Here is a 72,089-nt window from a genome sequence, read left to right on the forward strand (position 1 = left end):
TCGGGCTTTCTGAAGAGCATCGTCACCCCAAAACCAAGAATAAGAAGAACAACAAGAAAAGTAGCGGTATTGGTCCAACATGTAAAAATAGTTTTTGACGCATATCCTACTCCCCGATAGAGATATCTACAGCATTTAAGAAACCAAGTTACAATATTTGGTCCTCGTTCAACACCTTGTCTCTTGTACTTTTTCGCTATCTCCCGTAATCGCAAATCCTTTATATCTTGAAACTCCTCGTCTTCCACCAGATTCGTTTGTCCTTTCCGCGCCTTCACAGCCTGGCTGTACATTTGTTGGGTGTAATGTTGATCGTTGTTAACCCGCATGGTTTGTTTCACTAGAGTCATTATGGTGTTAACATCTATTTCAAGTTCAGGGCCACGACCCCGAGTGTTGATTGCTGTAAAACGTCCGCCTGCTTCCGCTATAAGGTCTTTCAGTTCAGTTGGACTGTTCTGAACATGCTCGCTAATTGCTAAACCAGCATAATCCAGCGAATCTTTACCGGTGAAAACGAAAATTGCGTATTTCATGATATCCTGCCCAAACCAATATTTGAGGTGTTTGATTGTGTCCATCTCTTCCTGTGTAAATCTATCAATCTTCAGGACTAACAGGAAAGCGTGGGGACCTGGATGCGAAAGCTCTATACATCGTGTAAGTTCGTCAAATGTGTCCATAGTAGACACTTTAGTATCTGCAATTCCAGGTGTATCAACAATAACTAGTTTGGTTCCATCCACAAGTTGAGTCGAACCACGTCGACATTCTGGTTTGAAGGTATTTGTGATCTGTAGCGGGGTGGAGTTAAACTCTTTTCTCCAAAGTAAACTGTTTCCCAGTGAACTTTTGCCTGCACCTGTCTTTCCCAATAACACCAGTCTTATATCTGAAGGATAAACATAACATAATAGATCCACAAAGGGCCCACAAAACAGTTACCCAAGACCCTTCCTTATTCCAAAGTAAAAAGGCTTTTAAGGGACACTAAGATTTAATGATCTTTTCTTAAACCTTTTGGCTAGTTTTAGTCCACCTTACGATAGAAGTAGGAACTAAGTTTTGAAATTTATCTTTTTCCTTTAACACCAAATAAATATATGGTACTGAAGGGACTTCTGTGGATTTCAGGTGGTGCTAAAACATAGATTCGATACTTTGATCAAGTTGCAATGGTACCTGAAACTAAAATTACGACAATCCCGTATTTCAGAGGATAAATCATCCGCATTATTTTCTTTGGAAAACTATAGATCAATACTTTGATTGCTTGATGATTTATAAAAAAAACATGGATATCGGCCTCGCTAATGTTTTATGCTATAATTGTTGAGCTTTAAGTGACCAAGCGGTTGTATTCTGAGACTTGCCTCGACAGAGGGAGCATCGACGTACGAGCTGGGGTGCGGCCGTCCCCCCCCCCCCCATTTTGGGCACCAAATCCTGGTAAAATTTGGGCACACAATTGAACTTTGTAAAAGTTGTATAAAAAAAATATTGTGTTCTTGAATGTGTCCAATTTAACAGCGAATTTAAATTCAGAGTGTCTATAGTTAGGCAATTAAATAGAAATCTTAAGACTCGAACCCTCTATTGTTTGGAGTACAGTAAGCCACTAATTACAGTTACATAAACAACTGTTTTTAGTTGTGTATATTACAAGTAAATAAAATTTAGTTCTCTTTTTTTGATGATTTAGAAATTAAGAACTTATTCATCGCAAAAGAGATATTATGATTATTATGTAACATACTAAGAACCTAACTACATTTTTGGGGCACCAACCACCACCGCCCCCCCCCCCCCCCAGTAAAAAATTTCCCCGTACGCCTATAAGTACATATTAACATTTATAGCAATGGAATTAAGATAATCAAACGGTCGATCAATCACATCGATATTTACACAGAATGTTGAACACGGGTTAAACTATTCAAGAAGTCGTAAAGGTGAACATTGTGTAATAAGACTAGTAATGTATGTAGTTTTAGCTGTATCTAAGTACATATTAGCACTGAAATTAAGGTAATCAATCCGTCGATCAATTAGTTCGATATTTACACAGAATGTCGAACACAGGTTACACTATTCAAGAAGTCGTAAAGGTGAACATTGTGTAATAAGACTAGTAATGTACATGGTTTTAGCTGTATCTAAGTACATATTAGCAATGGAATTAAGATAATCAAACGGTCGATCAATTAGTTCGATATTTACACAGAATGTTGAACACGGGTTACATTATTCAAGTCGTAAAGGTAACCATTTTGTAATAAGACAAGTATTAGCTCTTCATCCAATCAATCACAAGTCCCGTTAATCGATAACGTTGATTTTGTCGAATCGGTACCTGAACCGCTCTCCTTGTTATTTGTAGTGCCTCAAGGGCCAGTTCTTTGCCCTATCCTGTTCTGCCTATTTACCATTCCCAATAAGCACACAGTCTGTAAACCACCCCTCAATTACAAATGACACACATTGTTTTGAGACCTTTCCTTCGGCATTCCAAAATCCCTACGCGCAAGTGAATTATTCAAATAACATAGCACCATAAGTTAGTCCCAAAATAACCCCCTATCTTTGTACTTGACTTGAAGTAGAGACTTACGCCCGCTTCTACCTAGGATGATATCGCAGACAAAATCTCTTGAACCAATTATTGTGTATTAGTATATAAAGGGACACAACTCTGTTTTATTTATTGGTTATATGGATTCGAGCCACTAAACATCTAGGTAGACAAACTAACTCTCATTCTTCGATAACAGCAGTCATTTTAATTTCCTTATTTCGTTTAAACGTTTGGTTATTTTATTTTGATTAAACGAAATAATTAAATAAGTGTGTATGATTCTGTGGAATCGTGTCAATAAGGGATGATTCCGCAGCTGTTCACGAAACTGGCGCTATCAAAGAAAATGTGGACTCTTAAAAGCGACATTTTTTATTCTCTATTTTACAATTTGACTTAGATTCGTGATTATTATAAACTTGAATACTGCATGTATTTATTTTATTACGTGATAATATTAAAATACTAAGTCTGTCATTTGTTTATGTCTATATTAATATTGTTTATAAATTAACATTAAAATCTGATGTTTTAATACAGTGTATACACGGTCTTTCCATATCGCCGACTCAACAGAATTTAGAAAGTCGACCGCGGCACAATTTGATGGGTTAAAAACGGATTAAAAGCATTAATGAGGCAGGGACCAGTCATTATTAATATAGTTCACTTAAATTGATTTTTATTAGAATTCAACTCACTTATTAATAAAATGAATATAGTTCACTTAAATTATATGAACTTGAATTTTGTCAGAATTCAACTCACTCATTAATTAATATAGTAATAGACTACAGTTCAACATGAAGCTGACAGGTGATCGAAATTCAGTTCACTGTGATTATTTCTCATAATAAGTTGAATACGTAAATCATATTTATATTCATATCTTTCTACGATGGCTAATGCACAGTTACAATCTAAGTTTATTCCTACAGCAAAAGGTGGCAGATACCTATGTGTTGCTGATTTTAAGTATAGACTAAATAAGAGAAACAATAACGACTTAGTGATATGGCAGTGCTGTGAAAAAGGAAAGGGATGAAGGACTACGGCATCTACCATTAACGATATAGTTAGCAGAATAGACTTCTACCACACCCACCCACCAGCACATTCCGATATACAAATAGGTTACTGTGTTATAAAAAGTATCTTTAAAATTGCACTTCAATTCTCAATTGGAGGGTCTAGAGCACAAGTGATCTAACAACCAACTAAAACGGTTGGTAGTTAGATCACTTGTGCTCTAGACCGTCCAATTTCTGGTAAGTTTTGTTGTAAGCTTCTATTCTACTATTTATACATTATTATTAAAAAATAAATCTTAATTTATAGATTACAGAAATGATGCAGTTCTTAAAGGAATGGGTCCAGTCTACGACAACTCCGATTACCCAACTTTATCAAGAAGAAATAATTGGTAAACGAAATGGTGAATGGGCAGAAGATATATAGCCACCATCGCCCAACATGCCATTTTTTTACTTTTAATTGGAAAAGCTCGTCCTAATATTTTTGAAGTAATGGCATTTTTGCAAGAAGAGCAAAAGGCGATTGAAATTCAGTTATTGCAGTATTCAAGTGGCCAGCGACAACCACATAAAAAGAAAAAAATACTCCAATATCAACAGGAAGATTGAAGATTCGAAACATAGATATGAATAAGGAAGAAAGAATTTGTTAGAATTTTTGGACTATGTTGGACACTTTATGCGTGCAAGAAGTTAAAATTATGTATTATGTTATGTGTTAAAAAAATAAATGCTCCCAAAATTATCTGCTTAATTAGCTTTATCCTTCAGCTTGGGTCTATTGATCTTGGCCACTCAACCCCTTAACGTAGACCAAAATTTTCCCCCTAAAACTCGGCGAGTCGGCGATATGGGAATTAACCGTATATACACTTGTCGTATTAGAACGTAATGCACTACATACCAATAGTGGGAGGGGGTCTAGTGTTTTATTACGGTGTATACACAGTGTATTAATGTGTATACACTTGTCTCATTACAATGTAATGCACTACATATACTGGAGGGGGTCTAGTGTTTTAATACACTGTATACACTTGTCGCATTACAGCTTACTGTACTAAATATATATACGAGGAATAGGAAGAATACAAGTGAGGAATTCGGCGATTTCAAATGTGCATTTATTTCAATATTCTGTACAGAACATGTCTTCATAATAATAATAATAATAATAGAATATGACTCGATATCAGTATTGGTAATTTCTATTTCATAGATATTTAATACAGAATTTAAGAACAATCCATTTACGTCAGAATTCTGTATTTAGGACAACTGACTGTATAGAACATAATAATAATAACAATAGTGCACGACTAGATATCGGTGTTCGTAATCAGTATTCGTATTGTCATACAGAATATCAGAATCGAATACACCAACTGATAACAGGTATAAAACAATTATAGAATTAAACAACATTTTTTAAAAAATCAGTTTTGGTTAGCTGCACTGGATCCAAGTAGTAAAGTAAAAGCAGTGGCAGCAACTACAGCTCCTATTTTAGATAAAAAACCATAATCCTGTAAAAAACAAGTTATAATAAATATAGAGACCAAGACTAACTATCAACACCTGCTATCCATAGATATGGGAAAGGTTTGTCTAAAGTTTTGTTTAGCTGCGCTGGATCCAAGTAGTAAAGTAAAAGCAGTGGCAGTAGCCACAGCTCCGATTTTAGATAACAAACCATAACCCTGAAAAACACGAGTTATAATAAATATAGAGAAAGGTCAGTCTGACTGTTAAAGGGACTATCCCGATTAAAACAGAGTCTCAAAAATATAAAGTCCGAGTTCGTATGAAATTTAAGCGCCAAAATAATGAGGAATGATGTATTCACCTTGTCTCAAAATTTCAGCTCAAAATATTGTGTTGTTTGGACGTGAACGTCAAAAATGCTTATCCAGACACGTAACCCTTTTAAGATTTCTGATAATCTATCGCCGTTCCTTTAGAGGTCTATACAGTGAATGACCCATGTGCCGTACTGGATAACGAAAGGTAAATTTCACCTACACATTGTTTTTATAAAAGAAAAGTCCGGTTTTATCCAGACACCGCCTAATACAGCTTGGGACACCGGTCTCCATTTCCATATGAAGAATGACGGGTGTGAGTTGTTTGAAAACACAAATATTGAATTAGTTACGGGATTTTAAGGTGTTTTAACACAAAATTAAGCAGTTTTAATCTCCAAAATATTATCGGGATTGGCCCTTTAACAAACTCCTGAGGCAATGGCTGATAGCTTTACCTGTTCTCCATAGATATATGAAAGTTTACACTATACACAAGCAAACACATTTCCTTCAGATTTAAATATTATTCATTTTGTAAGAACTAAATCTGCCGATTGCAGGTCTTTATTTTGGCCCCAAATGTTATATAAATTATTAATTAGATATGTATTCACATGACAAGCGCAGAATCAACTCTTTAGATCATCGCGTGTTCGCGATTTTCAGTGCATGTTTATTTTCTGTGAGTGGCATTAAGCAATTGACATGTAATAAACACAAAAACATAATTTGGAACAGAATTACTATTTATCGTCAATATAACCCTCAACGAAACGTTGCTTTAATTAAAATAGTAATTGTGTTCCATATTATTTTTTGTGTTTATTATCTTGTTTAGTATTATCATAATTTCTATAGTAACAAAGATACTTGACGATTGAGATTATATTTTGAACCCTTCGAAGCCGGATCATGGCGAATAATTTGACTGCGATTTTTTATATATTCATTTTTCATAATCTATTTTTGATTTGATCCAGTATAGCATGGACGGTCAACTCTTTATCTAACTAAACCTTCCATAATTCATCTTAAAAAAAGATATAATTACCTCGGATGGTACATCTTCTAACCAATTCAATGTGGATTCAGCACATCTTTCTATACTGCGAACTTTAGGTGAAGATGTGTCGGAAAAGGGATTAACGGGATCAAGTACATACGTTGTTTTAGGGAAGAAACTTGACCTAAACGGATGCAAAGAAACACATATAATTCAATTTTAGCATACAAATCCTACGGGAAGACATGCCATACCACACTATATAGCTCTAGATTGGTATGGGCACTGGGTGTAAAAGCTGAACAAATAACTTTGTTAAAATAATTCAGCTTACCAATTATCCGTGTTATAGATCCCAGGTATTGTGATCTGTAGTTGTCTATAGGAACTAAACAACTCCATAGCTTTATAAAAACCAGTTTTCATATCGAAGTTAGTTTTACTGTTCAGATATTTGTGGAAAATATATAGCCCCATTACCTCACAACAATACGATGTCATATCTAGCCCATTCGTCTGAAATATTAAAAAAATCATGAAACATTTCATGTATCAATTGGTTTGATATGTGAACGTCTAAACAGGTAACTAAAATGGGATGATATTTAGTGATACTTCAGCACCAGCCGAGTTATATTTCGCCAAACATAATACGAGGCTAACTAAAAAGCACCACAGTCTGGGTTATAAGAAAAAAAAACATTCTGTTCCCTACAGGTATTTGGTATATTTGTGTCGTTAAAACCATGCCACTCATATAAACTCTAGCGAGTTGTAGCAGCCATTGTTACTTATCTTTATATGCCCAATCGGGGCAGAGCAGTAGAAAGTTAAACCACACCCCATCCCATTCCATCTTGTTTCACCCCATTCCATTTCATGCTATTTCTTTCCCATTCCATTTCATTTCATTCAAACCCATTCAATTTCATTCAAACCCAATCCATTTCATTCAAACCCATTCCATCTCATTTCATTTCATTCCATCTCATTTCATTTCATTCCATCTCATTTCATTTCATTTCACTCCATCTCATTTCATTCCATTTCATCCCATTCCATTTCATTTCATTTTATCCCATTCTATTTCATTTCATTTCATCCTATTTCATCCCATCCCCTCCCATTCCATTTCATTCAAACCCATTCGATTCCATTCCATTTCACTTCATCCCATTTAATTCCATTGTATCCCTTCTCATTTAATTTCATTTAATTTCATCCCATCTCATTTAATTTCATTTAATTTCATCCAATTCCATTTCATTTCATCCTATTTCATCCCATCCCATATCATTTCATTTCATTCAAACCCATTCGATTTCATTTCATTTGATTTCATCCCATTCATTTCACCTCATCTCATTTCATTTCACCCCATCTCATTTCATTTCATTTCATCCCACCCCATCCCATTTCATTTCATTCAAACCCGTTCGATTTCATCCCATTCCATTCCATTTCACCCCATTCATTTCACCCCATCTCATTTCATTTCACCCCATCTCATTTCATTTCATTTCATCCCATTTCATTTCATTTCATCCCATTTTATTTCATCCTAGTATATATTACTAGTATATATTATATTAAGTATTTATTATATAAAATATTTGTTATATAAAGTATTTATTATATAAAGTATATATTATATAAGGTATTTATTATATAAAGTATATAATAAAAGTATTTATTATATAAAGTATTTATTATATGACATTTATATAATGTATTTATTAAGCACAATATTATGTAATATCTAAAATATCATATCAAATATTTATTAAAGATACATTATGGGAGATTAGATAACAGCTGACAGTTATCTCTATAATAGTTAAAAATTAGATTATGTAAAGATAATTTGCTGAAATTGGTCCACTATGAACCAAGAATTAAGTTGAGCAGCAAATCGGATCATAATCCAATAAATATCGCAGGCAAGCGCCGACATCGAGAGTTGATTATGGTCTGGATAAGTTAATTAATGTCTAATTAATAATTTAGATAACATTTCAGGCCTAAAGAAAGACCTGCAATAGGCAGATTTAGCTCGTCCATAATGTATTTATTATGCACAGTATTATGCATGTAATATCCAAAATATTATGCATGTAATATCCAAAATATTATATAAAGTATTTATAAAGCACGGTATTATTTAATATTTAAAATATTATAAAGTATTTGCATTACCTTATACCAGTATTTAAGCAAACGAATCAAGTCTTTAACTTTAGGTGGTTTGGGTTGAATCATTGCCAGTTGTTGTTTACAGAAACAAACGGAGTAGTGTTCCCGGACATGAATTGATTTATTTTTCATTTCTCGATAAACTGACTGCATATTCCCACCTGTTGTAATATAAGTAATCTAAATAAACAAAAGATGTCCTCTACCCCCCATTTGTTGTAATGTAAATGAAATGAAATGAAATGGGGTTTAACGTCCAACTGGGCTAATGAAGACGGGCATACGCCATACAGTGTGCTATGGGGGAAATTTTGGCCGGGCAGCAGCGCTACGGCCTACTCTTATATCGAATTCCAACTGCCAAGGGATCTTTTACGTGCACGCCAACGTGTACACGGGACCTCGGTTTTTCGTCCCATCCGATCGACTAGACAGCTGTCATTGTCAGGCCCTCCGTCCTGCATCACTGACAAGGGGAAATCGGGATGAGGTTTCTCGGCCAATGCAGGGATCGAACACCGGACCTCCGGGCTTGCAAGGAATGTCTTATGGACTGTACGGACGACGTAGCTGCTGTGGATGTATGTTTTGTTGTCTGGCAAACTATCTGTAATGTTATCGAAGATATAGAGTTGTGGTATTACATAAATAAATCTAGCGACTGAAAAATTGTAACTCCTAACCACATTTGTGGAATTAGGAATTACGAGTAATTAAGAATTCTGTGTCTTACCATGTCTGGCGACTACATCCATTGCAGGTATAACATCCACTTCGACAGGCTCACTGCTACCCTTGTACTGAACGTATACCATAAACTTGATGAAATATTCGTTATATTTTAGTACACGTATTGAGTCCATCCAGCTTAACAATCCTGGTTTGGGATTACACATATATTTCCTAACATCCCGAATAATTTGTGGTTTATCTGCAATCAAACTCTCAATATTCTTATAACCATTGAAGAAAACTACCATATCAGCATCAGCATCACTCAAAATAGATGTCCCCTTTCCCAACGAACCACTCTACAATCAAATAAAAAAGCTGATTTCTCAAAAGGGTCATGGATCAAATTTTTTAAAATACATAACGTGTATTTTTGGGGCGACTCCGTATAACCACATGTTCCTGAAGCAACGACTGTGAGTTTTACAACATCTGGACGTTGCCTGTTTACTTCACAATTCCCGAACTTATAGCTATGTTATCTACAGACACGTGACCAGTAGCGTCCAATCAGAGGTTGTGACATCGCGACCTCCACGGAAACCTTGCCATTGAATGAACCTTGAACTATGCAACTCGATTATCACAGGTAGACATTTTAGCTTGAAAGCGCGAGACTTGATATTCGCGACGATCGAGGAATCTGATAGGCTCACAAGCTTGGCTTGTACCCAATCGAAATTAGTGCCGACATATGCAGGGTATTATGTGAAGGCCTTGATAAGATGTACGTAGTTAAAGCGAGATCAAGCCTTTTATTGAAGATGGTATAACCACGACTTTAACATGGAATATACAGTATCTAGAAAAGCACAGGATCCGTATTAAAGATATGTTAAAAGACAATGTTGGTGCCAGGCATTATCACATATTTGATAGAACTGGTTAAACATGTTCCAAATATTAATTTATCACAGAGATCATTGCTACGATAGGTGCGTAAACAATGTTTCAAAAATCGGAAGTGACGAACGCAAAAGGACAGCACGGGTTATCCCTCTGTATAACTGACTGAAGTGACGAGTGATAACAGATAAATGAGCGAATTTCTGCTCACTAATAATTCTTAGGAAGACCAAAAGTTGTTATATGAGACTGTGCGAGTATATCTGACAATTCAAAAAAGTAATTGAATGTCACTAGATAAGAGAGCACGAGAAAAATAGAAACAGTCCGTACATTCACGTGTGTTTATTCATTCTATACTTATAAAAACATGGTAATACACGGACTTTTTCTGTTTTTCTTTCATGTTCTCTTATATAGTGACAGTCAAATAAAACAGAGCTGTGTCCCTTTATAAAAATGAACAAAACCCCAATTTGTTAGAGAAAGATTTGCCAGCGATATCACCCTAGGTTGGCGCGAACGTTACGCTCGACTTTAAGTCAAGTGAAGAGACAAAGATTCAGCGACCAGTCGCTACAAACTAGGTAATATCGGGACTAACATATGGTCCAATAATAATTCAATAATTCAGTGGCGCGTAGGGATTTTAAAATAGCGAAAGGGTGCTGTGTGTTATCTCTCTACCGTAGCCTACAAATCGTGTTATGCCAAGTTCCCAGCCAATCTGTTTCACAGAGGATTACGAAAGTCTTTCTAATATCTCTGTAAAAGATGACTATCTTTAACACGTGACGTCTCATCACGCGGCGTCAATCATTGGCTCGATGGCGCGCGCATTGTTTACATAAGACGTTCTAGTTCGGGCAGAATGGAGACTTTTACTCATTTTCATACCCATTTGCACTAAAAAGGAAATAATTTTTACCTACAAATACGTCAAACGCCGTTATTTATTTTTCCAATACATAAAAAAATGTTTTAGAATTAATTTGTCGCAGGAAAAAGTTAATATGTCATCGATGTCATCCCTATCAGTGAGTGTAGCGGCCTAGCGAAAATTCACTGCTGATCAGTGTGGTTCCTAGCATCGCGATTGGCGTTATGAGTGAACTCGTGGTTTAAATGATGGAGTAGCTGTGGGGATCCTAACGGGTCTTATCATATACTGAGGTCAGCCGTATAAATCGTGTTTATCGTACCGAAACGTATATGAACGTATCTTTACGTACGTACCAGATCGTGGACTCAATAGAGACAGACAACCCTATCGTAACGCATCGCGTGATCGGCGCGTCGAATTACCCAATAACACCCAATAACTGCCCAATAACACCCAATAACTCCAAAAGAACACCCAATAACTCCAAAATAACAACCAATAACTACAAAATGTTGACTTTGGAAACACAAAATAACAATTTAGTTGAATTTAAGAAGCATCGCTGCTTTGTGTCCAAATCGGAGTTTCACGCTCACTCGACTGAAGGGAGATAACTCGTATATGTGATTTTTGTTGACAAGAAATTAATAACACCCAATAACTGCCCAATAACACCAAATTGCTGACTTTGGCAATCAACGGCATTAATTAGCTAGACTCGTGATCGGGTGGATGAACAGTTTTAGATATTTGTCTTATTATAAAAATGTTTACCTTGACGACTTCCTGAATACTGTAACCAGGCATCCTGTGTAAATATCGAACTAATTGATCGACCGTTTGATTAACACGATCTTTAAAATCATTTGGTGGCCTGATCTCTCTATCTATAAACTTCTCCAAACTCTCTCCTCGTTCATAACCTCCCAGGTAGCTACTCATCTAAATATAGAAATTCATATCAAATTAATAAGTTTTTCGACAATCTGAATAAAATACAGAGCTCTCCTTCGTTTCATTTTTATACTATCTATGGCCTCCCCAACATTCATATCTGACTGGTTGCAGTGGGAGGGGTGTGTCAGGGGTAATAAGATCTGACTGGTTGTAGTGGAGGGAGGGGGGGGGAAGAGGGAGGGAGGGAGGCTAAGTGTTACGACAATCTGATTAAAATACAGATCTCTCCTTCGTTTCGTTTTTTAAACCTTCGATGGCTTTCATTATTATAAGATCTGACTGGCTGCAGTGAAGGGAAATGAAATGAAATGGGGTTTAACGTCCTACTCATCCTCGGTTACCCAGTGTACTCATTCCGTTCTACTCCACTATACCCTGGGTTAATCTATGGGGAGACACGTTTTCAAGTTATCCGCCCTTGAGGATTGTGCTATTTTTATCGACCAATCCCATAAATTGTTATTTGAAAAGGAAGTTGGCAAAGGTAAGTAACTCTTATCGGACACTGTTAGGATTTGGCCCATTCTAAATGCGTAATTATTAACAACCAATTATATATTATGTTAATGAAGACCAGACGTTCATATAATAATGTAGGGTCATTAGTTTTATTTAGAATCGTTAGTTCGTTCCCGGAATTTTATGTCCACGTGATATCGTAGACAAGTTATTGTGAATCAAATTGCCAAGTATAAGTTCAATAATAATAAACATAACAGAATGACATATTTCAGACAAAGAACGAATAGTAATAATAATAACCAAATTCAAACATATAGATGTTATACATATTTGAAACCAGCGAAACATACTACAGATTTTGATAATACAATTAAATATAAATAAATTATAAATATATACATTATTTACATAAATCATTCAGTAAATGGACATGAATATGGTTATCTACCCTTATAAAAACGAAGGCGAAACGATTGGTTTGTAAACTGTTTTCTGATTGGTTCGTAGACTGTAGCTACATTCTAGGCCAGGGCAGATAATTTGAAATCGTGGAAAGCCTATGGATTAACCCAGGGTATAGTGGAGTAGAACGGAATGAATACACTGGGTAACTGAGGATGCGTCCTACTGTTCTGCTACTAAACTGGGCTAACGAAGACGGGGGTGGGCGTCATACAATCGACTTTTGACAATATTCGGAAATAAACTTGTTCTTTTTATTTATAGTTTTAATCTCACTGGTTGTAGTGGGGTGGTGGGTCGCGTCAGGGGTCATATACTTGTTTTTTGTTGGAATGATGTAGCTCTCAAAATTACATGTTATATTCTACTTTTAAAGCCCAAAACTGTTCAACTAGTCTCTTATGGTCAGCGCGAGTTTAGTTATCAAGCACCTGTTTTATGGAATAATCTACCATTTAGTTTAAGATGTTGTACATCTCTATATTCTTTTAAAAACCAACTTAAAACACATTTATTTAATCAGGCTTTTAACTGACTCTGTATACAATCGTTAACATGTCCATGATCTTGTTGTTTATGTATGATTTACATTGTCACTTTGTAAAGTGCCCCTGAACATTTTATATAAAAGGGTGCACTATAAATATGCTGTAATATTAATAATAATAATAATTCGGATCCAAATATGCACCACAAATCACGATTGACACCCATATCAATAATAAGGTGTACCCCGGATTCAAAGTTTGCTCTATTAAAAGTTAAAGTCAACACAGCGAATCATCACGCTCAAATGACTCGATCCCGAGTGATTACACGGTAGACACGCAGCACGTGCACAATCCGGCGTGTTATAGTAAAATTGTGCTTTTTGATTGTTACAGCAATCGTTTAGAAAATTACGTTCGTTTTGGGGTTTTTTAATTTGCTTTATTATTAAACATACATTATACAAGAGCTCAATCTGGCTATTGTGGGTATTTCTTTAGGCCTGAAATGTTATCTAAATTATTAATTAGACATTAATTAACGTATCCAGACCATAATCAACTCTCGATATCATTAGCCTGCGATATTTACTGGATTGGATAATCGAGACTATGTTTTTTTATCGTACCGACTTAAGTAATGATGATCGAGGCTAGGCGTAAAATTCAATCGCTAAATTCTGGATTCAGAGAGGATCAATGTCACTGAAATTTTCAGCAAATTCCCTTTCCATTTTCTAGTTTTTAACTATTATAGTGAAAACTGCCAGCTATTTATGTAATCTCCCATAATGCATCTTTCACTATACCGTTAGGAGCAGCATTTTTGGTATAGTACAAGATTGCTGGTTAGGCGAGACTAGTATATTTGTAGTTTTTTTTTCCTTATGGTTCTCAAAACAATCGTTGAGTTACGAAATTGGTCTAGCTTTCTTCACTGTTTCGTAGAAAATAGTCTTGATTATCCAGGCATGTCAAACAGCTGGAGAACTGTCACAAACAGATCCACAGAGAATATTTGCTAGGTCGCGACAATCACTGATAAGGATGACATCGATGCGACTTAATGAGCCAAAAATATTAACTTTTTTCCTCCGACAAATTAAATTCTAAAACATTTTTTTATGTATTAGAAAAAATAAATAAAGACGTTTGAAGTATTTGTAGGTAAAAATTATTTCCTATTTTAGTGTAAGTCGAATCAATAACGTCTTATGTAAACAATGCACGCGCCATTGAGCCAATGATAGACGCCGCGTGATATGACGTCATGTGTTGCAGGCAGTCATCTTTTACAGAGATATTAGAAAACTTTCGTAATACTCTGTGAAACAGATTGGAACGGTCAGTGCAATGGTTCAGCGCGACTAATTTCAAGCCAAGGGCACGTAACCTATAGCCCGTTCGGACAATTATTTTTAAACCAGTTCATAATCGCTGGGGTTTTTAAGACAGCATTCGTGTTGCGTTCACACGTACTATACGCCAAACCAGTTTAACTATTCTCACTTCTTCGGTCGGAGGTTAGAGTTAACTACGCATGGGTAGCTTCATATATTCTTTATTTGGTTCTCGCACGCTTTCGATAACATTGGTACTGTCTGACCCTGTTATTTTCACAGGAATGTAACTTACTGCGTACTGCGCATGCTTAAAGCAAGCTGGAGCAGGGGTTTTTAAGCCAACCCGTTCAGACGACTAAGATGAACCAGTTTAAAATAAAAAGCCTTCTCGAAGACAGGTCGCCAGCTGGGGGTTTTAAACTGGTTTATTTGCCCCGCATTTGCGTTCAGACGCCCAAGTTAAACTGGTTTAACGATCCCTGGTGTTTTTAAACCAGTTCAACTTAAGCGTCTGAACGGGCTACTAGTTTGCACTCAAAAACGCCGGCTTGTCGTTTACCTTTTCAGTTTACATGTATTTACTTGTTAAATACAACCGTTTATTAAATGACTATAAAAATGAGAAATTACGATAATGCGTGTTATATATATATGGTGGTATAATTGTCGAAATATTTCAGTTAAGTATAAAAATACACCATATTGAAAAGTTTCCATGGCACCCGATATTTAAGCTAAATAAATATGTAAATAACAGTAACACCATGAAAATGTGATAGATACTCCCGAATTTCCGCTAAATATAAAACATAACAAAATTACAAACTTCCTAGCAACCCCATAAATGCGTAATATATAAAAAATATAGACATCCCATATTTCGGTTAAATAAATATTAAATATGAAACGTGTCATAGCAACTTCCAAATTTCAGTTAAATATCAACAATAACAGAGTGAACAGTTTCCTAGCAACCCCATATTTCAGTTAAATATCAACAATAACAGAGTGAACAGTTTCCTAGCAACCCCATATTTTAGTTAAATATAAAAAAAAACAGAATGAACAGTTTCCTAGCAACCCCATATTTTAGTTAAATATAAAAAATAATGAAAATATTTGAGTTTAAAAAATAACATAATGAAAATAATTGAGTTTAAAAAATAACATATTTCAGCACAAAAAACTAATGAAAATATTTGGGTGACTATTGATGACCGCACACCAAATTTCAGTCGATTCTGTTATGCAAGATCTTTTTCGACGTTCCAAAGTAAATGTACGGTGCTAAAACCACCTTACGATAAATTTTAAATGTTCCTATTATTAACAGTCGATTCTGTTATGCAAGATCTTTTTCGACGTTCCAAAGTGAATGTACGGTGCTAAGTTTTAAATGTTCCTATTAGTAATTAAAACAGGTTTCGCTTTAATTTTTATATTTTGCGCTGACAATTATTGCTTTAGATCTTCCTAGTGCAAAAACGGAAATTTTGACCTTTTGACCTCCCTGGTCACAAAGAACAAATGAAATGAAATGAAATGGAGTTTAACGTCCTACTGTTCTGCTCCTAACCTGGGCTAATGAAGACGGGCATACGCCATACAGTGTGCTATGAGGGAAATTTTGCCCGGACAGCGGCACTACGGCCTACTCTTATATCGAATTCCAACTGCCAAGGGATCTTTTACGTGCACGCCAATGTGTACACGGGACCTCGGTTTTTCGTCCCATCCGAACGACTAGACAGCTTTCCTTGTCAGCCCCTCCGTCCTGCATCACTGACAAGGGAGAACCACGCCGGAAAATCTGGATGAACTTTCTCGGCCAATGCAGGGATCGAACACCCGACCTCCAGGCTAGTGAGCTAGCGTCTTACCCACTTAGCCACGTGATCCCCCCTCCCCCAAAGAACAAAGGTGAATTTAGCAAGTTTACATTTTTATTGAAAGGGTGATTACTCTCGATCATCTTCAGCATGTTATCATGATATAAGAATGGCTGCGCATTCACTTTCTGTGCAAATGACCTCACTTCACCTTTGACCCCGAATATCTCTAAAACGCCCCAGCGGCGGACTGATTACCACTCGACATCGTATTCTATGCAAAATTTGACCCTAGAAAAGTTGGATTTGGTTTTGTGTCCATTTGATGTACACCCCCCCCCCCCACACACACACACACACACACCCCGCACTGAGCCTCCGGTCTATACATATATCAAAAGTAAAAGATATGTAAAGTGAGAAGTTACTGATCTGAAATATACAACGATGGGGCATGACACAGAAAAGGAACATACCACCAAAACTGATCTGTCTACGCCTTTCTTGTTGGGGGCGGGGGGGGGGGTGTGAATGGCTGAATGGTTAGCACGTGCTCGCTGTATTATAAAGTCAGTCATTGAGTCAACTTGCGTGGTTTCGATTCCCCGGTTGTACGTGACAAGGCGTAGGGTCGCTTGTCCAACCTTGCGGCTTTTCTTCAGATCCTCCGGTTTCCTCCCATTACTAAAGACCCCTACGCGCAAGCGAATTACGGAAATAAAATTGAACCATATGTTAGTCCCGAAATGACCTAGTCTGTGTCGAGTGGACGTTACCACCCACCCCCACCCTTTCTTGTTGTCGACGACATGTATGACAGTAGATTGAGTCGTATTTTATACGTAACTTCATGACATCACCCAAAGCCGGTTTCAAAATGTAACGTTTAAAGTTTATAGTCTACCTACCTTGTCAATTACGTTAAATGTCGCTTACTATGTCTGGTGTCTACGTATATTTCTCAGAAATTAAAACGAAACTTAAAATAGATTTCTGGGAAAACCTGACTGTTATCCTCCTATATTGATATTAAAGTAGCTAAGTCTCTAACTCAATATCACCCAAAGTCTTCGACATTGAAAACACGAATTATTTGTCAATGTAAATCAACATTCGTGTTGTGATCTTTCCGGGAAAATATGTGTTTCTGATATCCAATATTTCAGACAAAATAAAAATTTTACCATTGGTACACGAATCGTGTACCATAATGCGTTTCAGCGCAATTTGTAATAAGGGACTCGAAGAACGGGGCTAGACATATTCTACAAGTCATATCAAACGGTGACATCATATTCTTATCTGGAGAGCATTCATAATAAATACTATCGGTGTAGACAGGAATAACCAGACTCTAGAGATTGACATTCGATTGAGACTTCTGGCGTATTTCGCCGAACATAACTGATTAGAAATTACTGTAAAATCTGAAACGATTGAATGCAAATCAGTTTATATACATTCATAATACATAATTGTATACGTTGCGACCCATTTGAATAAATTTCTGGGTCCCAAATATTAGCGATTTAGCTCCTTTAAAATCGGGTCACTTATCAATCGTTCACACTAGTTCATTGTTGTTAATATACACCAATTTGATATTATCTTATTTATCTAACCTCGTATTAAAGTCCAATCAGTTTAGTATTCAGTAAAGTAATCTTCGTAAACTGTTGTTGATTATATATCTATACACCAATTTGATTTTATCTAATTTATCTGACCTCGCTCGTATTGACGTCCAATCAATTTAGTTAATCATCTTCAGTAAATTAATCTTCGTAAACTGTGTGTGAGGGGGGGGGGGTGGCCGAATGTCTAGCTCGTGCGCTGTATCATAAGGTCTGTCATTGAGTAAACTGGCGTGGTTTCGAATCCCCTGTTGTACGTAACAAGGAGTAGGGTCGCTTTTCCAACCTCGTGGGTTTTCTCCGGGTCCTCCGCGATCTCCAGGCTAGCAAACCAGCGTCCTACCCACTTAGTCACCGTGCCTCCCCCCCTTAGAGGGCGGCGTAAAGCGTAAACCGCCTGATAACTGAACTAATCGATTAAAATGCACAGCAGGACGGTAGGATTGGGAAGCCCCAACCGCCCTGCCCAACTAATTCAACACATTAAAGGAGGTATTCTTTACGTGCATCAATCATCTGTGTCTCTATCACATCATATGAAATATCCCCCATCACTAAAATTAACGTAAAATCGGCGTTTTTCGAAATTTGGTCAGAGAAATTCAATGCAAAGTAATGGCGGCCTACGAGTGACTTTGCTCACCGATCTCCCACAATGCAACAGCGACACGCCCTTTTTTTTGGAATGGGTGATTCATGTATCGGAATGGGCTGGTGGGTGGTTGTGATCGACGTCTATTCTGCTAACTATATCATTAGTGGTAGATGCTTTAGCCCTACATCCCCTGCTTTTTACACAGCACTGCCATATCACTAAGTCGTTATTCTTCCTCTTATTCACGCTATACTTAAAACCGCCAACACAAAGGTACCTGCCACCTTTTGCTGTAGGAATAAACTTAGATTGTAACTGTGCATTAGCCATCGTAAAGAAATAAATATGAAATGTCTTGGAATGATTTACGTATTTATACTTATTATGAGAAATAATCACAATGAACTGAATTTCGATCACCTGTCAGCTTCATGATGAACTGTAGCCTATTATTTTATTTATTAATGAGTGAGTTGAATTGACAAAATTCAAATTCATGTAATTTAAGTGAACTATATTCATTTTATTAATTAGTGAGTGAGTCAACTTCTGAGTCAATTTCAGTGAACTATATTAATAATGACTGGTCCCTGCCTCATTAACGCTTTTAATCCGTTTTAATCCCATCAAAGGGTGCCGCGGTCGACTTTCCAAAACTTACAAAGATTAATTAATTAATATTAACCTGACTAAAGCAGAATAAAATTTAGATTGTGTACTTTGTTTGGAGTTGTTGTTTGTGGGGGGATTGAATTAGCAACCATTGTAAATACAATATACGTATCACTGGTATGCATCCAAGGGAGATAAATCTTGTGGGCATGATATAGGAAGCAGACCACCATTAATTTCCCCATTGACTTCAATGTTAATTCTGGCCTCTTTGCCCACCTCCAACTTTTCCCCAAATTTTCGTTGGGCTGAATGCTTTTCACTACAGACAGAGGAAAAAATGGTCATGTCTTTGCACTAAAATTTGTATGAGGTTGACCACCAAAATTTTGAGATACACAAACTTGAAGAAGCATACTAAAAACATGTAACTAGTTGCCGTACATATCGCCGTAGCTAACCTGATAACCCTCATGTCTTTGCACTAAAATTTGTATGAGGTTGACCACCAAAATCTTGAGATACACAAACTTGAAGAAGCATACTAAAAACATGTAACTAGTTGCCGTACATATCGCCGTAGCTAACCTAATAACCCTCTTATCCTTCCGCCTCAAAATCATGAATATTTACCAAAACCTGGCAGAAAATGTTAATTCAAACCCTCTTCGTCCATTCTAGACCAAACAATCCACAAAAATGGGCATGCAAAAGGGGAGAAAAGAGAGAGAGAGAGAGAGAATTGCTATAAATAGACGAACTACCGAGATGATGAAAATTTAATGGTGGTCTGCCTCCAAATTAGTAGCCATTGTATATATATGGCCACAGATCACTAAAGATTTCCCATTGACTTTAATGTTAATTCTCGTCTCTTTCCCAAGTTTTCGTTGGGTAGAACGCTTTCTGCCACAGACGGAGTAACATGTGGCAAACTCTTGCCCAAAAGCATCTATGGGGTTCACCATGAAAAACTGGAGATACACAAGCTGGAAGTAGAGATAAATAAACATGCAATTTTCCTCCCTACATTTCAACCTAACCAAAATCTCAACTCTTGTATCCTTCCGCCTCAAAATCATGAATATTCACCAAAACCTGGCAGAAAATGTATTTTCAAACCCTTTTCTTCCATTCTACACCAAAAAGTCAACCAAGGGGGAAAAGGGAAAGGGAGAGAAAGACTATAACTTTGGCCCTTGTTTCGAGGGTGACGGCGTAGAAATATTTGGTGATCTGTGTCCTATATAGGGGTGCAACTTCAGGTATCACCAAAAGGCCTTTTTTATATGCTTCCAATATGTTCTGGCAACATACTGGTGAAAGAAAATCAAAATCAAAGAATAACTGCGAAAATGATGACCCTTTAAGTATACATGTTGCTTTACGACAGCGTTGCATCTCTGGTCCATGGGCCTTCTGTGCTCAAATTTAAAAATCTTTCTTATTAAAGGCAGTATTTGAGTTCTGTGAAAAAATTTAGACAAGTTACAAACAAATTACACAGAAAACACGCATAATCTGGATTTTTTATCAAAAATATAATTTTGTACTGCCATGTCATGAAAAATGTACAAAATTTACATGTAGCATCTTTCAAAAAAACAATAATTTTCCACTTTTTTATATATCCAGACTGGCCAGCAATACATTTTTAAAAATCCTGGACAATATGCACACAGACAAATCACAAATCAGTTGCATTGATGGTAATATTAGAGATATCCCCACCCCCTAAACATGTCACTGACTGAATCAATCTAATCTTTGGTTGCAGAACTAACATTACCAACGGAATCTGTCTAACAGCTATGTTTTACCATCCCTGGAATCTGTCTAACAGCTATGTTTTACCATCCCTGGTTAACATATGTACATATAAACTAAAATATGTGCAATAAATATGAATTATGGTTACAAATAGGCCTTGATGAAAGAAAAAAAATGCGATATTAGGTCTATGACCACCCCTCTCTAACAAAAGGGTCACAGAATACACAATTTTCACAAATTTGGAAATATTTCAATGTTTTCAACATTTCAAAGCTAAGAGGCACCATACAAATCTTTATTGCAATCCTTGTGCTGAAGCTAGATGTCTGGACCTTTACATCAATTTCCTGAATAAATAAATTCAAAAAAGTAGTTATGACGGAGTTGACAACATAAAGGAGGCCTGAAAAGAAGCAAAATTAACATTTTACTGTTCTATAAGGAACATACATGCACAAACACCACAAATCCTAGATTTTGATAAGAAAATATTGAACATTAAGCTGCCATTACACATCCGTGTGGTCTCATTGGCCTGACATGTCCAAGGGTTCTAAGTTTGACTTTAAACAAAAAAGGTTAGAAATCCTTGAAATGTACAAAATAACTATTTATTAGTGATAAATAACATTCATAGGTGTAATGCAACCACAAATTCCAATTACTAACATTTAATTGTCAACACAGGTGCAATTAAATCTCTCAAAACACATTAATAAAAAAGGGTGGGGTGGGGCATTTATAGCCTCTATTAACCGAATGACCGAGTGAAAAATGTCTAGAAAGACTGGAATATTGCTTTCTACATAAAGGAAATTAAAGAATTTAATGTTTCAAAAAAGAGAAAAATGCTTGTTCTGGGTAAAATAGTGGCAAAAATGAGCCAACCCCTGTTTAGAACATTTGTACAAACCCATCTGCTGTACATTATTAACTCAGTGTTACCAATTTTCAATTTTCTGTAGGAAAGCTGGAGCTATTTCTAAACCTGACATACTTATATTAGCAATGAAAATAAGGGCATTTTTAGACAGGATTAATTTCTACATCGAAATGGGAGAATCTGGAGATTTTCTGTGAATATACCTGATTTTCTTAGTCTCTCTCTCCCTCTCCGTCTCCCTTTCCCCCTCTTGCACGGCGATCTTTGTTGAATTATTGGTGTAGAATGGAAGAAAATGGTTTGAATATACATTTTCTACCAGGTTTTGGTGAATATTCGTGATTTTGAAGCTGAAGGATACGAGAGTTATGTGATTGGTTAGGTGGAAATATAGGGCAGAAAATTGCATGTTTACATGTGTTTTGAACAAGAGATTGCCACACGTTGCCCCATATGTGGTAGAAAGCATTCTACTCAACGAAGCCGGTCTAAGAGACGAGAATAAACATTAAAACCATTGGTGATCTGTATCCAAATACAACACACGTCTCTCTGGTATGCATCCAAGGGAGAAAAATCTTGTGAACATGGAATTAGTAGTATGCAGACCACCGTTAATTTCCCCATTGACTTCAATGTTCATTCTGGTCCCTTTGTCTGGTTCCAACTTTTCCCCAAATTTTCGTTGGGCTGAATACTCCCTGCCCGTCTACCCCCCCCCCCTCCCGCGACTTCTTTACATTGTTTGAGGTTATACAAAGGATGACATCACTAGTAGTACAGTCTCATTACATTTGATGTGTGGAAAGTGCATGGGATGAGACATGGGATGAGACAAATGCAGTGTGAATATCTGTGTTGTTCTAAGTACATATTAACATTTATAGCAGTGGAATTAAGATAATCAATCCGTCGATCAATTAGATCGATATTTACACAAAATGTCGAACACAGATTAAACTATTCAAGAAGTCGTAAAGGTGAACATTGTGTAATAAGACAAGTATTGTATGTAGTTTTAGCTGTATCTAAGTACATATTAGCACTGAAATTAAGATAATCAATCCGTCGATCAATTAGTTCGATATTTACACAGAATGTCGAACACAGGTTACACTATTCAAGAAGTCGTAAAGGTGAACATTGTGTAATAAGACTAGTAATGTACATGGTTTTAGCTGTATCTAAGTACATATTAGCAATGGAATTAAGATAATCAAACGGTCGATCAATTAGTTCGATATTTACACAGAATGTTGAACACTGGTTACACTATTCAAGAAGTCGTAAAGGTAACCATTTTGTAATAAGACAAGTATTGTGTGCAGTTTTAGCTCTTCATCCAATCGATCACAAGTCTCGTTAATTGATAACGTTGATTTTGTCGAATCAGTAGCTGAACCGCTCTCCTTGTTATTTGTAGTGCCCCAAGGGCCAGTTCTTTGCCCTATCCTGTTCTGCCTATTTACCATTCCCAATACGCACACAGTCTGTAAACCACCACTCAATTACAAATGACACAGTGTTTTGAGACCTTTCCTTCGGCATTCCGTAATCCCTACGCGCAAGTGAATTATTCAAATAACATGGCACCATAGGGTAGTCCCAAAATACCCCCCCCCCCTCCTTGTACTTGACTTGAAGTCAAAACTTACACCCCCTTCTACCTAGCATGATATCTCAGACAAAATCTATCTCTCTCGAGCCAATATAGTGGATAAGTATATAAAGGGACACAACTCTGTTTTTTTTATGGTTATATGGATTCGAGCCACTAAACATCTAGGTAGACAAACTAACTCCCATTCTTCGATAACCGCAGTCATTTTAATTTCCTTATTTCGTTTAAACGTTTGAGTTATTTTGATTAAACGAAATAATTAAATAAATGTGGAATCGTGTCAATAAGGGCTGTTCGCCCAACTGTCGCTATCAAAGACAATGTGGACTCTTAAAAGCGACATTTTTTATTCTCTATTTTACATTTTAACTTAGATTCGTGATTATTATAAATACCCATGAATTTGATTACTTACATCTTGCATGTATTGGTTTTATCACCCGATAAATTAATTAAGTAACATTAAAATAATAAGTCTGTCATTTGTTGCTGTATAGATTAATATTGTTTGTAAATTAACATTAAAATCTGATGTTTTAATACAGTGTATTAATGTATCGTTTCATTACAACTTATTGTACTGAATAGGAAGGGGAGTGTCGTGCCTAGACTTTTAATACAGTGAATACACTTGTCGTATTACAATGTAATGCATTAAATACCAATGGGGGGGGGGGGGTCTAGTGTTTCAATACAGTATATATAGAGTTTTAATACAGTGTATACACTTGCCGTATTACAATGTAATGCACTACCTATAGTGTGGGAGGGGGTCTAGTGTATTAATACAGTATATACAGTGTATTAATGTGCATACACTTGTCCATTACAACGTAGTGCACTAAATGCCAATAATGGGAGGGGTCTAGTGTTTTATTAAGGTGTATACACAGTGTATTAATGTGTATACACTTGTCCATTACAACGTAATGCACTAAATACCAATAATGAGAGGGGGTCTAGTGTTTTAATACGGTATATACACTGTACTAAATACATATACGAGGAATAGGAAAAATACAAGTGAGGAATTCGGCGAATTCAATCTTTTGTACAGAACATGCCGTCACAATAATAATAATAATAGAACACGACTAGATATCGGTATTGGTAATTTCTATTTCATATATATTTAATACAGAATTTAAGAACAATGCAATTACTTAACTCATTTGTATTTAGGACAGTTGAGTGTGATCTGTATAGAACATAATAATAAATACGTACATCAAATAATAATATTACTAATATTAATAATAGTGCACGATTAGATATCGATATTGGTAATTTCTATATCACGTGGATATTTAGTACATAATGTGGGAACTGAATACACCGATTAATGATGATTTGCTGTAGAATTTTAAATAAAACTGTTTCTTTAGCTGCGCTGAATCCAAGTAGTAAAGTAAAAACAGTGGCAGCAGCTACAACTTCGATTTTAAATAACAAACCATAACCCTGAAAAACACAAGTTATAATGAATGTACAGAAAGGCCAGTTTGACTGTTAACATACTGCCGAGGCACACAAACACACGGCATACTGGGGACACCTCACTTTCCCCACATCTATTGTTTAGAGTCTGGGTCCACCAGGGGGGTCTTCCCATATCGCCGACTCACCGAGTTTTGGAAAGTCGACCGCGGCACCCTTTGATTGGATTAAAGCGGATTAAAAGCGTTAATGAGGCAGGGACCAGTCATTATTGATATAGTTCACTGAAATTGATTTTTACCACAGACCTTTATTGACTTTTTTGCCGAAACAATTATTAAAATTCGTGAAAAGTTTGTTGACTCCCCCCCCCTTACACTGACATTAATGTCCAACCCCAGTGTAATTTCTCTGCTTTTGAGCCATTGAATGTTGATGATGTAATATCAGTGGTGTGTCGAATGAAGTGTAAGTCATGTGCTCTGGACCCAATTCCTACAAAACTACTAAAAGAGTGTCTGGATGAAATAGCACCAGCTTTGACGATTATTATAAATGATGTGCTCTCCTCTAGTATTTTTCCGGATGATTGTAAGGAGGCCACTGTAAGACCTCTGATTAAAAAAACAAGTCTTGACCGTAATGCACTCAAAAGTTATAGACCAGTGTCAAATATTTCATTTTTAACAAAATTGCTTAAAAAGATGATTTTATCTCAAATTATAGATTATCTAACTCGAAACTCACTGCTCGGTAAATTCCAGTCTGCTTATCGAGAGGGGCATAGCACTGAAACCGCACTCCTTAGAGTTCATAACGATGTTATAGATATGAACAAGGAAGACTGAATTTATTAGAATTTTTGGACTATGTTGGACTGCGTGCAAAAATTTAAAATTGTGTTATGTTATGTATTATAAATTTTAAAAAAAATAAATGCCCCCAAAATTATCTGCTTAATGAGGTTTATCCTTCAGCTTGGGTCTATTGTTCTTGGCCACTCATTCCCATAACGTCGACCAAAATTTTTCCCCTAAAACTCGGTGAGTCGGCGATATGGGAATGAACCCCACCAGACCATGACTAATTAATCAACACAGGGGGTTTAAAGTATAGTCTGTAACAAGTTTGTGACACTTCAACAAAATGATTTAAATAATATTAGTGAAAAAGATTACATGTAAAAAAAATACATATAATATGGATTCTTATATTTTACCATTTCCAGAATTTTAATAATATACAAATTAATACATATATAATATAATTCAAGTATTAGAGAAAAAACACTAAAAATTAAATTTTTGGCTAGTACTTTCGTCGTTATCAAACGAATCGTCAGGCCATTTTAATGCGTTACTATGCTGTTACAATAACGTTACGTCATAACAGAGGACAATGACTATGTAAAATATAAAAACTAAAACGGAATAACATTAATTAAACATCAAACATAATTAAAATAATCACCCCTTAGCATTCAAAATTGGGTTATATATATTTAGCGATAAAGTTGCTTTCTTTTGTTTCCAAGAGATCATTATCACTAATATTGAGTTTGTACAAAGGAAAAATCTTGAATTGATCTTTACCACAAATATCCAAATGTTCGCTCACCGGCAAATCTCTACTTCTTGCGAGTTTTATATTAGAACGATGTTGGTTAATTCGTAAATGCAACTGATCAGTAGTTTTTCCAATGTACTTGCCATTACAACAATTACATATTAATAAGTAAATTACATACTTCGATTTTCAATTCATATTTTGTTAACATAGAATTTAACATCTTTAGTAATTTGGACAAATGTTCCTTCTAATATATCGGAACATGTCATACATCGTAGGTCCCCACACTTGGATACACGAGCTCCCGAAATATCAGAATCAAACTTTGATGATGTTAATATTCTTCTAAGATTTTGAGGTTGTTTTAGACTATTAATAGTTTTTTAATTATTTAGGATGTATTTTAATTTACGACTATTGTTCTTTAAAATATCCAACCGCCCCTTTACACTGGACAACCCTCTTTCTTGAGAAGGATTAAATGTTGTCACACGTGTTATATTATTAGAATCGTTGTCTTTTATTTTGGGTTTTCTGAGATCACCAATGTTAAGTCTAGAGGCGTTTTCTATACCAATATTTATCAAGTTTAAAGGATTATGTTGTTTTGTAAGGAATTCCCTTAGCTCTTTCAGACGTTTTGCTTTATTTTCTTCCGACGATACTATTGTACATATCAGTCTTGCAAGATTATAAGGAATATTCCTTTTGGTATATATACAAGTTATTTATGCGTATTTTAATCGAAGACAAGTGAAATGAAATGGGGTATAGCGTCCTAATAGTCTGGTCCGACTGGGCTAATGAAGACGGGCATACACAATGCAGTGAGCTATGGGGAAAATTTTACCTGGACAGCAGCTCTTATATCGAATCCCAACTTCCAGGGAATCGTTTATCTGCACGCCAATGTGAATACGGGACCGCGAATTTACGTCCAATTGAAACTACGATATGTTGTCCCTTGTCAGGCCCTCCGCCCTACACTCCGAGGATCAACTTGCCCCAGTTCCCCCCACCCACCCCTTCCTTATGCTTACATGGTTTGAGGTTACACAAAGGGTGACATCAGTAGTAATACACTCTTATTACATTTGATGTGTGGAAAGAGAGAGAGAAATGGGGTTTAACGTCCACTCAACACAAACTAGGTCATTTCGGGACTAACATATGGTTTAATTAAATTTTTTCAATAATTCGCTTGCGCGTAGGGGTCTTTAGCAGTGGGAGGAAACCGGATGATGTGTGGAAAGTGCATGGGATGAGACAAATGCAGTGTGAACATCTGTGTTGTTCTAAGTACATATTAACATTTATAGCAATGAGATTAAGATAATCAATCCGTCGATCAATTAGATCGATATTTACACAGAATGTCGAACACGGGTTACATTATTCAAGAAGTCGTCAAGGTAATAATTTTGTAATAAGAGAAGTATCGTACATAGTTTTAGCTGTTCATCCAATCGATCACAAGTCTCGTTAATCGATAACGTTGATTTTGTCGAATCGGTACCTGAACCGCTCTCCTTGTTATTTGTAGTGCCCCAAGTGCCAGTTCTTTGCCCTATCCTGTTCTGCCTATACACCATTCCCAATAAGCACACAGTCTGTAAACCACCACTCAATTACAAATGACACAGCGTTTTGAGACCTTTCCTTCGGCATTCCAATATCCCTACGCGCAAGTGAATTATTCAAATAACATGGCACCATAGGTTAGTCCCAAAATACCCCCCCCCCCACCTCCTTGTATTTGACTTGAAGTCGAGACTTACACCCGCTTCTACCTAGGATGATATCGCAGACAAAATCTCTCTCTCGGGCCAATTATAGTGGATAAGTATATAAAGGGACACAACTCTGTTTTATTTATGGTTATATGGATTCAAGCCACTAAACATCTAGGTAGACAAATGCACCTTCAGTCATTTTAAATTCCTTATATCGTTTAAACGAAGTAATTAAAATGAGATGTGATTTGTTTAGTTATTTCCATTTAACGAAATAATGAAATATTTAAACGCGTAAGTAAGCGTTCCGTAGCTGTTCACCCAACCGAAGCCATAAAATAAAATGTGGACTCTTAAAAGCGACATTTTTTTATTCTCTATTTTACATTTTAACTTAGATTCGTGATTATTATAAATACCCATGAACTTGTTTACTTACATCTTGCATGTATTGGTTTTATCACCCGATAAATTAATCAAAGTAACATTAAAATAATAAGTCTGTCATTTGTTTCTGTCTATATTTATATTAAAGTAGATAAACAAAAAAGACACTAACACTGTTTTCATAGTCAGATATTATTCGACCAACGTTTCGGAGGGTACCTCTTCGAAACGGTGGTCTAATAATATCTGACGATGAAAACAGTGTTAGTGTCTCTTTGTTTATCTACTTTAATATTAATCTAGTGAAGAACACGTCCGTATCGGATTCCTCGATCCATTGTTTTCATATTCCTGTTGGACGTGGATTCTACACAAGTTTTATATTAATATTGTTTGTAAATTACCATTAAAATCTGATGTTTGTTTTAACTGGGGATCTAGTGTTTTAATACAGTGCATACACAGTGTATTAATGTGTATACATACACTTGTCGTATTACAATGTAATGCACTACATACCAATACTGGGGGGGGGGGGGTCTAGTGTTTTAATACAGTATATATAGAGTTTTAATACAGTGGATACACTTGTCGTATTACAATGTAATGCACTACCAATAGTGTGGGAGGGGGTCTTGTGTATTAATACAGTATATACACAGTGTATTAATGTGCATACACTTGTCCATTCCAACGTAATGCACTACATACCAATAGGTGAAGGGGGTCTAGTGTTTTAATACACTGTATACCGCGTAGTAATGTGCATACACTTTTCGTATTACACCGTAATGCCCTACATACCAATAATGAGAGGGGGTCTAGTGTTTTAATACGGTATATACACGTGTCCAGTACAGCTTACTGTACTAAATACATATACGAGGAATAGGAAAAATACAAGTGAGGAATTCGGCGAATTCAATCTTTTGTACAGAACATGCCGTCACAATAATAATAATAATAGAACACGACTAGATATCGGTATTGGTAATTTCTATTTCATAGATATTTAATACAGAATTTAAGAACAATGCAATTACTTGACTCTTCTGTATTTAGGACTTTCCCCACATCTATTGTTTAGAGTCTGGGTTCACCAGGCCATGACTAATTAATCAACAAAGGGGGTTTAAAGTATAGTTTGTAACAACTAACAAGTTTGTGACACTTCAACAAAATGATTTAAATAATATTAGTGAAAAAGATTACATGTAAAAAAAATACATATAATATGGATTCTTATATTTTACCATTTCCAGAATTTTAATAATATACAAATTAATACATATATAATATAATTCAAGTATTAGAGAAAAAACACTAAAAATTAAATTTTTGGCTAGTACTTTCATCGTTATCAAACAAAAATGCACCACATATCTTATCGGTATTCGTAATTTCTATTTCGTAAATATTTAATATAGAATTACAGTGCATTTACTTCATTATTCTTGTGTTTCTTATAGAATACGCCGTCATATTTTTAAAAATCAGTTTTGGATCTATGTATCAAAGTAACTCCAAATTTAAGATAACACACAGTAACTCTGAAAAACAGGAGTTATAAGAAATATTGAGATGAAATGAAATGAAATGGGGTTTAACGTCCTAGTTCTGCTCCGAACTGGGCTAATGAAGACGGGTATACGCCATACAGTGTGCTATGAGGGAAATTTTGTCCGGACAGTGGCACTACGGCCTACTCTCATATCGAATTCCAACTGCCAAGGGATCTTTTACGTGCACGCCAATGTGTACACGGGACCTCGGTTTTTCGTCCCATCCGCACGACTAGACGACTGTCCTTGTCGGGCCCTCCGTCCTGCAGCACTGTCAAGGGAGAGCCACGTCGGAAAATCTGGATGAACTTTCTCGGCCAATGCAGGGATCGAACACTCGACCTCAAATAAATATAAAGAAAGACCAGACTGCCTGTTGACATACTTCTGAGGTAATGGATGCCAGCATTACCCGTTATCCATGGAAATGGGAAAGGTCAGGCTAACATGAACACAGATTTCCTTAAAGCGAGAATTTCAAATTTTCTAAGAAAGTTAAACCATAATTATTTCTATGTCTTTTGCTCAATAGGTTATCAAATCACTATTATACGATCATGGGCATTATTTCCCACCCTTAAAAATCTATGACACAGGAAATAACAACACAATTACCTCCCCTGTTTTGCTATTGACAACATGGGGCAGCCATTTTCCAACGTTGGAATTTGAAGTTAAAAATGATATTTTTGCCAATTTCTCAGCTGGCAAACGCGAATTATAGGATTAATAGGATTATTCTTTAACAAGGTAGGACTGTTTAAGGATACCATCTATTTTATGGCTTTATTTTAATACATTTTAAAAATATAACTTGAAAATTTGCAATTGCAACTTTAAGACTCAAAGATACATTATGTAAGAACTAAATCTGCCTATTGCAGATCTTTATTTTAGCTTCACATATTGTGTAAATTATTAATTAGATATTTATTCACATGACAAACATACATTTCTAATTAGATATTATATAAATTATTAATTTTATATTTCCACTACATACGCTATTCATTAGACATTAGAGATTTTTGGCAAGCGTAATTTCCTGGTCCGTATCGCGTATCCGTATGGATTTTGCGTGTGACGTCATCAATGTGTGTATATTTCTCATACGTGATACGGCACACGCATACGGCAGCACATATCGAAAAGCTTTCATACGGATAAGGTCCGTATAACATCGTCGTCTTTTTACCGTCTTTTTTGCTACTTTTATACTCTGAAATGTTGTATCATAGCGTTTTATGAACCTATGTGTATCCTGGAACACAAAGGTGTATATTTGATGTGATTTTAACCGTGATAACGACTGGAATTTAATCATTATTTTTGATGGGTCTGTCTGCATGCTGGTTGATCTACGTGCAAATCTATAAATGATTTTATTCTATGGTAACGGGGTATGAACTTTCTGCAATGATACATTAGTGAAACCAAAAATTGAGATCGAGTCGAAGTCGAAGATTCGACATTAAAAATGTTTTAATAGCCCTGCAGTTGTCGAGCGACTTCACTCCCTCCGGGAAATTGTAGGCTAGGCATTTGACTAGTACAGGTGGTGATGCTGTAATAGAACTAACCCCAGCTCAGCGACGCGAAAACCTGCCAAAACTCTAAAACTACATTAACGCAACGTATCACGTATACCATACGGATACATGATACGGATGGAAAAATTCAGATTGCCAAAAGTCTCTATTATCCACATGACAAACCTATAACCAATTCTCTAGATCATCTGGTGATCGCGATTTTCAATGGATTGAAACACGGCCGCAATTTAATAATTTAATTTTAAAAATGGATAACCGAGACCTTATCTATTATCGTAACCATGGTTACTTGACGATTGAGATAATATTGGTGAACACTTCGTAGGCTGATCCGTTCGCCCATTATCGTAACAATGGTACCTGACAATTGAGATAATATTGATGAACACGTCAAAGACACCCGTTAGCCCAGAAACTACTAATAATTTGACTGAAATTGCCAGTATATTCATTTGGTATGATCTATTTTTTGATCTATTATAGCAAGAACGACCAGTCCTTTATTTAAACCTTACATAGTGCATCATAAATAAAGAGAGAGGGAGAGAGGGAGAGAGATGTGGTTTAACGTCCACTCGACACAAACTAGGTCATTTCGGGACTAAGACATGGTTCAATTTTATTTCAATAATTCGCTTGCGCGTAGGGGTCTTTAGCAGGGGGAGGAACCCGGAGGACCAGCAGAAAACCCACGAGGTTGGACAGGCGACCCTACTCCTTGTCACGTACAACCGGGGATTAGGAACCACGCCAGTCAACTCAATGACAGACTTGATGATACAGCGCGCGCACGCTAACCATTCAGCCATCCAACCCCCCTTAAATAAAGATATATTTACCTGGGATGGTACATCATCTAACCAATTCAAAGTGGCTTTAGCACACCTTTCTATACAGTAGACGTCATGTGAAGATGTGTCAGAGAAGGGATTAACCGGATCAAGAATATATGTTGTTTTAAAGAAGAAACTAAACCTGAACAAATACAAAGAAACACATATAAGTCTTTCTAGCGATAAAAACCCTGAATTAAACGATACCCATTCTGTAGTGAAAGGTGGATCCAGTCTTTTTAGTGATATAAACCGTGGGGGTCACGGTGGCTAAGAGGGTAAGACGCTGGCTTGCTAGCCTGGAGGTCGGGTGTTCGATCCCTGCAAGTTCACCCAGATTTTTCGGCGTGGTTTCCCCCTTTTCAGTGATGCAGTATGGAGGGCCTGACAAGGACAGCTGTCTAGTCATTCGGATGAGACGAAAAACCGAGGTCCCGTGTACACATTGGCATGCAAGTAAAAGATACCTTGACAGATGGAATTCGATATAAGAGCAGGCTGTAGAGCCGCTGTAGAGCCGCTGTCCGGGCAAAATTTCCCTCATAGCACACTGTATGGCGTATGCCCGTCTTCATTAGACGAGTTCGGAGCAAAACAGTAGGACGTTAAACCCCATTTCTTTTTCTTTCATTTACTTAAAGAAGATTATAATTCAGCTTACCAAGTATTATCCGTGTTATAGATTCCGGGTATTGTGATCTGTAGTTGTCTATAGGAACTAAATAATTCCATAGCTGTATAGAAACCAGTTTTCATATCGAAGTTAGTCTTACTGTTCAGATATGTGTCGAAAATATATAGCCCCATTACCTCACAACAATACGATGTCATATCTAGCCCATTGGTCTGAAATATTAAAAGATTCATGAAATATCTCAATTATCAATTGGTTTGGTTTATGAACTGATAAACGGGTAATGGGTGTGTTACAGGAATAACTGAAATGACATGATATTTAGTGATACGTCAGTACCAGCCGGGTTATATTTCGCCAGACAAATAGTAATCACGACGAAACTTAACTGCGAATAATCATAAGGCTAAAAAAACAAACATCTCAGTCTGGGTTATAAGAAAGATTAAGTTATGTCCCGTACAGCTATATCGGGTATATTTGTGTCGTCATAGCGAGTTGTGGTAGTCATTGTTACATATATAAACAAAAGCGAACGGAAGCAGCCATTGTTACTTTATTAACTCTAGCGAGTTGTGACAGCCATTGTTACTTATATAAACTCTAGCGAGTTGTAGAAGTCAAGACTCTGAGGGGGCCGTTTTTGTTTTTTTCGGTGGTCGGGGCCAACGGCTAAACAACGCCTAGCCCGGAAGGCATCGCTTGCACTCCCTTGACCTAAGACAAACAGTTGGATGGCCCTTGGGCCCGACCGTCAGTCAAACCCAAAACCCTAATACTCTCAAGCACCCTAGCATGTATGGCAAAACCGGACCAGATTATGTCCGCATGCCATTCTTCCTTTTTCTAACACCCGGGGCTTCTCCTTTGGATGAATCTGGCCTTGGGCACTACCCCGCAAAGACACCGTGTCTTACCCTTTAGCCAAACCTAGCCCTCCTTTTGCGGCTACCACTGGCAAGCTTCTTAGGAAACACATGTCTACGATATCACCTCGGTTGGAAGTTGACGTAAAACCCCAGAAACGAACGAACGAATTGTTACTTATATAAATTCTAGCGAGTTGTGGAGTTGTGGAAGTCATTATTACCTATATAAACTCTAGCGAATTGTGGAGTTGTGGCAACCATTGCTACTTATATAAACTCTAGTGAGTTGTGGCAACCATTGCTACTTATATAAACTCTAGTGAGTTGTGGAAATCATTGTAGCATTCATTCTTCCTTATATATGCCCAATGCAGACATAAAAGTAGGAAAATAAATCCCATTTAATTTCATTTCTTGCCATTTCATTTGTTACTTATATAAATTCTAAGCCAGTTGTAGACGTCGTTGTAACTTTCACAGTAAATTATACACTATGCACAAAATTGTGTATTACATAAAGCATGTATTATGCACAGTATTAAGTATAATATAAAGTAATATATCAAGTATTATATATAAAGTATAATATAAAGTAATATATCAAGTATTATATATAAAGTATAATATAAAGTATAATATAAAGTATAATATAAAGTATTTGCATTACCCTTTTCCAGTATTTAAGTAAACGAATCAAGTCTTTAACTTTAGCTGGTTTAGGTCGAATCATTGCCAGTTGTTTTTTACAGAAACAAACAGAGTAGTGTTCCCTGACATGACTTGATTTATTTTGCATTTCTCGATAAACTGACTGCATATTCCCACCTGTTGTAATATAAATCGAGTATATAATAACTATGTCCTCTATTCCAATAAACTGATCGTATATTCCCACCTGTTGTAATATAAATAATGTATGTAGCATCTATGTCCTCTATTCCCATAAACTGACTGTATATTCCCACCTGTTGTTATATAAACAATGTATATAGCATCTATCTCCTCTATTCCCATAAACTGACAGCATATTCCCACCTGTTGTAATATAAATGATGTACATGTATACAATAACTAGATGTATACAATAGCTTTGTAGAATCTTGTGAACGCTCTAATAACAAATTTGAAAAGTGATACTATATGTCCAATTAAATAACTTATGAACTGCACGCTGTCTAGCTATCTAACTGTGATGCTGTCGAAGAAATAGTTCTTGGCCTTACCATGTTTGGCGACTACATCTAATGCAGGTAAAACGTCCACTTCAACTGACTCACTTCTACCCTTGTACTGAACATATACCATAAACTTGATGAAATATTCGTTATATTTTAGTACGTGTATTGAGTCCATCCATTCGGGTTTTGACTGAAATATCCAGCTTAACCATCCTTGTTTGGGGTTACACATATATTGCCTAACATCCCGTATAATTTGTGGTTTATCTTTAATCAAACTCTCAATATTCTTATAACCATTGAAGAAAACTACCATATCAGCATCAGCATCACTCAAAATAGATGTCCCCTTTCCCAACGAACCACTCTACAATCAAATAAAAAAGCTCATTTCTCAAAAGGGTCATGGATCAAATTTTTTAAAATACATAACGTGTATTTGTGGGGCGACTCCGTATAACCACATATTCCTGAAGCAACGACTGTGAGTTTTACAACATCTGGACGTTGCCTGTTTACTTCACAATTCCCGAACTTATAGCTATGTTATCTATAGACACGTGACCAGTAGCGTCCAATCAGAGGTTGGGACATCGCGACCTCCACGGAAACCTTGCCATTGAATGAACCTTGAACTATGCAACTCGATTATCACAGGTAGACATTTTAGCTTGAAAGCGCGAGACTTGATATTCGCGACGATCGAGGAATCTGATAGGCTCACAAGCTGGGCTTGTACCCAATCGAAATTAGTGCCGACATATGCAGGGTATTACGTGAAGGCCTTGATAAGATGTACGTAGTTAAAGCGAGATCAAGCCTTTTATTGAAGATGGTATAACCACGACTTTAATATGGAATATACAGTATCTAGAAAAGCACAGGGTCCGTATTAAAGATATGTTAAAAGACAATGTTGGTGCCAGGCATTATCACATATTTGATAGAACTGGTTAAACATGTTCCAAATATTAATTTATCACAGAGATCATTGCTACGATAGGTGCGTAAACAATGTTTCAAAAATCGGAAGTGACGAACGCAAAAGGACAGCACGGGTTATCCCTCTGTATAACTGACTGAAGTGACGAGTGATAACAGATAAATGAGCGAATTTCTGCTCACTAATAATTCTTAGGAAGACCAAAAGTTGTTATATGAGACTGTGCGAGTATATCTGACAATTCAAAAAAGTAATTGAATGTCACTAGATAAGAGAGCACGAGAAAAATAGAAACAGTCCGTACATTCACGTGTGTTTATTCATTCTATACTTATAAAAACATGGTAATACATGGACTTTTTCTGTTTTTCTTTCATGTTCTCTTATAAAGTGACAGTCAAATAAAACAGAGCTGTGTCCCTTTATAAACATGAACAAAACCCCAATTTGTTAGAGAAAGATTTGCCAGCGATATCACCCTAGGTTGGCGCGAACGTTAAGCTCGACTTTAAGTCAAGTGAAGAGACAAAGATTCAGCGACCAGTCGCTACAAACTAGGTAATATCGGGACTTACATATGGTCCAATGTTAATTCAATAATTCACTTGCGCGTTGGGATTTTAAAATAGCGAAAGGGTGCTGTGTGTTATCTCTCTACCGTAGCCTACAAATCGTGTTATGCCAAGTTCCCAGCCAATCTGTTTCACAGAGGATTACGAAAGTCTTTCTAATATCTCTGTAAAAGATGACTACCTTTAACACGTGACGTCTCATCACGCGGCGTCAATCATTGGCTCGATGGCGCGCGCATTGTTTACATAAGACGTTCTAGTTCGGGCAGAATGGAGACTTTTACTCATTTTCATACCCATTTGCACTAAATAGGAAATAATTTTTACCTACAAATACGTCAAACGCCGTTATTTATTTTTCCAATACATAAAAAAATGTTTTAGAATTAATTTGTCGCAGGAAAAAGTTAATATGTCATCGATGTCATCCTTATCAGTGATTGTAGAGGCCTAGCGAAAATTCACTGCTGATCAGTGTGGTTCCTAGCATCGCGATTGGCGTTTTGAGTGAACTCGTGTTTTAAATGATGGAGTAATCGTGGTGATCGTAACAGGTCTTATCATATACTGAGGTTTGTCGTATAAATCGTGTTTATCGCACCGAAACGTATATGAACGTATCTTTACGTACGTACCAGATCGTGGACTCAATAGAGACAGACAAACCTATCGTAACGCATCGCGTGATCAGCGCGTCGAATTACCCAATAACACCCAATAACTGCCCAATAACACCTAATAACTCCAAAAGAACACCCAATAACTCCAAAATAACAACCAATAACTACAAAATGTTGACTTTGGAAACACAAAATAACATTTTAGTTGAATTTAAGAAGCATCGCTGCTTTGTGTCCAAATCGGAGTTTCACGCTCACTCGACTGAAGGGAGATAACTCGTATATGTGATTTTTGTTGACAAGAAATTAATAACACCCAATAACAGCTCAATAACACCCAATAACTGCCCAATAACACCAAATTGTTGACTTTGGCAATCAACGGCATTAATTAGCTAGACTCGTGATCGGGTGGATGAACAGTTTTAGATATTTGTCTTATTATAAAAATGTTTACCTTGACGACTTCCTGAATACTGTAACCAGGCATCCTGTGTAAATATCGAACTAATTGATCGACCGTTTGATTAACACGATCTTTAAAATCATTTGGTGGCCTGATCTCTCTATCTATAAACTTCTCCAAACTCTCTCCTCGTTCATAACCTCCCAGGTAGATACTCATCTAAATATAGAAATTCATATCAAATTAATAAGTTTTTCGACAATCTGAATAAAATACAGAGCTCTCCTTCGTTTCATTTTTATACTATCGATGGCCTCCCCAACATTCATATCTGACTGGTTGCAGTGGGAGGGGTGTGTCAGGGGTAATAAGATCTGACTGGTTGTAGTGAGGGGGGAGGGAGAGGGAGGGAGAGGGAGGGAGGGAGGGAGGCTAAGTGTTACGACAATCTGAATAAAATACAGATCTCTCTTTCGATTCGTTTTTTATACTACCGATGGCCTCCACAACATTAATATCTGACTGGTTGTAGTGAAGAGGGGTGGGGGTCATAAATGTAGAAATTTATACCAAATTAATAAGTGTTACGACAACCTGAATATGGCTTTCAGTATTATAAGATCTGACTGGTTGTAGTGAAGGGGGTGGGCGTCATACAATCGACTTTTGACAATATTCAGAAATAAACTTGTTTGTTTTATTTATTGTTTTGGTTTCACTTCCGGTTTCCTCCCACTGCTATACGCGTAAGCGAATTATTGAAATAAAATTAAACCATATGTTAGTCCCGAAATGACCTAGTTTGTGTCGAGTGGACGTTAAACTCTCTCTCTCTCTCTCTCTCTGACCTCACTGGTTGTAGTGGGATGGCGGGTCGTGTCAGGGGTCATATACGTGTTTTGTTGGATTATTGTAGCTCATAAAATTACATGTTATATTCGGATCCAAATATGCGCCACAAATCATGATTGACACCCAGAGTTTTCAAACTTTTATCAATATCAATGATAAGGTTTCCCACGCAGTCAAAGTTTGCTCTATTAAAAGTTAAAGATACATTCCCGCGTGCAAACTAGGTGATTTAATGGTATATATGGACTAAAAACATATTCAAACTAATTAATTTGTCGAAATTTTGCTTCAAATCATTCTCAAACATTGTAATTGCAAAGGAATGCCCTGCTATAAAAATTCGATCAAATCAGGTCATGTTTACGTCACGTGACTTACCTCTCTTGGAAGTCAGAGGAGAATCCATTGCATACATAAGACGATGTTGTCTTTAATCGCTTACTATTTATTACAAATATCGAATCCTAATTAAATTCTCGGATTATCCACTATCTCAGAAAGTGCTGTACGTCTAACTCTTCATAAAGTTTATCAACTTGTACATTAAGCGCTCAATGTTCGCGTGTGACCTTTTACACGCGTGCAGAAATTCCTAATCGTCAGGCTGTCGATTAGGGGAACCCTTACATTTTTGTCCTGTATACGCTCCATGAGTGTTTTTCGGGGAATCCAGTATTTTTCTAGTAAGATTGGATATTTCTACTTTCCATATATACCAAAATTGCCATACTTTTATTGGAAATAACCACCCGATAGATACTTCTTTGGGAAGTCAACACAGCGAATCATCACGCTCAGATGACTCGATCCCGAGTGATTACACGGTAGACACGCAGCACGTGCATAATCCGGTGTAGGCATTTTCTACGCATGTATCAACTGTTTAAGCCGTACAAAATTTATTATATACTCTTCAAAAAAAGAAACGCACAGCCCATTTTTCATCATTTTTTTATTTGAACGGAGTCGTTGTTTCATAAATCTTACTTGATTTTTAATCTCATTGTGTAAGGATAAAGGAAAATCCTATTATTGGTTTTAAATGTAGAGTCACTCATTGTGGCTGGTCATCCTTTTTGCCGAAATTTGTTTTCGCTTGATTGCTCCAAGACACGCGAATTTAACAACTTTGCGAGCTTTTCGAATGGAACCTAAATCTAAGGCCTTTAAAATTCTGGGGTTCTCGGTTTCAAAATCAGTTGCACGTGTAAACCTTCAACGAACCAAGTGATGCCACATCTGAACGAAGACCAACGTAACAACGCTATTGGTCGATTACGAGCAGGTGAATCCCAGACAGATGTAGCCAGGCTGCTGAATATTTCCCTGATTTCCATTTCTCGTCTTTGGGATAGGTACCGACAGCAAAGTTCAACACGTGACCGCCCAAGCTCAGGACAAACAAGAGTGGCCCCTTCTGTCCTTGATCGTCACTTCCGGTTACGTCATTGGCGGAGATGGCTCTCAACAGCGACCTCTACTGCAGCAGCAATTCCCGGACGGCGTAGAATCTCAGACAAGACAGTCCGTAAACGCTGTTTTGAAATATACTCAGCCAAATTAAAAACTTGGCACTGATGAATTTCAACAAAACACGTGCAAACACAAACTCGTGAGGTCAATCGATGCAAGTTTGCTTAAACTGAACACGCACACGTAACTTGAACTGGAAAAACAAATTAAAATTGTTATTTTCATCTTTGTTAGAAAATGCCGCGCCTTTCAAATGTAGAACGTCTACGTGCTATAGGCTCTATGCTGGTCAGTCTGTGGTCACTGTTGCAAGAGCTTTTAATTATTGTTCACGCCAGACAATAATTAATCTTAGAATGAGAGTGCTTCAAACTGGAACTATTGCCGACCTGCCAAGGGCGAGAGCGCCACGTGTGACATCACTACAGGAAGATCAAGCAATATGAAATAGATTTGTCACTGCAACCTCCACAAGTAGAGAGATGTTTGGTGGAAGGGTAACTGCACAAACTGTTCGAAATCGCTTGCAGGCTGCTGGTCTTCGAGCTCGGAGGCCCTATAATGGACCAATATTGACACCTCTTCATCGCCGTAACCGACTTGTGTGGGCCACAAGACACATAAGATTTACTCAAAGACAGAGGAATTCGGTTGTCTTTAGTGACGAATCTCGATTCACTTTGAGATTTGAGAATGGCAGGATCGGAGTGTATTGCAGACGAGGTGAACGATACGCTCTAGTATGCGTCAGAGAAGTTGACCGATTTGGTGGCGGCAGCGTCATGGTTTGGGGTTCTTTTTGTGCACATGGACGTTCTCCTCTTCTTGTTGTCCAAGGGAACTTAAATGCTGTCCAGTACAGGGATCAGATTTTGCAACCTGTTGTTCTTCCGTTTATGCAGAGACATGGGCCTGGACTAACGTTTCAACAAGGCAATGCTCGACCCCATACAGCAATTGCTACCCAGAATTTTTTAAGAAATGCCGGTGTCCAAGTCCTGGATTGGCCGTCGCTTAGCCCCGACCTTAATCCTATTGAACACATCTGGGACGAACTGGGTCGACGTGTTCGTCAGCAGGTGAATCCACCACTGACGTTGCAGGACCTTCAACATGCTCTTGCTGAGCAGTGGCGACGTCTTCCTCGGGTAGTGTTTACTAATGTTCTGAGATCCATGAGAAGACGTTGTGTGGCAGTACGAGACGCTAGAGGAGGTCACAACCGTTACTAAACACTTTATTCCGATTGTTCTCCAAGTCTGTGAATTTCATTTTGGGGGGTACTGTGACATCACGAACGTTATTAATGTCAAGGACTTTCGGCGAGACGTATTCTTGCTTTCTGTTGATGTCAAGGTCGTCTGTGCACAAGATAACACTAAAATAGTTGCCTTAAACCAAAATATATTAAAAATCTAGTCCCAAATATCCCGAGTGTCAGGTTTTTAATTTGGCTGAGTATACGCCGACACTGTGAAATCCAACTTCATTGGGTTCAGACACTGAGGGTATGGGGGATCACGTGGCTAAGTGGGTAAGACGCTGGCTCGCTAGCCTGGAGGTCGGGTGTTCGGTCCCTGCATTGGCCGAGAAAGTTCATTCAGATTTTCCGGCGTGGTTTCCCCTTGTCATTGATGCTGGATGGAGGCCGTGCGGATGGGACGTAAAACCGAGGTTCCGTGTACACATTAGCGTCCACGTAAAAGATCACTTGGCAGTTGGAATTAAATATAAGAGTAGGCAGTAGCGTCGCTGCCCGGGAAAAATTGCCCTCATAGCACACTGTATGGCGTATGCCCGTCTTCACTAGCCCAGGTTAGGAGCAGAACAGTAGGACGTTAAACCCCATTTCATTTCATTTTCTGAGGGTATGGTCACAGCATAACAGGAGAGCAGTTTGGTTCAGCGACGTGTCGCGGTTCCTGTCTCAACGAGGCGATGGTGAAACGAGGATATACCGACGACGAAATGTCACATTGCGTTTCTTTTTTTGAAGAGTATAGTAAAATTTGACTTTCCGATTGTCACAGCAGTGGATTAGATAATTACGTTCATTTCGTTTTTGTTTTTGTTTTTTGATGTTTTTTTTAATTCTCCTTATTATTAACTATACCGTTAAGGGCAGTATATTTTGGTTTAGTACAAGCTTTCTGGTTAGGCGAGACTAGAATACTTGTAGTTTATTTTTCCTTTTACTTGGTTCTCAACTCAATTGTTCCGTTGCCTCGTTGGTTGATCTAGCTTTCTTCATTGTTACGTAGAAAATGGTCTTGATTATCCAGTCTATCAGCCGGAGAACGTTCAGTGGAATGGTTTGGTGCTTCTAATTTCAAATCAAGGGCACGTAACCTAGTTTGCACTCAAAAACGCTGGCTTGTCGTTTACCTTTTCAGTTTATTTTGTATTGAATTTTATATGGTTATGACTTGTTAAATACAACAAAACCATTTATTAAGTGACTATAAAAATGAGAAATTAAGATAAGGCTTGTTATATATATATATATATATATATATATATATATATATATATATATATATATATGGTAGTAGAATTGTCGAAATATTTTAGTAAAATACAAAAATATACCATATTGGTAAGTTAAGTTTCCATGGCACCCGATATTTAAGCTAAATAAATATGTAAATAACTGTAACACCAGGAAAATGTGATAGATACTCCCAAATTTCCGCTAAATATAAAACATAACAAAATGACAAATTTCCTAGCAAGCCCATAAATGCGTAAAATATAAAAAATATAGGCATCCCATATTTCGGTTAAATAAATATTAAATATGAAACACAACACGTCATAGCAACGTCCAAATTTTAGTTAAATATCAACAATAACAGAATAAACAGTTTCCTGGCAACCCCATATTCAGTTAAATATCAACAATAACAGAATAAACAGTTTCCTAGCAACCCCATATTCAGTTAAATATCAACAATAACAGAGTGAACAGTTTCCTGGCAACCCCATGTTTCAGTTAAATATCAACAATAACAGAGTGAACAGTTTCCTAGCAACCCCATATTTAAGTTAAATATCAACAATAACAGAGTGAACAGTTTCCTAGCAACCCCATATTTAAGTTAAATATCAACAATAACAGAGTGAACAGTTTCCTAGCAACCCCATATTCTAGTTAAATATAAAAAAATAACAGAATGAACAATTTCCTAGCAACCTCATATTTTAGTTAAATATAAAAAATAATGAAAATATTTGAGTTTAAAAACTAACATTATGAAAATATTTCAGTTTAAAAAATAACATAATGAAAATATTTGAGTTTAAAAAATAACATAATGAAATATAATAACATAATGAAAATATTTGAGTTTAAAAAATAACATAATGAAAATATTTAAGTTTAAAAAATAACATATTTCAGTACAAAAAACTAATGAAAATATTTGGGTGACTATTGATGACCGCACACCAAATTTCAGTCGATTCTGTTATGCAGACGTTTTCGACGTTCCAAAGTAAATGTACGGTGCTAAGACCGCACACCAAATTTCAGTCGATTCTGTTATGCAGACGTTTTCGACGTTCCAAAGTAAATGTACGGTGCTAAGACCACCTTACGATAAATTTTAAATGTTCCTATTATTAACAGTCGATTCTGTTATGCAAGATCTTTTTCGACGTTCCAAAGTGAATGTACGGTGCTAAGACCACCTTACGATAAATTTTAAATGTTCCTATTATTAACAGTCAATTCTGTTGTGCAAGATCTTTTTCGACGTTCAAAAGTAAATGTACGGTGCTAAGACCACCTTAAGATAAGTTTTAAATGTCCCTGTTAGTAATTAGAACATGTTTCGCTTTAGTTTTTATATTTTACGCTGACAATTTTTGCTTTAGATCTTCCTAGTGCAAAAACGGAAATTTTGACCTTTTGACCTCCCTGGTCACAAAGAACAAATGAAATGAAATGAAATGGAGTTTAACGTCCTACTGTTCTGCTCCTAACCTGGGCTAATGAAGACGGGCATACGCCATACAGTGTGCTATGAGGGTAATTTTGCCCGGACAGCGGCACTACGGCCTACTCTTATATCGAATTCCAACTGCCAAGGAATCTTTTACGTGCACGCCAATGTGTACACGGGACCTCGGTTTTTCGTCCCATCCGAACGACTAGACAGCTTTCCTTGTCAGCCCCTCCGTCCTGCATCACAGACAAGGGAGAACCACGCCGGAAAATCTGGATGCACTTACTCGGCTAATGCAGGGATCGAACACCCGACCTCCAGGCTAGCGAGCTAGCGTCTTACCCACTTAGCCACGTGATCCCCCCACAAAGAACAAAGGTGAATTTAGCAAGTTTACATTTTTATTGAAAGGGTGATTACTCTCGATCATCTTCTGCATGTGTTCATGATATAAGAATGGCTGCGCATTCACTTTCTGTGCAAATGACCTCACTTCACCTTTGACCCCGAATATCTCTAAAACGCCCCAGCGGCGGACTGATTACCACTCGACATCGTATTCTATGCAAAATTTTACCCTAGAAAAGTTGGATTTGGTTTTGTGTCCATTTGATGTACACCCCCCCCCCCCTCACACACACACACACCCCGCACTGAGCCTCCGGTCTATACATATATCAAAAGTAAAAGGCTCAATACCACTCTTGTTGTAACTGAATAATATGTCCCAATCTTTATTCTGGTCAACAAATTGTACTATTTTAGAATATTTCAATTAATTGATGATACAAATTTCATCTTAACACACCTTATTTTAAAATTTTGAAAAATTCAAAATAATGGTTTGAAACGTCTAACGTAAACCTTTTCAAATGAAACTTCGATTTACAAAATATTTTCGAACCCTCTGGACAAGTAAAATGGGATGTAATGGATAATTTACACAACAGGTAGGACACTTAAACATCTAGTACTTAGATAGAGATATTATTTATTTTCTGGAGCTTTCAAGCCAGCAAGAGTGTTATTGTCCCTTTAGTCGACTGAAATCTGAAATATACAACGATGGGGCATGAGACAGAAAAGGAACATACCACCAAAAAAGGATCTATCTACGCCATTCTTATTGTCGACTACATGTATGTCAGTTGGCTGAGTCGTATTTTACACGTAATTTCAGGACATCAACTGTTACAAACTGTATTTTCGTTTCGTTTTATTTTTGTATTTCGTTTCGTTTTATTTTGTTCATTCCTAATTTTGTACGCAACCCTGTGTGTGTAATGTTTTTTGTGTGTTTTCTGCTGTTAAGTTTTATACATGTACATCGACATCGCCCGCCAATAAATACATCGAAATAAATAAGACATTAATGTGCTTTTCAACATGTTTAGTTCTTATCAACATGTTTATCAACCAAAGCCGGTTTCAAAATGTAACGTTTAACGTATATAGTCTACCTACCTTGTCAATTACGTAAAATATAACTAACAATTACTGGCGTCTACGTGTATTTCCAAGAATTTAAACTGAAACTTAAAATAGATTTCTGGGAAAACCTGACTGCCATCCGATGATGTTGAAATCTATGGAAGGGTATCGCTGCCAATATTAAATGCTCTGCGACAATGTCGTTTCCATTGATTATATGTAAAAAGTACAATGTACAAAATCCTAATACCGATAATGATAGAGTCAAAATGCCTTTAAGGAACATCCCTATCGCTTTTGGTGCATGCCCAACCCCCAGGGGCAGAGCCACGCCCGTTTCCTTTCTGTGTGTCGCCTACAGGCCATAATTCTTAAGTGATCATCTTGAATCTTTATATACTTATACCTTATACCCTAAGGATGATCCCTATGGTTTTTGGTACATGCCCGATCCCCAGGGGCAGAGCCACGCCCATTTCTTGTATTTGTTTGTTTGTCGTCTACAGGCCGCGTTCTTAACGTGTCATCTCGAAACTTTGCATACGTATTCTTTGTACCCTTAGGACATCCCTATCGTTTGGGGTGTATGTCCAACCCCCAGGGGCAGAGCCACGCCCATTTTCTTTTTGTGTATCTGTGTGTCGCCTACAGGCCACAATTTTTAATCGATCGTCTTGAAAAAATTTCATATGATCCCTATTGTTTTTGGTGCATGCCCGACCCCCAGTGGCAGAGCCACGCCCATTTCTTGTATTTGTTTGTCATCTACAGACCACATTTCTTAACGTATCACCTTGATACTTTGCAGACTTATTCCTTCTATCCTAAGGAACATCTCTATTGTTTGTGGTGTATGCCCACCCCCCAGTGATAGAACCACGCCCATTTTCTTTTTGTGTGTCTGGATGTCACTTACAGCCTGCAATGCTTAATCGATCGTCTTGAAAACTTTGTTAATACTTATTCCCTATACCGTAAGGCTGACCTCTATTATTTTTGGTACATGCCCCACCCCCTGGGACAGAGCCACGCCCAATGTTTGTGTGCCTTTTGTGTCGCCTACTGGCCGCAATATTTTTAACAGATCCTTTTGAAACCTTGCATACCTATTCCTTATACCCTAAGGATGCCCCCTGTTGTTTTTTGGTGATTGCCCAACCCCCAGGGGCAGAGCCACACCCATTTTTTCTTTGTGTCTCTGTGAGTTGCCTACAGACCACGATTCTAAATGGATTGTCTTTGAACTTGGGATATGTATTCCTTATAGCCTAAGGACGACAACTACATGTCCCGACCCCCAGGGGCAGAGCCACGCCCAATTTTTGTGTTTATCGTTTACAGGCCGGAATTCTGAATGGATCAACTTGGTACTTGGCATATGTATGCCTTATAGCCTAAGGGCATCAACTATTGATTTTGGTGAATGCCCCGATCCCCAGGGGCAGAGCCACGCCCAATTTTTGCCACAATTCTGAATAGATTATCTTGGGACTTGGTATACTTATTCCTTATACTCTAAGGACGGCAACTATTAATGTTTTCATTTCAATAATAGGGTGGTACCTATTTATATTGTTCCATATCCAACCCTGCAATTCTGAATGGATCATCTTGGAACTTTGCATATTTATTTCTCATACCGTAAAGACAGCAACTATTTATTTTGAAGCTTGCCCCGACCTCCTGGGGCAGTGACACATCCACTTTTTTGTTAGTATTTTGTCTGTAAATTTGGCAAAACAAACCCAACGCCTAGCCTCCTTTGCCTCTGATCATATTACAGCCATTTCATATTTCATTCTCTTCATTTTAAAAAGTACCATATCAATCAAAGCTGGAATGTGGACGTATATTGCAGCGTTAGCGATGCTCTCGTTCCTTCACGCTTTCTACATAGCAGCTTCCGCGCAGCATCAAATTTCCTATGTAAATGTAGAATATCACGTTACTTATTAACATATACGGAAACCCGGCACACTATAAACCAGCACACTATAAGGATATTCAGCGCACAATAACAGTAAATCAAGCTGGAAAACCATAGGAAACTATCTAGACGAACGTGCGTAATCATGAATGTGCCAGGAAATAACTATCTAGACGAACGTGCGTAATCATGAATGTGCCAGGAAATAACCGATGGATTCAAACAGCCACAGAAACATACTTTTCAGTAATTTATAACACAATAACTGGAATTTCGTATTAATACCCATATGTTGATATTTTAAACAACCCCACTCTTCCCGGTCTCTCTATAAACAGAGTTGAGCACAGCCCAATTAACTTTGATCCATTAAAAAACAACAATATATAAGCATTGTGTCCAACAAATAAAAAATATATTTAAAGAGAGGAAGGACTATACATTTTTTAGTATGGACATAGATAATTTTTGATTAAGCCCCGTATCTTTATTTTAGTTTATTTTAGTTTAGTTTAGCCCCCCACGCCCCACCCACCTTTCCTTCACCCACCTTTGCTTCACTTCAACTTTAATCTTTTTTTTTGTAAAGCTATGCAAATATGAATTTGCCAGAAAATTATTTGCATATTTGAAAAGAGCAATCAGTGATACGTAACATGGTATCTGAAATTTCGTATATAGACCAGTATTTTTACTTGAATACCCCTTTAATAGTGTGATATTTATTGGATTTGAATTAAGTAAATGCGATTGTACCAGAAAACTATTTACATATTTACAAACAGAAATGAACGTGCTTTTCACTTATATGTTACATGACATCTGGAATTTCGTATTTGGACATTGCACAGCCCCCCCCCCCCCTAATCATGGTAAAATACCATCCAAAGTGTCAAGGTAAGTATTATGTCATTGTGTTTTATAGTGTGCTAGGTTTCCGTATATGTTAATAAGTCACGTGATATCCTACATTTGCATATGAAAGTTGATACTGGGCGAAACATGCTATGTAGAATGCGTGAAGGACAAATGGTATGTGGCAGAGAGCAAATGTAAAATGTAATGAGAGAAATGTAAAATGTAGACACGTCAAACAAAGCATTTTTTGATATCAAAAAATATCAACACAAGTTGATAAAGTAACAAAAAACGAGGCTCTGCCGAGTTTTTTGGGTTTTTTACTTTATCAACGAGTGTTGATATTTTTTGATATCAAAAAAGACGAGTAGGGGATTTTATTTATCACCCAATCCCCTTTTACATGCACAAATTGATAAATATAATTCTTTGCTGTAGATTTCACTTTTACTGAACATTACGGCGTAGTGATACATCATTTTTTGACAGCAATTCAACCATTGCAATGTCCTTTATATTGACCAAGTGTTTCCATCAAGGTCAATGGAATAACAATAGTTAATTTTTAATTAAAAAAAATACTTTTAATAAGAAATGAACTGTTCTTTGAAAATAAAAAAAGTAGTTCCTTTTCAACTGACCAATCAAATTCATGTAAAGCGATATCTACTGTAGAATGTATTGTTGGGTGATAAATTTCGTTATATATTTGATTTTATCTAATTTATCTGACTCGTATCAAAGTCTAATTTAGTTAAACATATTCAGTAAACTAATCTTCGTAAACGGCTGACTGTGTATAATTAACTAAATTTGAGAAAGAGAGAAAAGGGGGTTAACGTCCACTCGACATAAAATAGGCCATTTTGGGACTAACACGTGTTTCAATTTTATTTCAATACGATGCTTGCGCCTATGGGTCTTTAGCAGTGTGTGTGGGGGCGGGGGTGGAGGACCCAGAGAAAACCCACGAGGTTTGACATACCACTCTACACCTTGTCACATGCATAAGGGGAATCGAAATCATTCCACTTGAGTCAATCACAGACTATGGTTTAATTTTATTTCAATAATTCCCTTGCGCATAGAGGTCTTTAGCAGTGGGAGGAAACCGGAGGACCCGGAGAAAACCCACGAGGTTGGACAGGCGACCCTACTCCTTGTCACGTACAACCGGGGATTCGAAACCATGCCAGTCGACTCAATGACAGACTTTATGATACAGCGAGCGCACGCTAACCATTCAGCCATCCATTCCCCCCCCCCCCCGATTTAAAAGAATAAACAAGATGGTAAAAATTGATTTTAGGTCCATACAATTCATTACAAACAGATAGGAAACCTACCCTTCCGAGTCCAAATATGGCATTGTGTTCCCTCGTGGACGCTTATGAGGTGCCAAAGCATGTTGGGAACCTCAAAGTTTAAGGCGATAAGTATTTAATTGTGGTATGGTGTCCATACGGAGCCCCTTAAGTGCACGATTCCACTCTTATATATTTTTTTCGGGCATGATTCCACTCTTATATAATTATTTCGTTTAAACGAAATACTAATTCGTTATAACGAAATACTAATTCGTTATAACGCACTTAAGGGGCTCCGTATTGTCCACCTGTTTGCAATGGCATTATTTATGAATAGCTCCAAGACGGGTGAAAGGTACTTTAAGATGTTATCGAAATGAAATGAAATTTTATTTAACGTCCTACTGTTCTGCTCCTAGTGGGCTAATGAAGACGGGCATATGCTAGTGTGTTATGTTATGGCCTAGTCTTATATCGAATTCCAACCGTCAAGGATATTTTACGTGCACTCCAATGTATAGACGGGACCTCGGTTTTTCGGACCATCCGAGCGACTAGATCGCTGTCCTGTCCACGCGCTCCGTCCTGCGTCACTGACAAGGGGAAACCACGTCGGAAAATCCCGAGAAACTTTCACGGCCAATGCAGGGATCGAACACGCAACCTCCAGGCTAGCGAGCCAGCGTCTTACCCACTTAGCCACCGTGGCTCCTCCTGGTAACTGAACTAATCGGTTAAAATACACGGCAGAACGGCGGATAAGAATTCCCCTATTGGGAAGCGCCAACCACCCTGCCCATTAATTCAACACATTAAACTAAGCCGGTTGGCGCGTACAAATGGCACACACGGGGAAGCGCGAACCGTCCTCCCCTCATTGATGCTATATTTTTATTGCTATTTGAATAAATGCCACGATACTGATATTTATTAACCAAGGTTTTTTGTTCATCGAATTGATTGTTTTTATAAGCATTATTGTAATGTAACTAACACCGGTTAATGATACATTATGTAAGATTTAGATAAAGAGCTAGCCATTCTTAAACTGTTTCAATGGCAGTAATGGTATTCCATAGAATTGTGACCTGTATACTAGCCATTCTTGCTATAACAGTTTGAAAATAGATAATGTAAAATGAATAATTTGAAAATTTCATTCAAATTACTATATTGCGAGCAGCGAAGATATTAGCCTTTGAAGGTATAACAAGACGTGTGCAATAATTTCAACCACCGTACTGGTTGTTCGAAGCCAAGTCTCGCTCCTGCATTTTTAGCTTAAATCAAAATATGGCCGAATTGTTCTAATCTATTTAATATCGGAGAAATCCGATGCCATCGAGAGTTGATTATCGCCTGGATAAGTTAATTAATGACTAATTAATAATTTAGAAAAAAATTTCAGGCCTAAAGAAAGACCTGCAATAGGAAGATTTAGCTCTTGCATAATGTACATAATGTATGTTTAAAGATTATACTATTATCTATTAACTACAGAATAAAAACAAAACTCTTACTTTTCTCTTTCTCTGGGTATAGAGAACCAATATTCAGGCTTTTTCTTGTTTCCACGGTAACTTTCTATCGGACATGTTTGTGAGACCTGTTTATATTTGGGTTGTCCAACACGTAAACAGAGAGAGAGAGAGAGAGAGAGAGAGAGAGAGAGAAATGGGGTTTAACGTCCACTCGACACAAACTAGGTCATTTCGGGACTAACACATGGTTTAATTTTATTTCAATAATTCGCTTGCGCGTAGGGGTCTTTAGCAGTGGGAGGAAACCGGAGGACCCGGAGAAAACCCACGAGGTTGGACAGGCGACCCTACTCCTTGCCACGTACAACCGGGGATTCGAAACCACGCCAGTTGACTCAATGACAGACTTTATGGTACAGCGCGCACGTGCTAACCATTCAGCCCCCCCCCCACCAAGAGACAGAGAGGAGGATCATCACATACACTTGACTGTTTAGGTATTAATTCGGTAATGAAAATAAAACATAAACGCAATTGTTAAGGTATTAAGTTTGTATGGATGATATCATACATGGATGATATCAAATCAAATTACAATATCACCAGAAAAACTCTTGTCATATCAAAAAAGATTAGAGACAACTTATCAACGGACGATGACTGACCAAATCATGGAAGATAGACAAGTGCCGCGGTTTCTCGCCTGTCTCAACAAGTATTATTTAAATCATTCTTCGATTAGATGTCTTTTACACATTTGCTTTCAATTAACTCAATTTCGACCAACCGAGGTCAAAACGATTCAAGCAATATAAGTTTTATTCAGAAGTCATCTTCTCTGAATTTTCCCGCCATTTTCAGCGATTTTTCGGACCCTTTCAGTTTTTAAACGGGTGTATTCCCCTCCGACTGTTTTAAGGACCGATACTGTGTCTTCTATAAGAGAGAGGACATCACTGCCATTTAGAAACCGAGGACACCCGTCTATTGGGGTCCTAGAAGCGCATTAAATCTGAATCATCTTCCTTATCGAGCTTAGGTCATTTCTGGACTAACATGTGGTTCAATTTATTTCAATATTTCGCTTGTGCGTAGGAGTCTTTAGCAGTGGGAGGAAACTCGAGAACACGGAGAAAACCCACGAGACTGGACAGCCGGTCCTACTTCTTGTCACGTGACTCAATGACAGACCTGCTGATCCAACGCACACGCGTTAACCATTCGTCCACCCAAATGTTAAAATGTATAGACTTCTGTGTTTCACAAATCAGCAAATGCCATATTAATTTCAAGCAAAGGGAGAGAGGGAGAGAGAGAGAGAGAGAGAGGGAGAGTTTAACGTCCACTCGACACAAATTAGGTCACTATCTCTCGAACCAGTGTATAAAAGTATATAAAGGGGCGCAACTCTGTTTTATTTGGATAGAGAGAGAGAGAGAGAGAAGAGAGAGAGGGAGAGAGAGAGAGAGAGAGAGAGGCCCGTAGCCAAGGGGGGGGGGGGGGGGTCTGGGGGGGCGAAGTTGTCGACCATATTTATAAATTACCTATGTATGATTTGAATATATTTCTTGAAAAACACTCAGAATAGTTCGTTCTTAGAACATATAATTGTCGATTTCTATGCTTAGAAACTCGTTTACAGCTACTCAATTTTCAAATTTTCCGGGGGGAGACCCCCGTACCCCCGGCAAGAGAGACCCCACCCCGGGCCCCCCTACCGCCGGGGCTGCCCCCCCCCCTGCGCTAGCAAGCTGGAGAGAGAGAGAGAGAGAGAGAGAGAGAGAGAGAGAGAGAGAGAGAGAAGTTATTGTGTATAAAAGTATATGAAGGGACACAACTCTGTTTTATTTGGATACAGACCAGTCCTTTCTAGATAGTACATGACAAAGTCATGGTTTTATGCAGTCGTGACAATAAAGTGTTCCTGGCTGTTCACCCAACCCGAGCTATAAAAGAGTTTGTCTGCGATATCACCGATAGCGGATGTTAAATAAAGCTATTTCACACACACTTAAAAGAGTCAATTTTTATTCTGTATTTTTATTGTAAATACCCATGAACTTATTTACTTACAGCCTGCAATATTTGTTTTATTTGTGTGATAATATCACACTGATCAGCAGTGAATATTTGCTAGGCCACTACAATCACTGATAAGGATGACATCAATGCGACTTAATGAGTCTCAAATATTAACTTTTTTCCACCGACAAATTAAATTCTTAAACATTTTTTTGATGTATTAGAAAAATAAATAAAGACGTTTGAGGTATTTGTAGGTAAACGTTATTTCCTATTTAGTGTAAATGGGTTTTAAAATGACTAAAAGGCAGCTTTCTGCCCGAAGCAGTAACGTCTTATGTAAACAATGCATGCGACATTCAGCAAATGATTGACGCCGCGTGCTGTGACGGCACGTGTTAAAGGCAATCATCTTTTACAGAGATATTAGAAGACTCGTAATTCTCTGTGAAACAGATTGTGATGATATGTTTAGTTCTTTGTCTTTGTCACGCTGACAAGGGTAACCACGCGTGACAATCCTGTCGAAAATGTCTCGGTCCACACCAGGATAACGAATCACTGTGGCCTCGTTTATATACTGATGAATGCTTCAAAAACATTTACGGCATTAAATGACTGTGTTAACTGCAATGGCATAATGCTTCGTATTTTACAGGCTTGGATTGTTACTAATAGCTGATAATTTGCAGACTAATTACTTCGATTACTTCGATTACTTCGATTGTGAGCTGTTCGGGTTGGATATATTCACGTCTTTGTTGTATATACAACCGGATAAAGTCCCGTTTTTGTGACTTGCGCAGTAGGGTAAACAAAGAATTTTACATGGCGAGTAATATTATTTCGTTAATACGAAATATTATTTCGTTAATACGAAATATTATTTCGTTATAACAAATTAATTATTTCGTTAAAACGAATTAGTTGTTTCGTTTAAACGAATTAGTTATTTCGTTTAAACGAATTAGTTATTTCGTTTAAACGAATTAGTTATTTCGTTTAAACGAATTAGTTATTTCGTTAAAACGAATTAATATTTCGTTAAAACGAATTAATATTTCGTTAAAACGAATTAATTATTTCGTTATAACGAATTACCTATTTCGTTTAAACGAAATACTAATTCGTTATAACGAAATACTAATTCGTTATAACGAAATATTAATTCGTTATAACGAAATATTATTTTGTTTAAACGAATTAATGATTTCTTTTAAACGAATTAATTATTTCGTTATAACGAATTAATATTTCGTTTAAACGAATTAATATTTCGTTATAACGAATTAATATTTCGTTATAACGAATTAATATTTCGTTATAACGAATTAGTATTTCGTTATAACGAATTAGTATTTCGTTTAAACGAAATAATTATATAAGAGTGGAATTATGCACGAAAAAAATATATAAAAGTGGAATCGTGCATTTAAGGGGCTCCGTATTGTCCACCTGTTTGCAATGGCATTATTTATGAATAGCTCCAAGACGGGTGAAAGGTACTTTAAGATGTTATCGAAATGAAATTTTATTTAACGTCCTACTGTTCTGCTCCTAGTGGGCTAATGAAGACGGGCATATGCTAGTGTGTTATGTTATGGCCTAGTCTTATATCGAATTCCAACCGTCAAGGATATTTTACGTGCACTCCAATGTATAGACGGGACCTCGGTTTTTCGGACCATCCGAGCGACTAGATCGCTGTCCTTTCCAGGCCCTCCGTCCTGCGTCACTGACAAGGGGAAACCACGTCGGAAAATCCCGAGAAACTTTCACGGCCAATGCAGGGATCGAACACGCAACCTCCAGGCTAGCGAGCCAGCGTCTTACCCACTTAGACACCGTGGCTCCCCCTGGTAACTGAACTAATCGGTTAAAATACACGGCAGAACGGCGGATAAGAATTCCCCTATTGGGAAGCGCCAACCACCCTGCCCATTAATTCAACACATTAAACTAAGCCGGTTGGCGCGTACAAATGGCACACACGGGGAAGCGCTAACCGTCCTCCCCTCATTGATGCTATATTTTTATTGCTATTTGAATAAATGCCACGATACTGATATTTATTAACCAAGGTTTTTTGTTCATCGAATTGATTGTTTTTATAAGCATTATTGTAATGTAACTAACACCGGTTAATGATACATTATGTAAGATTTAGATAAAGAGCTAGCCATTCTTAAACTGTTTCAATGGCAGTAATGGTATTCCATAGAATTGTGACCTGTATACTAGCCATTCTTGCTATAACAGTTTGAAAATAGATAATGTAAAATGAATAATTTGAAAATTTCATTCAAATTACTATATTGCGAGCAGCGAAGATATTAGCCTTTGAAGGTATAACAAGACGTGTGCAATAATTTCAACCACCGTACTGGTTGTTCGAAGCCAAGTCTCGCTCCTGCATTTTTAGCTTCAATCAAAATATGGCCGAATTGTTCTAATCTATTTAATATGGAGTAGTTATCTTCAAACGTTGGAATTTAAAGATGAAAATGATACTTTTGCCAATTTCTCAACTGGCAATAGTGAATTATAGGATTATTCTTTAACAAGGTAGGACTGTTTATAGATAACATCTATTTTAAGGATTTATTTTAATAAATTTTAAAAATATAAGTTAAAAATATGAAATTTCAACTTTAATCCCACTCGTTGTTCTGTTCGCGTCAAGCATTCTCGTCCAAAAGTCTGTTTAGCCTTTTATGCAAAAGGACAAAACTGTGACTTAGATCGTTCTTCCCCTGGACTCTTCATATATTACATACACATTAAAATGTCATGACTTAGGTTCAAATGAAATATAAACAAGGCAAATCATAATGGATATAGATAGAACTCACTGACCATTGAGTTCTGTTTTTATTCTATAACTAACTGTAAATCTCAAAATACATTGTACTATCCAGATTATCAAAAACAAAATCACCGATAACGTTAAAATTCATCATAGGTTCCGCCCTTTTTTCTTTCTTTTTTTACAAAAATTATGGTTGCTAGTGGTGACGTCAATACAGTTCGATGTAATTCTGAAAGTGACGTCATTCTGGACAAAAGTAGTACGTGGCCAAGCCATTGAATATTATGTTATTCAATGGCTGTATTCATTGTAGTTATAGAATAAATAACAATAATCGAAATCAAATAAAACATTATTATTTCATCAAACTTCGTCAATTATTGTCCTGTAAATAGGAGAAGACTTGGATCTGCCGATTTTTAGTCTTCATGTTGTGTCGCAATGATGCTGTGTATTGATTTCCTGTGTTAAAATATGATTTGCAAATATTTCTTGAATCTAGCCCTAGGTGTTCAGTCCGGTCCGCTTAAGGGGCACACTGGTCAGCAGTGAATAATCGCTAGGCCGCTACAATCACTGATAAGGATGACATCAATGCGACTTAATGAGTCTCAAATATTAACTTTTTTCCACCGACAAATTCAATTCTAAAACATTTTTTGATGTATTAGAAAATATATAAAGACGTTTGACGTATTTGTAGGTAAAAATTATTTCTTATTTAGTGTAAATGGTTATTAAAATGACTAAAAGGCAGCATTCTGCCCGAAGCAGTAACGTCTTATGTAAACAATGCACGCGCCATTCAGCCAATGATTGATGTCGTGTGCTGTGACGACACGTGTTAAAGGCAGTCATCTTTTACAGAGATATAAGAGAACTCGTAATTCTCTGTGAAACAGATTCCTTAAGAGGGTGCAGAAATGAAATACCCAAAAAAATTCCATTGCGGCCATGAGCAATTCATTCCGGTCCGTTTGTGCAGCTACTAGAAAACATTCCAAAATATGGCTTTACTTTTGTGGTTTGGGAAATGAAATGAAATGGGGTTTAACGTCCTACTATTTTGCTCCTTAACTGGGCTAATGAAGACGGGCATACGTCATACAGTGTGCTATGAGGGAAATTTTGACCAGACAGCGGCACTATCGCCTACTCTTATATCAAATTCCAACCGCTATGGGATCTTTTACGTGCACGCCAATATGTACATGGGACCTTGTTTTTTTGTACCATCCGAATGACTAGACAGCTGTCCTTGTCAGGCCCTCCGTCCTGCATCACTGACAAGGGAAACCACGCCGGAAAATCTGGATGAACTTTCTTGGCCAATGCAGGGATCGATCACCCGACCTCCAGGCTAGCGAGCCAGCGTCTTACCCACTTAGCCACGTGATCCCCCTAAATGAATAAACAAAAACAATCGCACAAGAGTTGATTATGATCTTGTTATGTTAATAAATGTCTAATTTATAGTTTAGATAACATTTCAGGCCTAAACAAAGACCTGCAATAGGCAGATTTAGCTCCTGCATAATGCATGTTTAACTTCCCAAGATCTTAATCAACTCTCAATGTCTAGATTTTCAACAGCTCTCAATCCGATCTTCAGTTAACAGCGGTTGATGATTCACCATAAAAATGGATAATAGCCCAGTATAGGAGCAGAACAGTAGGATGTTAAACACCATTTCATTTCATTTCAGGTAGCCACCCACGGTGGCCAAGTGATTAAGACTGGAGGTCACATGTTCTATACCCCTTCTCATACTCCCCTTTTGTGTACAAGTGTTCATCACCTGCTATCCAGTGTCACCATAGCTGTAAATTTAATGTTGTTTTGTAAATCTGTCAACCTAGCTTGTAATATCCAGCAGCACATGTGAATTCATTCTGGTGATATATCTACTGTGAGGGACTGGTAGATTGGGTCTAGTTATGTGTTTTATGTACTGCGGGAAGCTGGTAGATTGGGTCTAGCTGTATACATAATTCTACTGTGAGAGACTGATAGATTGGGTCTAGCTGTATACATAATCTACTGTGAGGGACAGGTAGATTTGGTCTAGCTGTGCACATAATCTAGTGTGAGAGACTGGTTGATAGAGTCTAGTTGTGTACATCATCTACTGTGAGATGTTTTGAAGCAAAAAACCAAATTTAAATTTTATAATGTTGTAGTGTAATTGATGTCATCCAATTCATTCATTTAAATTTACCCATTTCTGATACCATTGTGGGAAATGTTCATTTAACTGTTGTCAGGTCTAAATATTAAGGCCACCTACTGGTTTTGTCAGGGTTAGGGCATATGATTGTTGTCGAGAATTGTGGGTTAGTGCTAGGCTAGCCCTGTTTATACCTCGTGACCTTGATGAAATCTGGAGGTGACCATAATATTTAGACCTCCTTGTTGTCGGGGATTGTGGATTACAACTAGGATTAGGGCTAGCCATGTTTACACCTGGTGACCTTGATGAAATCTGCAGATGGCCTTAATATTTAGAAGTAACCATTTAACTTGTTGTTCTTTGTAATATATATGCACTTTAAAACTGACACGGTTCCCTTCTGATCCTCGGCCTTTTACTAATGAAGATTTTTGCCATTAAATCATGATGGTTAGTACGCGTTGAAGGTGGTTTACCTTTAGACAAAAATTACTGAAAGCTTTACCTTTCATTTAACCAATCAGCATTGATGTTTCTAGTGGTTCCGTGCACCTCACGCCAAGAATTCGCTGTAACAGACGATTTCATTCGCTTATCCCTAACATAATCCAGAATGCAGGTTATATAACAGCACTTCCAGATCCTAGTGTTGTGAAAACAAGTACATGTAAATGAAATTTTGAACTATAAAAAAAAACGAAATGAAATAAAACTTTAATATAAGTGGTGTTTTATTGCCCGTATCATCTTTACAAGCACACAATATAATTTTGAAAAACAAGACAACTACCTACCGATCCTTCACTATTTCCCATCTGGTTTTTATTTTGGGAGCCACGGTGACTAGGTGGGTAAGACGCTGGCTCGCTAGCCCTGGAGGTCGGGTGTTTGATCCCGGCATTGGCCGAGAAAGTTCATCAGGATTTTCCGACGTGGTTTCCCTGACAAGGACAGCTGTCTATTCCTTCGGATGTGACACAAAACCGAGGTCCCGTGTATATATGGGAATGCACGTAAAAGATCCCCTGGCAGTTGGAATTCGATATAAGAGTAGGCGATAGTGCCGCTGCCCGGGCAAAATTTCCCTCATAGCACTCTGTATGGCGTATGCCCGTCTTCATTAGCCCAGTATAGGAGCAGAACAGTAGGACGTTAAACCCCATTTCATTTCATTTCATTTCTGTTTTTTTTATTTTAGCTTGTGGCAGTTCTTGTGAAAGTATTTACAAAGATAAGAAACACAACGAGGTCTTTAACTCTAGAATTGATTGACAAAAACTGTTGAAAATCGATAGACTGCTCCATTGAACTAATTTAAAGGAGCTAAATCGCTAATATTTGAGACCTAGAAATTAACACAAATGGGTTGCAATGCATACATGTATAATAATGTAATATGAATGTACATGTATATAAACTGATTTACATTCAGTCGTTTCTGTTTTTACTGTAATTTCTAATCAGTTATGTTCGGCGAAATATGGCAGAAGTATCAATCGAATGGCAATCTCTAGTGTCTGGTTATTAAAGTCTACACCAATAGTATTTATTGTGCATGCTATCCAGATAAGAATATGGTGTCACTGTTTGACATGACTTATTGAATATGTCTAGCCTCATTCGTTGAGACCCTTGTTACAAATGGCGCTGAAACACATTATGGTACACAATATCAGAAGCCAATATTTTCCCAGTAAGATCACAACATCAATGTTGATTTAAATTGACAAATAATTTGTGTTTTCAATGTCGAAGACTTTGGGGGATACTGAGTTAGAGACTTAGCTACTTTTAATAATGCCTGTCAATTTCATGCAAATCGCATTGTAACAGTTTGTTCACAAGGTTCTACAACTCAAGGATTAAGGGAAATCGCTGAAATTCAATAGGATTCTTCATTGAACAAATTAAAATGATATCTTAAATGAAATGAAATAGGGTTTAAGGTCCTACTGTTCTGCTCCGACTGGGCTAATGAAGACGGACATACGCCATACAGTGTGTTATGGGGGGAATTTTGCCCGGGCAGCGGCGCTACGGCCTACTCTTATATCGAATTCCAACTGCCAATATATACACGGGACCTCGGTTTCCCCTTGTCAGTGGTGAAAGATGGAGGGCCAGACAAAGACAGGTGTCTCGTCGTTCGAATAGTACAACAAACCGAGGTCCCATGTATACATTGGCATGTACTTAAAAGATCCCTTGGCAGTTGAAATTCAATATATGAGTAGGCCATCGTGTCGCTGCCCGGGCAAACTTTCCCTCATAGCACACTGTATGGAGTATGCCCGTCTTCATTAGCCCAGTTGGAGCAGAACAGTAGAAGATTTAAACACAATTTCATTTCATTTTGTAGTCTCTGAGAAAATGATTTACAACAAATAATGCTTGTCTCTGGTATGAATTCGCTTATGTGTTTGGAGATTACATTCTGCAAAATATGATTTACTACAAACATCGCATTTAAAAAGTTTTTCACCAGTATATATTCGCACGTGACTCTGTGGACGTGTATTTTCTTCCATATGGATTCTCACATGGATCTGTAGATTATGTTTCCTATTAAATGATTTATTACAAACATCACATTTATAAGGTTTCACCCCGGCATGTCTTCTTGCATGTCTCTGTAAAGAACCACTTTGAGCATATGATTTAAAACAAATGTCACAATGATATGGTTTTTCATCTATGTGAACTATCATGTGTCTTCGAAGAGCGGACGAATCAATCACTTTTTTACCACAAACATCGCATTTAAATGGTTTTTCGCCAGGATGAGTTTTTATGTGTTGCCGTAGGTTACCCTTCTGACTAAATGATTTACTACAAACATCACATTTATAAGGTTTTTCACCTGTATGAATTCTGATATGTCTCGTTAGCGTACCTTGTTCAGTGAATGATTTACTACAAACATCACATTTATATGGTTTAACTCTCGTATGGGTTTTCATGTGTCGCTGTAGATTACCTTTAAAAGTGAATGTTTGACCACAAACATCACATTCAAAAGTTGTTTTGTCTCCATGATTTTTTGTATATTTGTCGTCTTGTTTTGTAGGGCTACCATATTGTAAAACAGGCTCCCCATCTGGTACTTTTACATGTATTTCACAGTGTTTTTCTAAATCAGTTTCTAATTTAAATTCTTCATCACACAAATTACACTGATAAACAGTTTCAATATCTTCAGAAGTTTTCTCTTTCTTAATATGACAATATTCATCTTCATCATCAGTTTTCTCTTCTTTAAAATGAAAATATTCATCTACATCATCAGTTTTCTCTTCTTTAAAATGAAAATATTCATCTACATCATCTGTTTTCTCTTCTTTAACATGAAAATATTCATCTACATCACCTGTTTTCTCTTTCTTTATGTGAACTTTATGGTGTTGTTCAAAATCATCATATTGTTGAAAAATCTCATCACATACAACACACTGATGAAAGGTTATAACATCATTAGTTTCCTGAAATATATAAAAGTTATAACATCATTAGTTTCCCGTAATATATAAAAGTTATAACAACAGCTGTTTGTGATTTATTAATGATGTAACTTCATTATTGGGCAGGGGGATTGATGGATGAATGGTTAGCATATGCGCGCTGTATCATAAGGCCTGTCATTGAGTCAACTGGCGTGGTTTCGAATCCCCGGTTATATGTGACAAGGAGTAGGGTCGCCTGTCCAACCTCGAGGGTTTTCAATGGGTCTTCTGGTTCTTTACATGTGTCAAATAATTCATACAGTTATTTTAAACAATATTTTATTCGATAAACTGAATTGAATTGAACAACAGGCAAAGGCCTATATAAGTTCTCTTCAAACATATAAAAGGGTTAGATTTCATGTTTACAATACAATGGTGGACATATGTACAGGCAGTGAGTTACAAGCATATATACATTTAATGGGGTGTAATTTTAAGTTTTAAATGTTAAAGTGTTAAAATCTCTTGCTGTCTTTTATGAATTTTTGCACTATTTCAAATATGTTAGAATTGGTATTATCTGAAAGATCGGGGTTGCCATATAAGATCAGGTCAATTGTAAAATTTATACAGTCAGGTAATACAGTTCCCTTGATTAAATAGACACCTAAACTCCGTTTACATTACAAATTTTCAGCGTGTCAGACACGGTACTAGGTACAGCACTGTTTGTTTTTTTTGGAGTGTAAACTGGCCCACTGAAGTGAGGTGGTCTTGGCAAGGTACCAGACACGGCACGCTTAAATATTCGTAGTGTAAATGCTAACCGGTCTGAGAACAGTTTCAGTACGTATTACTGTGCATGTGCCAAATGAACCTTGACCTTTTATTTCGCAAACTCTGACAGGTCTTTCATCAGTTCTGTCAAAATGGCTGTCCAAACTAAACCAATCGCCAAAATTGTTTTCATCCAGGGAATTTTCATAGGGACTGAAATGAACTTTTCTGTGAAGAGTTCACACATTTGGTGTGCATGGCACGATTCCGAGACCTGTTATTATAAAGTAATGTAAAAGGGTCAATTTCTTGAAATTTTTCGCGACCTGGTAATGTGCCGAGAACGGCATGCTTATGGCGGCCAAGTTTAAACAGGGCTCTAGACTGGATAATCGATTAACGATCACTTAACAATCAGTGGTTTGGTCATTTTTATGGGATGAAAACCTGAGGTCCTGTGTAGCTGTATGTGAAAAATATGCCTTGAAATTGAAATAAGAGCGGGTCTTAATAGTTGGATCAACGCAAAATTTCCTTGTCTTCCGTAGCCCAGTTGTCTTCCGTAGCCCAGTTGTCACCTACTTCGTCCAAAATATCTTGGGGACTGAAATATCATGTAATCTGTCAAACAGTTCATAAATTACCTTGATTAAGTAGACATTTGGACTGGATAATCGATTAACGAGGTATTAATCAGCGATTTTTCTCTTGTATGAATCCCTTTGTAATGCGCAAGCAAAGGTTTTTCTCTACCATGACTTCCGATGTGTTTTTGTAGATAACTATTGTGAGTAAATGATTTACTACAAACATCACATTTATATGGTTTGATTCCTGTATGAATTCTCGCATGTTTTACCAGACTACTTTTATGAACAAATAATTTACTACAAACATCACATTTAAAAGGTCTTACGCCAGTATGACTTCTCATGTGTCTCATTAGAGCACCTTGTTCAGTGAATGATTTACTACAAACATCACATTTATATGGTTTTTCACCTGTGTGAGTTCTGATGTGTCCTTGTAGAAGACTATCACCAATGAATGATTTACTACAAACATCACATTTATAAGACCTTTCCCTGGAATGATATCCAGAGTGTTTCTGCAGATCACTGTTTTCAGTAAATGATTTACTACAAACATCACATTTATAAAGTTTTTCCTTGGAATGAAATCTGGAGTGTCTCTGCAGATGACTGTTGTTATTAAATGATTTACTACAAACATCGCATTTATAAGGTTTTTCCCTGGAATGAATTCTGCAGTGTTTCTGCAGATCACTATTGTCCTTAAATGATATACTACAAGCATCGCATTTAAACCGGTTTTCGTCAGTGTGGCGGCGCATGTGAATTTCAAGGAAATCTTTGTTAATAAATAATTTACCACAAACATCACATTTGTAGAGTCTCTTTACGGTATGGGTTCTCATATGATTTTGTAAGTAATATTTGTTAATAAAGGTCCTGCTGCAAACATCACACTTTTTAAACTCTTCTGGGTTGTGAACCTCTTTTTCATTATTCTCACTAAAACTTGTCTTCAAATTTTTACCATGTTGTAAAACAGGTTCCTCTTTCTTAACATGTACTTCACAATGTTTTTCTAAATCAGTTTCTGATTTAAATTCTTTATCACACAAATTACACTGATAAATTGCTTCAATATCGTCAGTTTTCTCTTTTTTAATATGACAATATTCATCTACATCATCAGTTTTCTCTTCTTCAAAATGAACATGGCAATGTTCATCTACATCATCAGTTTTCTCTTCTTTAACACGACAATATTCATCTACATCAGTTTTCTCTTTTTTAATAAATTGAACATGGCAAGATTTAACTACATCATCAGTTTTCTCTTCCCTGGCATGGACTTTGTAGTGGTTTTCTAAATCATCTAATTGTTGAAAAATTTCATCACATTTTGTACATTGATGGTAAGTTATAACATCATTAGTTTCCTGTAATATATAAAAATTATAACATCAGCTTTCTCTGGTTTATAAACATCAATACTGGCCACCTTCATGTAATTTATGACAAGCGGTTGCCATGCAAGATACGCCCACATTTGCTAAACAGAAAAGCGATTTTTCACACCATAAGGGACCATAATCAAGAAAGTTACAGTCCGATTAGCGCAAATATCAAACAGATCCCAGATCTGTGGGATATGAACATATATTTTTAGTTTGATCAAAATCGGATAACAATTCCGGCCTCTAGAGAGGATCCACAACATTGGTATTACACACTTTTACGCTATTTGCGTACAAGAACGGCCTTTCTGTCGTCCGTTTTGGTTCACAAAATTTGATCTTGACCATCATTAGGATGTAACGTTTTTTTAAAATTGAATACAAATTGTGACTTCTAGAGGGTTCCACAAACTAAATAAAATGTTTTTTCTTACAATCTGAGGTCATACATGTACATGAAATCAAGGAAATTACATTCTGATATGTGCAATTATCGAAAGGAACTCAAAAAATAACATAAATATAAAGTTTCATCACAATTGTGACCTCTAGAGTGACAAGCTAAAAACATGATTTTTCATACAATCAAGGGCCATAATCCATGAAGTTTGGTCCAATGTGTGCAAATATATCGAAAGCAAAGAAGATCTTTTGGTTATAGAGACAGAGAGAGAGAAATGGGGTTTAACATTGACTCGACACAACTAGGCCATTTTGGGACTACCACATGGTTCAATTTTTTATTTCAATAATTCGCTTGCGCGTAGGGGTCTTTAGAAGTGAGAGGAAACCGTAGGACCCGGAGAAAACCCACGAGGTTGGACAGACGACCAGACTCCTCGTCACTTTAAGTCATAAACATCCATTACAAATTCCCTCAAAATCAGACCTCTACAATCAGGGGCCATAATCCATGAAGTTCGGTCCAATGTGCACAAATATATCGAAAGCAATCAAGATCTATAGGTTATAAATATCTATTACAAATTTCCTCAAAATCAGACCTCTAAAAGTGTCCACAAGCTAAAAACGTGATTTTTCATACAATCAGCCACCATAATCTATAAAGTAACGGTACAATACATGCTCGATTCCATTATATCATCATTCTTCCTCCACTTCTGATCTGTGGTCTTATAATCTATCATCCCCATCATTGCCCAGTTAGTAGTAGCAGTAGTCACTAGTGAGTCGTGGGGCGACAGACTATAGGAATTTTCTGTCAACTGTCACAAAATAGGCAGAATTAACATGAAGGCCTTGAGATTCTGTCCCTTTTCTTATCCTCTCGTTCACAATAATTTACTCCTATCAATAAACTTATATACATGTACCAGGGAATTTAATTTTTACACCTACGGCGCAAGATCCCACTGTAACACCATTCGTCCTCCACACCTCTATGGTCTATCTATCATACTATCATATTCATCGTTAGTAGTACCAATACTGTGTGGGGCAACAGACTCTCACAAAACAGGCAGAATTTAAAGATCTCTTGGTAGTTGGAATTCGATATAAGTGTAGGCCAGGAGAATTTATTCAACTGTTTGATTATTGACCATTTGTGAAGTGAGAATTTTTGTCATGGAACCTGGCAAATTTTGGTATTAAGGTGAGTGTGATTAAGTTAACCATACATTATGCAAGAGCTAAATCTACCTATTGCAGGTCTTTCTTTAGGCCTAAAATGTTTTCTAAATTATTTATTAGACATTAATTAACTGATCCAGGCCATAATCAACCCTCGATGTCAACTCTAGCTTGCGATATTTACTGGATTAGGATCAGTTTTGCTACTCAACTTTCATTCATGATTTAATCATGAAATCGATAATCTAGACTATGTTTTTTATCGTACCGAATTTAGTAATGATGATCGAGGCTAGGGCATAAATTCAATTGCTAAAATCTCAGTTCCCTCTAGATTTTAACTATTATAGTGAGAACTGCCAGCTCTTTATCTAATCTGCCATAATGCATCTTAAATGTCTGATTAATGATTCGTATGATTTGAGGAGAATTAATACATTAATTCATTTTTGATGTTCATGTAACGAATTCATTTATATAATTTCTTATATAGTTTTATGTTTAGCTTTCTCCTGCATAATCTGTATTCTAAATTTGTATATAACCATATCACGTGACTTAGAGTTGTCCAGCATGGCAAAGCCAGCTCTTTATAAAATCTCCCATAATGTACATGTATCATTAATAATATGATTTGTTTCTATGTATAGTTTTGCACACTATGTGTAATGTCATGGACACAACTAGTTGCGAAGGTTATCTACGAAGCTGTGACCCTTTGTAAGTAAAAAGTTGGCCAGTAAAATTGACTGGAGTTCGAAAGTTTTTTGACATGGATTCAATAGGCCGGTTCCTGAACGTACAGGGCAAGTGTAATGAGACCTAAGTTCAGAGCTGAACTAAGGCCTACTCACCTATAAATAGGGGTTTCAGGTCATGTGACTTTAGCATGAAATCGGACAGCCAGCGGCTGAAATACAGCCCACTTCAATCTACGATTCTGAATTGCTATTTTATGTAAATGTATTACTAGCAATTGTATTGTAATAGTTTAATATCAATCCCAATATCTGCAAAGATTCAGACTCAAAAATTATGGAAATGTAAATGAAATTACCATTTATGTACATGAGAGGCTCGCAGGAAAATAATGTACCACTCTTAAGTGAAGCGGCTGGGGATTTTACATTGCCACGGCACACTTTATTGGTGAATCTGCAACTTAGTTCCGGGGGATTTTAATATAGAACCAATCGAACGATAGATAACATTTTTGTGATTATTATGATGTGTGATACCCCGAGATCCGACAATTACAGCCGTAGAAAACAGGATTTATCTGTTTTGCTGACTGAAATTTGATAAATTTCGACTAAATATAGCCTACTTTGTTTGTGGTATCATCCAGATTATAAATATTTGACATATTATCATTCAAATTTTTAAGATTTTAATAAATCTTAGCTGACCATATTTCAGTTTTAAAATTGGTACTAGCGATTCTGAAGGCACAATACCAATACCGATCATGACTTCACTGAAAAGCACTTATTTTGGTGCCAATGCATATGGTAAAGGTAAGTGGACTACATAAACCAAATCATTTAAATTTGTGGGTTTTCAACCGTTTACACCAATGTTCCACTTTTGATAACCCACCAAACTTTTGCAAAGAACTCTCAGATCGCAGAATGAATATCTGTACCTACCTATAAACTTAAATCATTTGGACACAGAGCTTTCTCATACATAGTACCAACCCTGTGGAACTCTCTTCCTTTAGGAATTAAGAATTCCAAGAGCTTGGAATCTTTCAAGTCACAATTAAAGACATACTTATTTACTCTATCATACTAACTTCTTCAATTATATGTACATGTATATGTGAAGTGCTGACAATTGCACCATGAGCATACACGAATGGAATGTGCGCATTATAAATATACACTATTATTATTATTATTATTAAATTAAATTCATATTTCATTTTTTAAAAATTATGGTAGGGTATCGTTAATCCATGTGTATGCCACTTTGTCAGCATGGTGTACACAATATTAGTGGGGCTTAGTATATTCTGTTTACAATAACCGAAAAAACGAAAAACCGAGGTCCCGTGTATACATTAGAATGCACGTAAAAGATCCCTTGGCAGTTGGAATTCGATATAAGAGTAGGCCGTAGTGCCGCTGTCCGGGCAAAATTTCCCTCATAGCACACTGTATGGCGTATGCCCGTCTTCATTAGCCCAGGTTAGGAGCAGAACAGTAGGATGTTAAACCCCATTTCATTTCATTTCTTCTTCATTAGCCCAGCATAGGAGCAGAACAGTAGGACGCTAAACTCCATTTCATTCCATTTCATTTGTTCACAATAACACACAGGAGGCCGGTCGTAGCCATATATGACACAGTAGGCGTTAAAACCGAGTTATTACTTCATTATAACATTATAATTTCTACTTTATCACACCCTCAGGGAATAGCTTCATCCATCATCAAACTGTTAATTGGTGACGACGTCTTAGCGAAGGTTGGGCGATTTCAGCAAAACACAGTGAGTTGATTTATGAATATTTCTTTTCCAAAGATTTAATTAAAATGATAATTAATTTAATTATATTGATTCTGAACAGTAGGGTAAACAGAATGAGATCCTGACTTATTTTCTATATGTCGTGCTCTATAGCTATATGTAATATTTTTTTTTTTAAATTTATTTAAGGCTAAGAGAAGAAGATTACCTGCCGATGACAGGTAAGCATTTTTTTAGTTTTTATCAATATGGGTAATACAATTGTCACCTACACCCAGGCTATATACCTAATTTGTTTTTGACACGTTTTAAAATTAGATATTTATTTTACAGCCCCAGTATCCACGACTGCATATTAACTAAGACTGAAAAATATGACGCGGACAAAAGACTGAATGCCATAATTTTTCCGGATGGATTTGGCGACATGCCAAGTTCTCTATTTACGAAGATAGAAGAGAAAACAAAGAGTCATACTTGGATGCAGGTACTGTATCCATACTTTTTTTTATAAGTATCTATTATTCATATTTCCAGATTTTGGTGGTGGTATAATACGATTTACTAGAAGTAAATCGGTTCTGTAATATTGATCCAGAGGTTTTGTAATTATTCCATCAATGACATAAGTCTTTTCCATGACATTGTCTAATTTTTATTTGAATTAAATCATTTTATCATTTTATTTATAGGTTATGACTACTGGGATCTTGAATTTCTGTATTCGTAGTTTATTGAACAACAGACAACAGGAGACATTAAGTAACTTCTGTTATAACCTCTGCTGTTCCACAAACCAGAATTAGCGAGCATAATAGAAAGAGAGTGGCATGTCACACTAGCCAGGGTTGAGCGGGACTTCCCAATGTCCATTCAGGTGTGTGTTTTTTTATAGTCCCCATTTCACTAAATCTGCCATTTGGAGGTATTTCTTGAGAGAGAGAGAGAAACGTCTACTCGAACTCTCAGATTTTCAATAGATTTGAATCCGATTTATTGCTGCTCAACGTTTATTGCTGTTTTAATTCAAAATTGATAATCGAGCCTATTGGTTTTTATCGTATACCTAAAATAAACTAATATCACGTTTCCGAGTGGACCAATTTGACTGGAATATTCAGAATATTCCCTTTACATTATCTATTTTTTAACTCTTAGAGTAGTACACAATCTTTATTATGGTCCCCAGAAATGTGTAGCCAGTCACATTATTTCTAAATATATTGAGGGGGTTGGATGGCTGAATGGTTAGCGTGCGTGCGCTGTATCATAAAGTCTGTCATTGAGTCGACTGGCGTGGTTTCGAATCCCCGGTTGTACGTGGCAAGGAGTAGGGTCGCCTGTCCAACCTCGTGGGTTTTCTCCTGGTGCTCCGGTTTCCTCCCACTGCTAAAGACCCCTACACGCAAGCGAATTCTTGAAATAAAATTAAACCATATGTTAATCCCAAAATGACCTAGTTTGTGTCGAGTGGACGTTAAACCCCATTTCTCTCTCTCTCTCTAAATATATTAGTATGATTTTACAATACTGACCGGATTATATTACAACATGAATTATATTTTTCTATTTTAGACCATAAACTTCCATGTAGCCCATCATCTGTCCTACTATATTCAGCGATTTTAACTTGTGCAAGGTTTCCTCCCACTGCTAAAGACCCCTACGCGCAAGCGAATTCTTGAAATAAAATTAAACCATATGTTAGTCCCAAAATGACCTAGTTTGTGTCGAGTGGACGTTAAACCCCATTTCTCTATTTCTGATTATATCGCTCAAATCGAAACATCCAGAAACTTTGCACATGTCCAAATCTCTGAAAATAGTAGGGCAGATGATGGGTTATATGGAAGTTTATGGTCTAAAATAGAAAAATATAATTCATGTTGTAATATCCAGCAACATACAGAAGAATCTGCAAAGACCCAACAAACGCGCACAAGGACAGCCATGAAAACTTGCTTAAAAAACTAAAAGAAGACAAACAGCTCAAATCGAAACATCCAGAAACTTTGCACATGTCCAAATCTCTGAAAATAGTAGGGCAGATGATGGGTTATATGGAAGTTTATGGTCTAAAATAGAAAAATATAATTCATGTTGTAATATCCAGCAACATACAGAAGAATCTGCAAAGACCCAAAAAACGCGCACAAGGACAGCCATGAAAACTTGCTTAAAAAACTATAAGAAGACAAACAGATCTCTGAAGCTCTCTATTACAAGCTCAGACCAAACCACCCTCGACCACCTTATGCCAGGGCTACTATAAAAATCCATAAAAAACCCATGAAAGCCAGTCTGCTGGTGTGTTCTCGAGATTCAGTCTTCCACAACACAGCCCAATATTTATCAAAACTACTTTCCTCACTTGGCACAACAGCATCGTCCTTCATCAAAGATTCAGGTGAATTCTGTGAGAAACTGCAGAATATTCAAAACCCCGGGAGGATGGTCTCATATGATGTTGTAGATTTGTTTACAAATGTAACCAGGGAAGAGGCCCTGAAGATTCTATGCAAGCACACACATAGTTTAGACAACCCACTAGAGACTTCCCTATCAACAGACAACATCATACTCTTGTTGAAAAAAATGCATCAATTCAACATATTTCTCCTGCGGTGACGATTTTTACGAACAGACCAATAGATTACCCATGGGAAGCCCCCTCTCCCCTTTAATTTCAGAAATATTTTTAACTGATTTAGAAGAGAAGGCGCTTCAAACATTCACCGTAACCCCAACATGCTTCTTTAGGCAAGTGGATGATACCTTTGTTACTATCAAGCAACAAGATGATCCAGAAACACAGTTACAACACCTCAACAGGCAACACCCACGTATAAAATTCACAGTGGAAACCGAAAATGATAATCAACTACCCTTCCTCGATGTTTGTGTATCTAAAACCAACAACTCGATCCGTACCGGTGTCTACAGGAAACCAACCCACACCGACCAATACATTCACTTCAAATCTAATCACCCGAATAGCGTCAAATCGGCCACAATTTCAACTCTGGTGAACCGTGCGAAAAAGATATGTGATCCTGAGAGCCTCTCCAAGGAAATTGATCATCTCAAACATGTCTTCACAAATTTCAACGGCTATCCAGGGAAGTTTGTGACAAACACCATCAACAAGACCCTGTCGGCGAGTGCAGCTAAATCCAAAACCCCGACTGCCCCAGTCAGAATCTTCCTTCCTTTCAACGGCAAAGTCTCCTACCAAATCAAACGGCTACTAATGCAACAACCAGAAATAGATGTAACTTTCAAAAAAAGCAACAGCACTAAAGATATATTAAGAGCCAATGGTAAACAAAATCCTACACAACCACCACAACCAAAGGGATGTGTTTATCAAATAGTATGCAATTGTGGGATTGCATACATCAGGGAGACAAAGCGACCATTAAATAAAAGGATAGATGACCACAAGTCGAAAGCAGCAACCAACAACTCAGCTGTAGCTGAACATTTGAACTCCAACCCTCGCCACAGAGT

The 72,089-nt window shown here is 37.0% G+C and overlaps 2 protein-coding genes and 1 long non-coding RNA gene across 5 annotated transcripts in view; all 3 read right to left on the reverse strand.

Moving 5' to 3' along the window:
• Window positions 1-4,859: 4,859 nt before the first annotated feature.
• LOC126818938 (uncharacterized) lies at window positions 4,860-8,761 on the reverse strand. Its single transcript, XR_007679419.2, has 4 exons — window positions 8,614-8,761; window positions 6,752-6,933; window positions 6,466-6,601; window positions 4,860-5,135 (listed from the first exon to the last, which is right to left on the reverse strand). It is a non-coding gene; the product is annotated as an uncharacterized LOC126818938 (long non-coding RNA).
• A 16,136-nt stretch (window positions 8,762-24,897) lies between these two features.
• LOC126831556 (2'-5'-oligoadenylate synthase 1) lies at window positions 24,898-45,827 on the reverse strand. Of its 2 annotated transcripts, none has more exons than XM_056099325.1 (7): window positions 45,763-45,827; window positions 38,078-38,245; window positions 35,531-35,852; window positions 34,975-35,132; window positions 33,466-33,650; window positions 32,811-32,946; window positions 24,898-25,191 (listed from the first exon to the last, which is right to left on the reverse strand). In XM_056099325.1, the coding sequence occupies exons 2-7, from the start codon at window positions 38,243-38,245 to the stop codon at window positions 25,021-25,023; spliced, it is 1,140 nt and encodes a 379-aa protein (XP_055955300.1). In that variant the 5' UTR covers window positions 45,763-45,827; the 3' UTR covers window positions 24,898-25,020. The 2 variants fall into 2 exon arrangements, with proteins under 2 accessions (XP_055955300.1, XP_055955311.1); XM_056099336.1 differs by lacking the exon at window positions 24,898-25,191 and adding an exon at window positions 29,819-30,406.
• Window positions 45,828-59,011: 13,184 nt separating this feature from the next.
• The window catches only part of LOC126817819 (zinc finger protein 664), a 20,853-nt gene continuing 7,775 nt past the window's right edge, over window positions 59,012-72,089 (reverse strand). Inside the window, exons 2-3 of one of the 2 annotated variants that reach the window (XM_050544986.2) lie at window positions 63,169-64,493; window positions 59,012-61,783 (exon numbers count right to left, since the gene is read on the reverse strand). In XM_050544986.2, the coding sequence (XP_050400943.1) occupies window positions 63,174-64,493 (1,320 nt within the window). In that variant the 3' untranslated portion in view covers window positions 59,012-61,783; window positions 63,169-63,173. The remainder of the gene's footprint in view (window positions 61,784-63,168; window positions 64,494-72,089) is intronic. The other variant, XM_050544993.2, reaches the window with a different exon arrangement.

Source organism: Patella vulgata, chromosome 1, assembly GCF_932274485.2.
Source record: "Patella vulgata chromosome 1, xgPatVulg1.2, whole genome shotgun sequence".
NCBI classification, from domain to species: Eukaryota; Metazoa; Mollusca; class Gastropoda; family Patellidae; genus Patella; species Patella vulgata.

Excerpts from the sequence above, each read along its gene's own strand:
- LOC126831556 (XM_056099325.1), bottom strand. The coding sequence starts at position 38,245 with ATGAGTATCTACCTGGGAGGTTATGAACGAGGAGAGAGTTTGGAGAAG. Across the intron at positions 35,133-35,530 it reads AGATGTAGTCGCCAAACATG|GTGGGAATATGCAGTCAGTT; the intron begins GTAAGGCCAAGA and ends ATATTACAACAG. Across the intron at positions 33,651-34,974 it reads TACTTAAATACTGGAAAAGG|ACCAATGGGCTAGATATGAC; the intron begins GTAATGCAAATA and ends TTAATATTTCAG.